This window comes from Enoplosus armatus, chromosome 13, assembly GCF_043641665.1.
Source record: "Enoplosus armatus isolate fEnoArm2 chromosome 13, fEnoArm2.hap1, whole genome shotgun sequence".
NCBI lineage: Eukaryota > Metazoa > Chordata > Actinopteri > Centrarchiformes > Enoplosidae > Enoplosus > Enoplosus armatus.
This window is the reverse complement of record NC_092192.1, coordinates 10,001-72,243: the sequence shown is the minus strand read 5'-3', so window position 1 is coordinate 72,243 and position 62,243 is coordinate 10,001. Positions and strand designations below refer to the sequence as shown.

General features: G+C 43.1%; 2 protein-coding genes and 2 long non-coding RNA genes across 12 annotated transcripts; 2 read left to right on the top strand and 2 right to left on the bottom strand.

Moving 5' to 3' along the window:
- Nucleotides 1-6,070: 6,070 nt before the first annotated feature.
- Nucleotides 6,071-11,119, top strand: mat2b (methionine adenosyltransferase 2 non-catalytic beta subunit methionine). Of its 6 annotated transcripts, none has more exons than XM_070917380.1 (7): nt 6,071-6,201; nt 7,259-7,450; nt 8,878-8,992; nt 9,108-9,260; nt 9,350-9,543; nt 9,695-9,808; nt 9,990-11,119. In XM_070917380.1, exons 1-7 carry the CDS (start codon nt 6,172-6,174, stop codon nt 10,161-10,163), a joined length of 972 nt encoding a protein of 323 aa, XP_070773481.1. In that variant the 5' UTR covers nt 6,071-6,171; the 3' UTR covers nt 10,164-11,119. The 6 variants fall into 6 exon arrangements, with proteins under 6 accessions (XP_070773481.1, XP_070773480.1, XP_070773478.1 ...); XM_070917379.1 differs by having other exon boundaries at nt 7,256-7,450; XM_070917377.1 differs by having other exon boundaries at nt 7,241-7,450.
- A 2,023-nt stretch (nt 11,120-13,142) lies between these two features.
- LOC139295335 (carnitine O-acetyltransferase-like) lies at nt 13,143-34,092 on the bottom strand. The gene is made up of 14 exons (XM_070917510.1): nt 34,066-34,092; nt 33,650-33,928; nt 32,190-32,308; nt 31,902-31,955; nt 31,294-31,459; nt 30,310-30,484; nt 26,494-26,672; nt 25,583-25,683; nt 22,214-22,333; nt 17,590-17,712; nt 17,055-17,190; nt 16,634-16,696; nt 15,523-15,660; nt 13,143-13,367 (listed from the first exon to the last, which is right to left on the bottom strand). The coding sequence occupies exons 1-14, from the start codon at nt 34,090-34,092 to the stop codon at nt 13,143-13,145; spliced, it is 1,905 nt and encodes a 634-aa protein (XP_070773611.1).
- A 9,242-nt stretch (nt 34,093-43,334) lies between these two features.
- On the top strand, nt 43,335-51,085 carry LOC139295004 (uncharacterized). The gene is made up of 4 exons (XR_011598420.1): nt 43,335-43,559; nt 44,672-44,820; nt 45,166-45,226; nt 45,311-51,085. It is a non-coding gene; the product is annotated as an uncharacterized lncRNA (long non-coding RNA).
- LOC139295002 (uncharacterized) lies at nt 45,608-49,463 on the bottom strand. Of its 4 annotated transcripts, none has more exons than XR_011598417.1 (10): nt 49,353-49,463; nt 48,955-49,069; nt 48,581-48,725; nt 48,267-48,471; nt 47,919-48,033; nt 47,571-47,706; nt 47,325-47,442; nt 46,979-47,095; nt 46,323-46,430; nt 45,608-46,200 (listed from the first exon to the last, which is right to left on the bottom strand). It is a non-coding gene; the product is annotated as an uncharacterized lncRNA (long non-coding RNA). The 4 variants fall into 4 exon arrangements; XR_011598418.1 differs by having other exon boundaries at nt 45,608-46,219; nt 48,622-48,725; XR_011598416.1 differs by having other exon boundaries at nt 48,622-48,725.
- Nucleotides 51,086-62,243: the final 11,158 nt, after the last annotated feature.

The window sequence follows — 62,243 nt, the reverse complement described above, 5'->3', positions numbered from 1 at the left end:
TAGAGGAGGAGAAAGCTTTTATTGTGAAGCAGGTGCAGAAAATAGATAATCACATTAACATGAAGCTGTGCATGTAACATCTGTAACATTACAGCTGTGATAGGACACCTGAAACTACAGGTGAGACAGATCATACAGATGTTGTATCAGCTTAACAGGTTCTGGTGAGGGACGGGGCTCTCTGAAAAGTAGGTGTTGCAGGTGTTGTTACCTTGACTGGCCCCTGCGACCAGGCCCTTGTAGACCCTGTAGCTGTCAACATCACTGCTGGTGGTTGAGTGCGCATGGAGGGAGGTGGGCATACTGTGTTGCCGTAGCAACAGATCAGGGCGATGACGAGCAGTGGGACAGAGCAGCTCATTGGCTAACACTTCACTGTTAGCCCCTCCCCCTTCAGCAGGTCCATCCTTCAGTATCACCTGGACAGGTAGACAGGTAAACAGACAGGTAAACAGTTTGGGAGAGGTGAATAGGTAGGAGTCGTACCTGTAGTTTCTCCCGGTCGATGATGTACTCGGCGTCTTTCTTCTTCTTCAGTTGAATCCGTCGTTTTGGGACCATCTTAAGCCCCTCCCCCTCCTGACCTTTTACCTGGAGGACAGGTGACAGGTGAAAACACAGACGCGATCAAATAATAAAATGATTGATATGATAGGACGATCAATAATTTCACAGCATGATCACGTAATTTTAATCGTCATTATTTTATGATTATGATTTCTATGTTTTTGAAAAACATTTCAGTAATATATAAATATAATATATAATATATAAGAGCTGATGTGTTCCTGTGTTTATTTGCTTTATCCAAACTTCCCCCTGAGCCGAGTTTTAACGCATTACAATAACATGAAAATAAAAATAAATTAGTTTGTTAGTTTGTTATTTCATTATTTAATTAGTTAGATGTTGTCACAATGATGTGAAAACAAAATTAGACTGTTAGTTATTTAGTTGACAATGAAACTCACCAGTGTTTCCACGTTTATGTCGACACACTCGAAGCCGCTCTCTGGATCTGACTCTTCATCGTCTGATGGGAGGATGACAGAGGGAGAGAAGTGGAGGGAAAGATCCTCCTCCGACCAGTCGCTGATACTCTCTTCCTCCTCTTCTTCCTCAGAGCGACAGATGGAGAAGACGTCCAAGTAATTTGCCTCAGACTGACCTGTACAGGTGAACTCAGAGCTTTTCTCAGCAGGAACTAGTGAACACAGCGGAGGGATCTGTGTCTCAGAGTCGCGATGAGGCAGCAGGTCTACTTCAGGGCAGCGGTGAGCACTGATGAGGAACTCACTCCCTCCTCTTCCTCCTCCTCCTCCTCCGTCCAGTCCGGTGCTCATAGTTCACAGTTTCTGTTTGATTGTTCGTCTCTCTAAGTCTCTGTGGAGATGAAAGATAAAATGTTGTGACAGAAAGTTTCACTAATTAACAGAAACATCAAAAATATTAAGTAGAGATCACTAATAAATGTATTTAAAACCTCTGAAACTATTTAATCCTAACTACAGGGAAGAAGTCACTTCGTTCACTTCTCCATCCTCGCCTCATGTTACAGCATTTGAAGGTTTACCTGGACTTTCAAGGTTCTGGGTTTATGTTGTTTAGATGAATTCTTATGGCGTGTTGGACAGTTTTAGTCTTATTCTGTCGGCTGCATTCCCGGTGATTAAAACGGAACAAATAAAACATAAATATAAAAACATGATTCAAAGCGGTGAGTAGGCTTACTTTCATATCTTATGAGAACAACAAGTACACCGCTTCAGTGCTTCAGTCAGTCTCTGCTGGAGGAAGATATCAGAACAGAAGCACAATGACATGCACACAGAAGTCATTCCCTCTGACCAGAATCTATATCTCTCATATAAAAAACACTCTGCCACCCTAAGAGACCCTCTCATGATCCGCCCTGCACTCCACGGGATCTTCTATGATTGGTGATGCTGTTTTCCAAGAGAGCTGATTGGTCAGTCGGCGGTGCTTTTATACAAGTTGATCTGTTATCTGGAACATAACCTGCTCCGAGCAGGTTAGGTGTGCAGCATAAGATACCATGGTGATATAGCCCAGTAAGAAGTGAACCACCTTCCTAACCCTGAAAACGCAGGGTTAACCCTGAAGTTACTTCGCTAACCTCAATTCCTGCTTAGTAGTACAGACCTCAGGTGTACAATAGAAGATGTTTTAGACAGAAGCCATCAAAAAATGAGGTGCAATAAGCAGAGCAACAACATCTGTAAACAGGAAGTCCTCATGACTGTGTCCTTTATTGAGATTACAGAGTCTGACTCCAACTCTACTGCAGAGTAACAGACCTTATCCAATCAGAGATCAACAGACCAGATTCTTAAAGATCAAATAAACTCTGATAAACTTCTGTTGATGTCTGTTACTGACAGCAGAGTGATGCAGTTAAAGTAACTCAGAATGTCGTCAACATTCTAGACACTAAACTCCTTGTATAAGTTCACTTGGACAATAAAGATGATTCTGATCCTGACTCTGACATCTGGGCCTCTGAAGTCTGTGTCAGCAGATGTTCATAAGTTCAAACTCAGCATCGTGCTAACATCAGTGTTGAGTTTTAGATGTTGAGCCTCTAAAATTGTAATTTTTTGGAAGTTATGCTAGCTTTTGATGCTACAGTGACTTCCTGTTTACATCGACGATCGCTCTTGATTGGACAGCGCTACAGATGTTTCCTAGCAAGAGATCTACACATTACCAAAGTCTTTACTAGCTGAGACATTTCTTAAGTTTTTATAGTTCAACCTGATTTAGTAAATTACTCGTTTGAATTTTTCTTTTAATGATAGATATTGCATATTAGAATAAAAAGTTGTATTTTTATTCATGTAGATAAATCACAGTGAAAATCTGCTGTTTTTATGTGAAGTATGTAATAATGCATCATCATACTGATAAGTTAAACATCTCAGAGGTGCAACACAGTGTGCTAGTTGAGCTAGTTTTAAGATAAGTCTACCTGAAGCTAGGAAAGAAGTCGAACAAACACATGAAGTTATTATAGTAAATGTCTTCTATCTTTCAACTGTGCACCAACTTCACATGTCTGATGTTTAACTTCAGGCAGAAACATGTTCATCAAAGACCTGAAGATTTATAGTCAATAATTCTATCAAATGTGTCATCTCTTCTCAGTAAACATTCAAACATGAATGTAACATTAATAAAAATACGTTAGGTTGAGGTAATCAGCAGGTTAAAATGTCACCTGTATTAATATGATTGGACGCTATGGCCACACAGCTGTGAATGAACCAATCATGGTAAAGCATGAATGAAACACCTGACCAGTCAATACAAACCTGACTTCACTGCTCTGAACTAGTTTGATTCAGGACTTTTAATTTAAAGTTTGTTGGAAAGCATTAAACTTTTATTTTGTATATCTTTTAGAAATGTTTTTTTTAGAGTTGTTTCACAGCTGCAACTCAACAGAAAATTAATAAAAAGTCTTGAATAAATGTGGAAACATTTGTGGACAAATCAAATTTTTGGTTTCTCTTTCTTTCTTTTCTCACCAAAGACAAGATTTTAGAAAAATAAACCAATAAATTCAATAAACAAATAATTAACACAATAGGAGTTCTGAGATCAGATGATTTTAGAATTGTTCTTACCTCTGAAGTTTTTGGTCCTGCTGGGGGATTCAAACTCTACGGTTATTTCAGTGATTAAAATCCAACTTTAAAGGAACATTTCATAGTTGACAGTAATGTTTACCCAGAATCCTTCAGGTTTTCTGATCCATCAGAGCCAGTTCAGAGGAAGTTCTGGTCCCGAACTGTCTGTGCGTGATTGTGTTTGTTTCAATCTAAACTCGGTTAAACACAGGCTCAATGTTGGGCCAATCGACAGCGACTGTCCTGCAGGAGAGAGAGCGAGAGAGAGGTTGAGTGTTGGTGACAGACTGCAGGCTCAGAGAGAGAGAGGACGGTCAAGAGACATAGATATAAATGGAGAGAGAGAGTCGGTATCAGACTGCAGGTTTCTATTTTAGTAGATGATTGACAGACGAGGCTGCAGCTCGCCCCCCTAACACCCCCACCCCCTGTGTGTGTGTGTTACAGTGTGTGTGTATCTGTCAACTCAACCACTGAGCTTGTGTTTAACCCTCCAGGTGAAAGGGTACCTTAACTGCCCACCTGTGTGTCACCATGACAACACTGTGGTGATGCAAAGAAACTGCACATCTTTAACTGCAGAGTCACTGCACATCTACTGCAGACCTTAAACTGCAGAGTCACAGCATATCTACTACTGCAGAGTCACTGCACACCTGTAACTGCAGTCACTGCATATCTACTACTGCAGAGTCACTGCACATCTACTGCAAAGTCACGGCACATCTTTAATTGCAGTCACTGCACATCTGCTTCTGCAGAGTCCCTGCACACCTTTACTGCAGAGTCACTACATATCTATTACTGTAGAGTCACTGCACATACACTATTGCAGTCACTGCACATCTACTGCAGAGTCACTGCCCACCAGAGACAGTAACTTTGTTTTAGCATTAAGACATCAAGATATATTGAAAATTAAAAAAAAACTTTAAAACATGAAAACTCCACTCCACAGTAGCTGGCAGTAATGCAGCATGTTGTTATTTACTCACCAAAACATCAAGACAAAGAAGAAGAAGAAAAGCAACATCATGGATTTTCTATCAGATAGAACATTTTAAGTTAAAATAGAACGATACCCCACAAGGTTGCGTTATCAGCCCATTTCTATTTAATTCATGATTGATCATCATGATTGATGATATCTTTGAAAATACAGGAACAGGTATACAGTCATCGTTGTATGCAGATGATAGAACAATCTAGAAAAGGGGAAACATTTGTTGAAATGTAGAGAAATCAATATTCACTGTAGACAGATGGTCTTATGACTTCAAATTTCAGTAGCAAAATCTTGCTATATGCTGGTCACTAAAAGGAAAATGTGATGCGCCACGGTTAACACTATTCAGCAAGCCCATGGAGAGAGTTAGAGTATTTGAATAAAAGAAAAATATACATGAAATAATCATATTGAAAGATTTGAGACCAAATGTAAAAAGGTGTGGGGTCGGATTTGAATGGTATTACGTAACACCAAACGTCACTCGAAGGCCTGCCTTACATCCAGAATATCAGCCAAACCACTGTTCGTTTTCTTTGTTCTTTCAGGTGGGTGAATGTCACCTAAGCACCTCCATATTTTATTAGCAGTGTACCCTTCATACTGAATTTGTTGACATTGTTTGTATTGTGCTTTGTTACATGGCATGAGGGAACTATGACGTAAGTAACTGCATACCGTTATAATGCTAGCGTAGTTCCTCAGGGATTTAAGCTGTTAGCTAACCTGAGACAACACATTGGCGGTAATTTTATGGGTTAGTGTTGTTCGGACGATTCAATTAAGCTAGCTACTATGTGCTAACGTCACTTGTTGCCATAGCAACTGTAAATATTCACAGACGTGTAATGGAATGTGAATAGAATGCAGAATCAAGCTACATCGTAAATACAGATAAGATATATTGTAGTTTAGTAGTTAGTAAACCTAAAATAAATAATAAATCTAATATTAGAATTCATAATTCCTAATACTTCATTATATAAGCACATATTATGTTTATTGATTTTACATGGAATTACTTAGACAATGTATTGTTTCTTCTGTGAATTTGATACTATGAGATGAGTTGGCAGTTACATCCAGAATATCAGTAAAGCCACTGAAGACCAGCCAAACCACTGTTCTTTTTTTATTCTTTCAAAATAACACCTCAGTTTTCTTAAAACTTCTTCATCCCGAGTCCGGTGTGATTCGTGGGTGCAACATTAGTACCTGCAGACTCATTTCAATTAGGCGTGTTCTGGATAACTGCAGCACTTGATAATTATCTGCATCAGTTTCTGTCATGATGCTACACACATCAGTACTACAGTAGGTGGCGGTATGTACTGATACACGTTGGTTTCCGATCCGCCATTAAATCAGAGAAGAAGAAGAAGAAGAAGAAGAAGAAGAAGAAGAAGAAGAAGAAGTAGAAGAAGAAGAGTAGCTGACAGACCGTTAAAACTACTCTTCTGCACCGGGAGGTTTTGCTTCTGCTCTCTACTGGTCTGTGGGCTGGCTCTGGACAAGATGCCTGGATTTGAGTTGAGAGGTTCTGAGGTAAATTCACAGACTGTGTTTTTATTTCGTGTTTTCCAACTCTGGTGTCTCCGTGTTAAATCAGGGCTCAGCTGTTTTATCTGAAATCACCGCAGCTTCAGTCTGATCCACGTCTCCGGGTCTCTGTAAACTAACGGGACATGTTTCAGAAATCATTTCGGCTTTCGTTTTATTTCACGTCAGTCCGGGTTTCTTCTCTGGGGTCTGTTAGCCTGTATGCTAACCAGCTAGCAGCTAGCTGCTTTACGGCAAACAGCTGATCGGGTGGAGCGGAAGCGGAAGAGAGAGAGAACAAACTGCGCATCATAAAATCAGAGAGGCACTGAGTGATCAATATTGATAGGTATTAAATATCAGAAACATATCTGATCAGACAGAGGAGAGATGAGCCGCGCAGGCGCAGAATTGAGGATTATCTTCAGCCCGGGCCGCGTGCAGCTGGTTCAGGTAAACACTCACCTGTAAATAGCTAACAGTGCTAACAGCTTAAAGCTTGTAAATACTGAATCAGTTATTCACCGACTGTACATAGACTCCTTTACTGCTTCTGTTTTCCTTTTACTTTTGTATTCTTTGAACATTGTTTTAAAGATTCATCACCGAAAAAATGAGGAGACATTAGATTTCTATTACGTTTTCAAAAACTGAATAAATAAATGTAACTTGTGTTATTTCCCCCCGGGGATCAATAAAGTATTTCTGATTCTGAAATACTTGATTTCATTGGCACGTAACACGTAAGTCTGATAAATGTGCACTAATGCTGCTGATGTGACATTTTCCAGGTGTTTTCCAGATGTTTCCCGTCTTTAATCAAACAGCTGCAGATGGAGTGAGAGACAATAGATCTGATCTGTAATCAGCTGTTACAGTTTAAATTAATTAAAAATCTGATCTGAAGAGACTCTAACGGGAAGTAAATGTAGTTTGATTGTAGTACTACTTGTAGTATTGATGTGCTGTGTATTCCAGGAAGAGGAGGTTGTGGTCCCGGCCTTTAGGGTCCTGATTTGTTAACTGATGTTAGTCCTGATTGTAGTACTGTTTACTCGAGGAGGAGGCTATGGTCCTGGCTCCGAGGGTCCTGGTTACCGGGGCAACGGGTCTTCTTGGTCGAGCTGTCTGCAGAGAGTTTCAGAGCAACGGCTGGTTAGTTATTGGAACCGGATACAGGAGAGCCAGACCCCGCCTCCTCCGCTGTGACCTCACAGACGAGGACGCCGTCAGGGGACTACTGCACGAGTACAAGGTACTACACTCTATACTGCAACCTGTACTACACACGGTATTGCACTGCACACTGCACTTCACGCTGTACTGCACTACACGCTGTACTGCACTACACGCTGTACGGCACTACACGCTGTACGGCATTACACGCTGTACAGCACTACACACTGTACTACACACTGTACACTGAGTACAGTGCTGCACTCTGTACTGCACATTGTACTACTCTCTACTACTCTGTGTACAAAAAGTTGGAAAAGCTAGAGCAGATAAATAAAAACACCCAAAAAGCTTGAAAACAAAACTCGCAGTCCACTGGGGACCAACAACAACCATTAGGTCATTTAGTTAGTTTTCAGGCTCTCCACATTGATTTTACATTCATTCGGCTTTGGTGGAGCCAAAACAGCTTGTCCAGTATGCAGTACAGTGTGCAGTACAGGGTGCCTAAGAACCAAACCGTAGACAATAAGTCTGGTGGGAGTGATGAGGGTGAGGCAAGAAATCGATGAATAATGAATAATAAAAACCTGATTAAAGTGTCCCTGTTCAGTGTGCAGAGGCCCTGCTCACAGTCCACACTGGATACCGGTACTGTGAGGCCATTGGCAGCCAGCTCACTGAGGCCAGGATAGAGCTGCCCCCATCTGTCAATCTGTGATGCCAGCTTCTCCATTATATGTTGCTGGTCCATGTCCTGGAACAAAATTACATGAAACATAATTTTTGTTTTATGTACATACCTGCCCCAGACAAGATGTGCTGCCTTAAAGAGGACCATTCTTGCCTGTCTGGAACTTCTCAGACAACTGAGAACTATCGTGGGAGCTAGCCACCATTAGGGTGTTATCATGCTCGCAGTGTGCAAGTGAATATTATTAATAGCCCATTGATATTAATTATTGTCAGAAAGTTTAGTAGCAGCAGTGCGCTGCGGCAGAATGACTGTAGGAGACCACCGCTGAGGTCATGGTACTAATATAGATACTAGTATCTCAGGGTCTCCAGTGAGGGTCAAATGGAGCCTGAGATCGACACATAGATTGGTGCAGTGTCAGCAGGCGTTGGACTGGACCATTGTGGTTCAGAGGGAGCTGAGCCTGAAGGTGAAGCTCTGGATTAATCAGTCGGTCTAAATGCCAACCCTCACCTGCGGTCGGGAATTTTGGATAGTGACCAAAAGAATGAGATCACGGATACAAGCAGCTGAAATAAGTTTCCTCCGCAGGGGGTCTGGGCTCAGCCTTAGAGGGTGAGGAGCTCAGACATTCGGAGGGAGCTTGGAGTAGAGCCGCTGCTCCTTCATATTGAAAGGAGCCAGTTGAGGTGGTTCGGGCATCTGATCAGGATCCTCCTGGACACCTTCCTATGGAGGTTTTCAGGGCAGGTCCAACTGGTTGGAGACCCTGGGGTTCATTATATTCTAAATAAATCTCTCTGTCTCAGCCTGATGTCATCGTCCACTGTGCAGCAGAGAGACGTCCAGATGTTGTGGAGAGACACACTGAAGCAGCTGTGAATCTCAACGTGCACGCCACGAGCACACTCGCCAAGGAGGCAGGTAGGTGATCACATGTTGTTCCATGTTCCTCTCATCATTATAAATAGTTTGTTACAACATGTAGATCTTTATCGATGTTGTGTGATGATGATGATAATGGTGTGTATATATACAGCTGTCTGTGGAGCCTTCCTCCTTTACATCAGCACCGACTACGTGTTTGATGGGAGGAACCCTCCGTACGGAGAAGACGACAGTCCGAATCCTCTTAACGTTTATGGACGCAGCAAACTAGAGGGAGAGAGAGAGACACTCAGACACTGTCCAGGTACCTGTCTGTGTTCCTGCCTGTCTGTCTCTCTATACCTGTCTTTGTTTGTCTCTCTCTACCTTTCTGTTTGTCTGTCTGTCTCTCAGGTGCGGTGGTGCTGCGGGTGCCGGTCCTGTTTGGGGAGGTGGAGTCAGTGTCGGAGAGCGCGGTGACATCACTGTGGCTGAAAGTCCAGGAGGCGGCGGAGAGCTGCACTCTGGATCACTGCCTGCAGAGGTTCCCCACTGACACCCGAGACGTAGCTGCAGTCTGCAGGAAACTGTCAGAGAAAGCAAGACAGGTGACTGTCTGATGTTCTGAAAGAGAGACTGCTACCAGTCTGTCCCCCAACTGTCTGTCATAACCCCTCTTTGTCAGTCTCATCCTCTGCCTGTGTCACCCCGTCTCACCCTCTCTCCACCTGTATCACTGCCTGTCTGCCTCTCTACCAGGACCCGTCTATCCGAGGAATCTTTCATTTCTCAGCTAAAGAGCAGATGACCAAATATGAGATGGCTGTCGCAATCGCTCAGGCCTTCAACCTGCCGTCCAACCACCTCATACCTGTAAATATATATCAATCAATATGTTTACTGATATACCTGTAAATATTCACAGTACTGTAACTAACAAATATCAGTCAGTATAATTTAGAAATACTGTTCTCACATGATGATTTGTAGTTTAAATAATTTATAGTATAAGTATTTGTAGTATTAATACACCTGTCTGTCTGTCTGTCTGTAGCTGACGGAGCAGCCGGCAGCGTCGACTCTTCGTCCAATCAACAGTCGGTTAAACTGTTCTCGTCTAGAGCTGCTGAACCTGAGTGTCGAAGCGCGACCTTTCACTGTTGCCATCACCGACTGTCTGTGGCCATTCACACCTGATAAACGCTGGAGACAGACAGTCTTCCACTGACAGACAGACAGACAAGTAGAGAGAGACAGACAATCAGACAGTTGATGGAGGAACCGCCTACTTGTCTTTAGCTGTGTCACATTTCTGGCTCCACCCCCTGCAGACTGATGACATCATAATAAATGGAGGAGGTGTGAACCAATCCAGAGGCTTCACTGATAAACAAGTCTTTACCTGAAGACACAACCTGTCTGTCCTACGTATCGCCTGATCCCCTGAGTGAGGTATTTGATGATGCATTCAGGTGCTCTCATCAATGTCTACATTCATTAACTGATGATGTCAGCAGGTGTCTCTCAGGTAAATCCAGCACCTGAAGTGGACCAATGAAAACACACTAATTTACTGTCCACCTGTTAATTGACAGCTGTTTTAGGCCAGCTATGTGGGCAGAGCCTGAGGTGAGACACATGATGTGACAGAGAGAGAGGGAGACATGTACTACTGACAGACAGACAGGTGGATTGGTGTACAGATATATTTCCAATATATTTCCAATATGTGTATGTAGTGATTAGTCAATAAACCCTGAGCCTGTCTGCAGGTTCAAATTATTATCAGATTATAATCTAACTGCTTGTTTGTTCATGTGTGTCCTCCTGACATCCAGTCAGAAGGTTCTCATTTCTTTCATATCAGAAAGTCTGAGTTTAAATTTGATATTTATTTTGGTTTGATAACATCATTATTAAAAATAAAAACATTTGTTTTAACTACTGGTTTATTTTTCAAAACAAAAGTCTGTAATTGGAATCTGTAATTACAAAGGTGTTTCTTTCAAAAAGTGGTTCAGCGAATAAAACAAAAATGCATTTTAAATATCTGTGGTGTCATCAGCTGCTGGTTTCAGGAGGACATTTAGTGTGAAGTCCGTGTGATTCTGTTGTAGTTCATGTTGGTTGTTTGTTGACGTAAATGACTGTCAGCTGTTCACATTAAACATCTGAAATACTGAATCTTACCTTTTGTTTTTATTTCTTTCAAAACCAAACTTCCGTTTCATAAATGGGGCGCAGAAAAAGGAGTTCAAGGAGTTATTGTGAAAAATCAAAACAAACTGAACAAGGATCAGTCTTTTTTATGAAGCTGATCAGAGAACAGTGAAGAAACCAGACATGTAAAGAACACAGAACACTGCTTCAAGCCACAACAGACTGTTCAAAGTTGAAAGCTTTTGATGTGGACCTGGTCTAATGTACTGCAGCTGTTTGAAATTCAGACATCTCCCACTTGGAGTTACAACTAGGAGGATGACGTCAGCGTTTTGTTCCACTTGGCAGCTTGTGATCACATTCTCTTTGACATGACGGGAACATGGTATTAGAGTAGGGGTGTTAAAAAAGGAAAGGATATGGAACACTAAAATTAAAAGAGGTCAAGCAGGTCATCTTGGGCACATGAATCTGCACAGTAGATTTAATGGAAAGCTGTTTATTAAAAATATGTGTTTCTTATGTGTACAGTTCATGGAGAGGAGCAGTGCCTAAACATGTTTATGTCATTCATGTGACAGATCTTTATATCAAGGCTGGTCTGAGTCATTCATTCAGATCAAGGTTTTAACCAGTTCTCACAACAATAACACAAAGTTTGAGCACAGTCTCAGATACGCTTTTTGAATGAACATGGGACAATAAACATTTCACATTAATTAAATACGAGAAGAGAAAATAAATACTAGAGAAGCAGTTGGAAAGAGAAGCAGAAAGTTGTGTATGAAGAAAGAATGTGAACATATGGACCACCTAGTTCTGACCAATCATAGTTGTATATGATGATGTACGTCTCATTGACTTCAACATCCAGACAGAGAAGTTAACATCTGACATATTGGTGTGAATGTTGTGTTCTTCTGAGAAGCAAATCTTTATTTTTATTATTTTGATTCATAACTAGTTCCACATTTTTAAAAACAAAATATATGCATTTCTCATTGATACTTTCCAAAATATTCAAGGTTTTCTAGGAGTTTTTCTCCATTCAAATGAATAGGAGGAATACTTTACTTATTTAAAGATAACATGAATTTACTACAAATTTAACTCAAAATATACACTCCAAATAGGTTAAAATACTAATAATTAGTAAATATAAGATACAGTGAATGCTAAACACAGGGTTAGGGTTAGCACTGTCTGGTTTCCTCAGCGTTTCCTCGTTGAAAACGTTCTAGCCTCTGACTCCACTTGATTTCAAGTTTCATGCATTTTTCAGCCCTTCTGAGATCTTTAGCTGTAGAGTGCCGAGAAAATGTAAAATAATCAAAAGAAATGTCTTTTAAATTTGCTGTCACACCTACAATTTTCATGCGACATCCATCATGTGTTCATCTACTTGTAGGAAAGTTAACTATGGAATCAAACAGACCCGCACAGTTGCCACAGCTTCAAAATGACGGCAACCTTTGACTGCACCTGGGGACACACAGCTGACTGAGATCAGCTAATTAGGTCAGTTTGACACACAAACATACAGGTACTAACACATACTCACACTTTGTCAGGCCTTTTTCAAGTCTTAACTCTTTATTCGTACTTTTAGCAAGAAACTCCATTCAAACCTTAAAATGTTCCATATTGTAATGTAATATTAAATATGTATTTAAATCCTATTCATTGTATCTATACCATTTTCCACTTTTCCAACTCTTCATACTCATTATTCAACTTTTAAAGACAGCAATCCAGTTCAGCGTCAACTTTTCAACAGCCAGCAGTCACACCGCAATTTCTTCAGAAATTGCCTTCTCTATTTACCTTTACTATCTTCTTTCGCTCTCTCACTCACCCCCTACAACCACTGATTTTATTACCTTCTGACATAGCCAGGCTAGCTGTTTCCCCTGTTTCCAGTCATTGTTCTAAGCTAAGCCAACCGGCTGCTGGATGTGGCCTCTACCTTCTCATCTAACTCTTGGCAAGAAACCGAAAAAACAACTTTCCCAAAATGTTGAACTATTGCTTTAAGTCTGGATTAGCTTCACAGTGTGACTCTTGGAGTTTGTTCCAGCAGGGTCCTCATGTCCAACAGGGCGACCTCCAGGGCTCGGATCAGATGTGGTGCATTTGTTTTTTTGCCGGTATCAGAAGCTTCATAAGTGGACACTGTGAGGTCAATGTGATCATTCATAATACTGTAGCACACATCATATGTTCCAGGGTCTTCAGGGCCAATACATGGCAGAGAGCCAACCTTCGACGTTATCTTATGAAAAAGGACAGAAAAGTGAGAATGCAGTGGTTAGTGATTGTTGTAGCACTGAGACCTCTGAAATGTGTTTCTGTGATATGTAGTTAATCTTCCTTTGGGGCTAAGTAAACATTTTCAGCAGTGTATGTCTGTAACCATGACAAACTTCTTGTTATAACGTGATAACTTTCTAATTTTAATCAGATCCTTTTCATGTTATTTGAGGACTTTTAGTCAGGTTTCAGAGCTCATCATAGCACAGAGACAACACTGGTGAAAGTTACAAATGACCTTCTAATAGCATCAGACAAAGGACTTGTCTCTGTACTTGTTTTGTTAGATCTTAGTGCTGCATTCGACACCATTGACCATCATACCCTATTACAGAGACTGGAACATTTAATTGGCATTAAAGGAACCACACTAAGCTGGTTTAATAATTTACGACCTGCTTTCACAGATCATGCGTGGCACAGATCTACACCGATCATTTACCCTGTTACCACTTTCCTTCCAGCGTGTCGGTCTCAGTCTCAATGAATCTGTTATAGTCCAGAATTCAACTAATAGACTGCAAACGTTATATCCACTGCAGTCCTCTGACCCTCTGCTGTTTCTTTTTCTGAGCCCTAAAAGCTGCCAAGCTGTGCCCCCCCCCCCCTTCTTAATCCACTCATTGATCTGGATCTTTGTCCTCCAGGAGATTCAGCCTCTCCCCTTCTCTCCTAGTTTGCATGTTATCCCTCTCTCTCTCCCTCTCTCTCCCCCCCCCCCCCCCCCCCCCCTCTCTCTCTGTGTGAATCTGTTGTCCTCTGCTTTGTTTGATGGTCTGTCCTCTTTCCATCTTTCCAGGTCTCTGTGGTGGAGAGGAAGTGGTCTGACTCAGATCCTACTTAGTGGGTGGCACCTGAAGCTGCTCAATTGTCCTCCTGGATCCGTCTTCCTCACTTATGTTTTACCATCTACATTTTGTCAACATATTTGTACACACTATAATTTTTATATTGGGCTATATTAATAAAATTGACTTGACTTGACTTTTAAGGGCTCGGGATGGGGCTCTGTAACCCATCACAGACTGTGCTGCTGTGAACTCAGGGGACAAAGAACAGAGGGACTGCTTTTTTAATGCAAAATTGAATGAATCACTAATTGATATATTATGTTTAGTTCACAATATAGGAAAAGTATTAAACTTTCATTTAACATGCTGATTTTGATGTAGCAAATATAAACTGAACAGGAACTGTTCACACTGACCCACTAGTCTGGAACAGAAACAGGCAGTTTATCTGGACTCTTCATAAGCAATAACCCCAGGAATGTGAATGCAGTATATACTGATGGGTGACAAATGAAAAGAAAAACCAACATGAAATGTCTTAGTATGGAGTCAGGCCACCTCGAGCCTCCAGAGGAGCTTGAGTGCTTCTTGTCAACTTTGTTGAAAACTGTTGAACACTGTTGAACTGATGAACACCATTCCTCCAGAAGATATTCCCTCAAATACCACTTTACCATTTAATCAGGTAATCTCATTGCCAGAGAGACCTGAGTCCAGTAGATAGAAAGAAAAACAAACATAGCCAGACATAACAAAAGGACATACAGCATCAGAGACAGACCTCACTACATAGATTTATATTATATAATTAGGTGTGATGGAGATGGTGGTGGTTGGTGGTGTGAAATTGGGTTGAAATCTGGTGACTATAAAGGCTGTAACATTTTATTCACATCATTTCCAAACCATTTAGTGAGCCCTGGTGCACGGAAGCGTCTGTATTTTATGTGTTTCTTCACCCTTTGTTCAGGTTTTTTTTAAATTAATCAAAATAAGAACAAATACAAAACTACAGAATTTACAGTCACCAGATCTCAACCCAGTTTAACACCACCAACCACCACCCAAGACTTTTCTTGGGTTGTTTGACAGATGTTTGCAGATGTATTTGTCAGAATATCTTTATGCCTAATGACAAGTATAAATGTATTATATGAATAACATTTTTTTAATTCTTAAAATGTGATACTATTGGAGTCAGGCCACCTCTCAGTGCTACAACAATCACAGCCACAACATTTTTTGAGGAGTAATATGCTAGGCTATCTTAAGTTGCAGTATAATGGTGTTTTGTTTTTATGTCACAGTTTGAACCCTGGCCCTTACCTGACTTGTAGAGATTTGGCAGTCAATGGTTTTATCGATGGGGGTGTCTGTGAAGATACCTGGCATCGAGAGTTTTTCCTCAACAGCCTGCATTCTCAGAAAATAGAGATGTCCTGGCATGTTATGGCCACTGATCGCCTGTTAGGATGGAGAACATTCAATGTGTTTGCAATGTGGATCAGCAGATGGAGTATTAAAAGGTACCCTCTTGTAAACAAATCTTCCATTTACATTCTTACCAAAACTCATTGTGTGGCTTTGAGGTCTAACAAATGTGTTAAATGCATTTCCTTCCTCATAAAACATTTTTAGCAAGCCATGGGTCTAAACCATTGAAAATTCTGCTGAACAAAAACAGAAGGACATTGAGGACGAGCTGAACAAACATAACTACAAGGAGAAATTAAAAAGAGAACTTTTTAACAACAACAATAATTTGAGTCTAAAAACTATTGTTGGGTCAAAAAACAAAAGCAACACAAAGGTGGTTCTTGATGGTTTTAAATCCGACAAACAGCTGGCTTGTTTTTAAACATCTTGAAGGTGGCAAAAGAATGAGGGTGAATGGATGCATGTCGGGGGAATAGTCATCATCCACAGGGCTTCTCAGAAGCAACGTTTATTTTGCCTCAGAAAACTGTCTCAGTTTCATGTTGACAAGACCCTCATGATCCTGTTTTATAGATCTTATATTGAGACTGTGTTAACCTTTTATTTAATCTGTAATCTGAAACCTCAGCAACAAGGCCAAAAAAACACAAACTAGAATAGTGAGCAGCAATTACAGCAGCGTATGCTATCTGACCTGTTTAATCGACAAGTAGGAAGGCTAAAGTCATCCTATCCGACAGTGTCCATCCCCTATACTTTGAATTTAAGATTTTGTCTCGTTTCAGATTCCCCTTGCTAAGAGGTACAAGCACTCCTTCACCCCCACAGCCTTTTCACTTCTGAATGCAGGCCGAAGAATATATGTGAGGTGGGATAGTACGAAGGGACTAACTGTTTATAACAAGCCCTGACAACATTTGCTGCTTAAAGGCATCTTCACACTGACAAACTGTACCTACATTGAACTAAAGTATTGAGTGGTGCTGTGAATGCTACTCACCATGTTAGTGAGCCACCTGTGTACTTTTACAGCTTTCTCCAATAAGTCAAGCTTCTCTGAGTTCTGTGCAAAACAGGAAGAAGGCAGGAATGTTACAACTCATCACGTATAAGTCGGTTAGTGTTTATTAGTGTGATTGCTGTGCAGCAGCAGTAGTTGGATCTAAAGCACCCTGAGGCAGTATCTCTGATGTCAACACAATTTTCAAACCGATCCATAAAAAGCTGAGATCAAGTAGAATTAAAAATCCCTAACATCAAAAGGTCATTGCTTAAGGCAGTTTCAGTACTATGAAGGGAATGGAAGCCTGATTGAAATAAGATATTACGATTATTGATAAAAGATAACTTTTAAGTGGCCAGCTCATTACATAGAGTTACATTACATAAGAGTAGCATTAAAAGTTGCCCGTTCATCAGACCTGTTTTTTGGGGTCATCAAAGGCCTTGACAAAGACAGCTGAGGCAGTCGTGGCTGAACCAATTGCAGCCACTCGACCAAGTCTGAACGAACGTAGGGAGACAGGTTCCATTGTTGAACAGCACTGCTGGTACATCCTGACAAAAGAAAGGAGAGAAATATTTTCAACAACCTCTGTGTTCCAACATACAGGGCTTTAAAAAATGTTGACCAGTCAAACAAATACTGTAGCTCTGCAAACAGTATAATGTTTTAACTATCCAGTTTGATTTTGCTGAGAGCATTTGTTTATCCATTGTTCCAGTTTCTTGGTGACGAGAAAAGCCCTGAAAACCTGAAAGCTTTGGAGAACTGGATGAACCATTATCTTAGTTGATGGATACAACATTCTCTGTTGCTATCTGACTGTATGAGGGTTAGACTGTATCAAGGATTTTTACAAGAAACCTTTGCAGCTCTCAGTCACCCTTGGTTTATAATGAAATGCCAACATACCGAAAGACAGTCTATCTCTATATTACTTTTCATTATCTCACCTGTAGTAGGCCAACTGTATCGCCATCTGTACGAAAGCATCGGGGCTCATCTTGTTGGCCTTCATCACATTTTTCCCAAAGTGGTCAAATACCGCAGCCCTCAGATCTATGTCTTGGGCCATTCTGTGGAGGCAGGGGTTGGAGAATTATCTGGACAGTGAGACTTTTCTTGGGTAGTTTGATAGATGTTTGCGGACATATTTGTCAGAATATCTTTATACCTAATGATAAGTATAAATGTATTATATGAATAATATTTTTTGTTCTTTTATTCTTTTATACTCTGGGATACTATTAGACGCTTTCTGCAGTATTTGTTCTGTCCATATATATATATCCTCTTTCATAGGACAGGAAGCTCCTGTACAGCCATATGGAGCAGCAGCTCCTCCATTCACACTGCTGTTTTGGTCGGAATGTTAGCTAATGAATGCTGCTGAAGATGGCAGAGCCTGGAGTAGAGCCTTCAACTGGTGTTTGATGATCAGAATCAGAAATACTTTATTGAGGTAAAAAAAAAAAAATACAATAACAATGTATATGTATGTATGTGTTGCACTGAAGTGTATGACTATATATCTATTGCACTTAAACATTAAGAATAAATAGTGAGGTAGTATATGAACAGGTGAAGTAGATACAGATTTCCAGTCTGACACTCAGAGGGAGAAGTTGAACAGTTTGATGGCCACAGGCAGGAATGATTTCCTGTGGCGCTCTGTTGTACATTTGGGAGGAATGAGTCTCCCACTGAAGCTGCTCGTGTCTGACCAGTACGTCATGGAGAGGATGTGAAACATTGTCCAAGATGCCCCGCAGCTTAGACAGCATCCTCCTCTCTGACACCACCATCAGAGAGTCCAGCTCCACCCCCACAACGTCACTGGCCTTGCGGATCAGTTTGTTGAGTCTGTTGGAGTCCGCCACCCTCAGCCTGCTGCCCCAGCATGCAACAGCATAGAGGATAGCACTGGCCACCACAGACTCATAAAACATCCTCAGCATAGTCCGGCAGATGTTGAAGGACCTCAGCCGCCTCAGAAAATAGAGACGGCTCTGGCCCTTCTTGTAGAGAGAATTAGTGTTCTTTACCCAGTCCAGTGTATTTTCTATGTGAACTCCCAGGTACTTGTAATAAAAACAACTGATATGGAAAACAGCAGGAGTGCTGTAAGGAGATAGTTTGAAGCGACTAATCCTGTCTTTGCCCCAGTCTGAAACCCAGGTGGTAGCACAAATCTCTGCATGTTTAGCTGACAACTCTCAGTGGATTCAGACTGCCTTAGTCTATAAGAAAACAAGAGACTCCATCTCCCCACCCTGCCTGAAGCGCTGCGCCGATGAGCTGTCTCCGGTGTTCACAGACATCTTCAACACCTCACTGGAGACATGCCACGTGCCAGCCTGCTTCAAGGCCTCCACCATCACCCCCGTCCCCCAAAAAAAACAGGGCCCACAGGATTAAATGACTACAGACCCATCGCCCTGACCTCTGTGGTCATGAAATCATTTGAACGCCTGGTTTTGTCGCACCTCAAATCCATCACTGACCCTCTGCTGGACCCCCTGCAGTTCGCCTACAGAGCCAACAGGTCTGTAGATGACATCGTCAACTTGGCCCTACACTTCATCCTCCAGCACCTGGACTCCACAGGATCCTACGCCTGGATCCTGTTTGTGGACTTCAGCTCTGCCTTCAACATGATCGTCCCGGCTCTTCTTCAGGACAAGCTCTCCCAGCTCAACGTGCCTGACCCCACCTGCAGGTGGATCACAGATTTCCTGTCTGACAGGAAGCAGCACGTGAAGCTGGGGAAACACGTCTCAGACTCGCGGACGATCAGCACCGGCTCCCCTCAAGGCTGTTCTTTCTCCTCTACTCTTCTCCCTGTACACAGCTGCACCTCCAGTCACCAGTCCATCAAGCTTCTGAAGTTCGTGGACGACACCACCCTCATCGGACTCATCTCTGGAGAGGATGAGTCTGCCTACAGGTGGGAGATTGACCATCTGGTGACCTGGTGCAACAGCAACAACCTGGAGCTTAACGCTTCAAAGACAGTGGAGATGGTTGTGGATTTTAGGAAGAGTGCAGCCCCACCCGCCCCCATCACCCTGTGTGACTCTCCAGTGGACACTGTGGAGTCCTTCCGTTTCCTGGGCTCCATCATCAGCCAGGACCTCTGGTGGGAGCTGAACGTCAGCTCCCTCATCAAGAGAGCCCAACAGAGGATGTACTTCCTGAGGCAGCTGAGGAAGTTTAACCTGCCACAAACAATGCTGGCCCACTTCTACACTGCCATCATAGAGTCCATCCTCACCTCCTCCATCACTGTCTGGTACGCTGCTGCCTCCACCAAGGACAGGTGCAGACTGCAGCGTATCATCCGCTCTGCAGAGAGGGTGATTGGCTGCAACCTCCCATCTCTTCAGGACCTGTACTCCTCCAGGACCCTGAGGAGAGCAGGGAAGATCGCTGCCGACCCCTCCCACCCCGGACACTATCTGTTTGACCCCCTCCCCTCTGGCAGGAGGCTGCGGTCCATCAGGACCAAAACCTCCCGCCACAAAAACAGTTTCTTCCCCTCTGCAGTCAACCTGATGAACAAGGCCAAAGTCTGCCTTGCACTGACCCCCCCCCCCCCCCCCACACACACACAAACACAAGTTATACTGTCCCCCCCTGCATTACATTCACGCATGTACCCCCCTACTGGTCAATACTGGACACTTTACATGGACACTTTTATTTTGGTCACTGCACTGTTTGTTATTTATCTTATCTTATTCTTTTACCTTTATATTTTTACATGCTTTTTGTCTGTCAGATTATATGTTATATGTTAAAAAAAAAAAACGTAGCACCATCAGACCACGGCAAATTCCTTGTAATGTATGTTACTTGGCAATAAATAGTTTCTGGTTTTTCATGGTTTCAGGCTGGCTCTTGACTGGAGGCACATAACAGGGGTTGAGGTGCACTAGGTTGTCGTCTGACCTACCCAGAGGGGGGAGGGGAGAGGAGCTGTATGCATCCTTAACGTTAGCATACAGCAAGTCCAGGGTCTTCTCCTCTCTAGTGGGACTGCTCACATAGTGAGAAATAAATGTAAATAAATGTACTGTAAATAAATGTAATGTAATGTAAAAAATGTAGTGAATGACCATGGCAGAAGTAATTTAACACCCAGCTGTAGCAGTTGTGTTGTGGATAACACAGGCTCAGAATAGCCAAAAGTGATAAAAATGACAAGGTTTGAAAACACAAAACAAAAGTCTAGTAGAATCAACACATTGTTTAGCTTGAATCTGCATCACTTGGCAGGCTTATAACTACAGCAATACAATCTAAAATCTATATATCAAAGAGACAGAGATGTCGGTCAGCACAGCATGACAGGTATGTCACAACAAGTGTGTTGTTGGGGTTCATAACAACAACACTGATACAAAGCAGTCTGTGGTAGCTTAACAGTAGCCAAGAAATAGATTTAAGGACCTATCAAGAAAAGCAACATGTACAACCATCCAATCAGGCAAATCAAAAACTCTCGCTGCATCGCAGGCAGGAAAGCAGCATACCATCTGTTTCAGCCCGGCTGCTTATAGATTATGGTAAACACTGAAAATTAGTAAGTGGAAGTCAATAAGTGCTGTTTAGCCCTACAGAGGCTGAGGAGGGACATTTTACAGCTGGCTGCGCTACATTACAGCAAAGCAACTGAAGGACACCGGAAATAATTTTCCCCACCTTATAAGTGCATAGATGAAAAGTCCTGGTGCTCCCGATGGCCAGTCTGACTATGATTGGCTGTCATCTGATGAGTTTCTATTGTCAGCATTCACCAGTAACAACACCAGTAACAACCTTTTTTAACTATATGTTTAGTAGTTGTAGTTGTGTGTTTATAGTTAGTAGTTTAATAAATATTTCATTTATAAAGAACTGACCATGTGGTTTGTGGGTATGAAGTATTATGGTCACTGAACATGAGTCAAGAACTCTGTAACAACCCTTTGGACTGAGACTGAATTAATTAATTTGCTATCATTTTCCCTTTTAGGGTGGTGTCCTGTATTAAAATATAAATATCAATTATTTCTGATAGCCAAAGTTGAGGGTCATCCCTCCACTTCATTTTGTACTAATTTGTATTTAGGCCATTCTTTTAGTATTGCCTTAAATATGAAACCTAATATAGTTACAATTAGTTTGTTTGTATTGTGTTGCTTGACACAATGAATTACTCAAATGACAGTTGTTTGAATGCTTTGTAGACTGATGCTGCAGAGCAACACACTCATTAAGAAAAGGACAGTCTAGAAAGCTAGAATTTTCATTTCATTTTCATTGACTGTAATATGGGGTTATGCAGAATTGTCCAACATCAACATTCTTGCCTGGTGATAGGATTGCCATACCTTCTTTAAATGTCTTAGGTCACATTTGAAGCCCACGATCTGTAGTCTGGGCATTTTAAGTGAGAAAATGGAGTTGCTGCTGCATGTAGCTGTTCACATAGCAACACATGAAAATGGTAATTACTTTATCTTCCTCTAGGTTTTTATTCTTCTGGTTACTGGGTGTATATGTAACTCTATCACAACTAAAAGCTACTCTCACATGTCCATGTGCTGCTTGGCCTCCTCAATGTCCTTCTTGACCTCAGGCGTGATGTTGAAGGGCAGTTTCTGGGGCACGGGCAAAGGCTCCATCGGAGACTGCATCATCTGTGACTTTTTCCTGTTAACACACACAAGAGAAAATAAATTATATGTAATGGAACAAAAGACTACCCATGTACATCTGACAGCTACCCGGAACAAACAAAAGATCTGAAATGATGTGCGATCCAAAGATATGTATTAAAGGGTTCCATAAGGAGGTGACACGGTTATCAAATTCAGGCAACAAAGGGACAAGGACTCTAATGCAGACAAACAAACTGCGAGCAAGTAGGATGAAAAGAAATCTATTTACGACAACGGACAGGACCAGGCTTGAAAGTTGGAAACAGAATGGCAGTCTGAACAGTCTAACAAATCCAAGAAGGCACGACTGGTGAGCAGGTCGGGAATAGGCAATAGGTCAAAATACTGGCACAGTGAACAGGTGTTAAAGCTTGATGCAGGACTGAAGAAGAAGCTGCAGGACTTCCACCAACTGTTTCCTTGGATTAAGTCTTCCTCAGACATTCTGATATTCTCACATTCATCAGAAATACTTTATTCAGAATCAGAATCAGAATCAGAAATACTTTATTGATACCCAGGGGGAAATTGTACTAGCTGCAAGCATGTAGGCCTACTTGCTCTATGTCAGCACATCTGAAATAATAATCAGTTAATGACCACAACAAGCCTCCACACGAGTATTAAAACCAGAAATCACAGTATGATAGAATAGGGCCAACTTAAGCAGGGCACAGTGTACTCTGCAGAGTGATGCACTATATTCTATAGTTTATTGGCACAATAAGACACAGATAGGTTAAATACAAAAACAGCCCATAAACACACAAATGTATGAGCATTAAATCAAAAACAGAGCACACCAGGCTGCCTACAAGGGATCCAGTCCTCATCAACAATGGTTAAACCCATACACCCATACAAATGCGAGTGTCGCACATCAATAAACCAGCCTATGACAACACAAATATGCATGAGCATTGTAAATAATACCAAGAATAGGCCAGGCTGGGCACAAGGGATCCAATCCTCATCAGCACCCAACACATACAATACAGGGAATAATACAGTTAACTGGCCCTTAAAACAGCTGCCTTTGCTGTTCGTCCAGAAGCCCATGATGTGGAGGGGCAATGACCTGATTTAATCCAAGATGTGATAAAGGGTTGTTGGGTCGAATCTCTCGATTCGGTGCACAGACAGGGGGAAAGAGACCTAAGAAAGTTTGTTGTTTTAAAGTGAGTGAAGTTTATGATATGCAGAGGACCTGAAGGCGTGTTTGGACTGCACTGACTGGGATGTTTTCAGGACTGCTACCAACAGTCTGGATGAGTACACAGAGGCTGTGAAGTCATATATCAGCTTCTGTGAGGACTGCTTTGTACCATCTTGCACCAGGGTGGGTTATAACAATGACAAACCCTGGTTCACAGCAAGACGGCGACAGTTGAGGTTGGAAATGGAAGAGGCATTTAAGAGTGGCAACAGGGGGCTCAGGCAGATGACCAACTTCAAGACAAGAGCCCCCAACTCTGCTAACGACCGACGCCTCGCCAACAGCCTCAACAACTTCTACTGTCGCTTTGAAAGACAATAGGACAGTCCTAACACCATCACCCACCAGCTCCAGCCCAACAGCCCCAACCCCTCATCACACCTGGGGCTGAACTCTCACACCTTTTACCACCACAGCTGCTCCCCACAGTGCCCCCCCCCCTCCTCCAACATTGACACCACTGTCTGTCCTTCAAAGAGATGTGAACAGGCTCTTCAAAAGACAAAATCGCTGGAAAGCTGCTGGACCAGACTCCATCTCCCCATCCTGCCTGAAGCGCTGCGCCGATCAGCTGTCTCCGGTGTTCACAGACATCTTCAACACCTCACTGGAGACATGCAACGTGCCAGCCTGCTTCAAGGCCTCCACCATCATCCCCGTCCCCAAAAAACCAGGGCCCACAGGATTAAATGACTACAGACCCGTCGCCCTGACCTCTGTGGTCATGAAATCATTTGAACGCCAGGTTTTGTCCCACCTCAAATCCATCACTGACCCTCTGCTGGACCCCCTGCAGTTCGCCTACAGAGCCAACAGGTCTGTAGATGACACCGTCATCCTCCAGCACCTGGACTCCGCAGGGTCCTATGCCAGGATCCTGTTTGTGGACTTCAGCTCTGCCTTCAACACGATCGTCCCGGCTCTTCTTCAGGACAAGCTCTTCCAGCTTAATGTGCCTGACCCCACCTGCAGGTGGATCACAGATTTCCTGTCTGTTTCAGATTCGCGGACGATCAGCACCGGCTCCCCCCAAGGCTGTGTTCTTTCTCCTCTACTCTTCTCCCTGTACACCAACAGCTGCACCTCCAGTCACCAGTCCATCAAGCTCCTGAAGTTCGCGGACGATGCCACCCTCATCGGACTCATCTCTGGAGAGGATGAGTCTGCCTACAGGTGGGAGATTGACCATCTGGTGACCTGGTGCAACAACAACAACCTGGAGCTTAACGCTTCAAAGACAGTGGAGATGGTTGTAGACTTTAGGAAGAGTGCAGCCCCACCCGCCCCCATCACCCTGTGTGACTCTCCAGTGGACACTGTGGAGTCCTTCCGTTTCCTGGGCTCCATTATCAGCCAGGACCTCTGGTGGGAGCTGAACATCAGCTCCCTCATCAAGAAAGCCCAACAGAGGATGTACTTCCTGAGGCAGCTGAAGAAGTTTGACCTGCCACAAACAATGCTGGTTCACTTCTACCCTGCCATCATAGAGTCCATCCTCATCTCCTCCATCACTGTCTGGTACGCTGCTGCCTCCACCAAGGACAGGTGCAGACTGCAGCGTATCATCCGCTCTGCAGAGAGGTTGATTGGCTGCAACCTCCCATCTCTTCAGGACCTGTACTCCTCCAGGACCCTGAGGAGAGCAGGGAAGATTGCTGCCGACCCCTCCCACCCCGGACACTATCTGTTTGACCCCCTCCCCTCTGGCAGGAGGCTGGGGTCCCCTCTGCAGTCAACCTGACGAACATGGCCAAAGACTTGCACTGATCCCCCCCCCCCAAACACAAACACAAGTTATACGTTATATTAACGTACACCGCCATTGTCCCCCTTGCGTTACATTAACGTACCCACCCCCTACTGGACACTTTATTTGGTCACTGCACTGTTACTACTGTCAGTATGTTGTGATTTTAATGTCTATTTCTACACTTTGCCTCATTGCTGAACTTTCAATCATGTGCAACAAATAACAACAAATCACAACACCTACACCTATAGCTCATTTAGTTTTGGTCTACTTACATGTTTGCTACACAGTAGTCACACAACGCCATTGCAACTGAACCATCACCAGCGGCATGAGAGACGTTGACACCACATATCCCATCTTCTCCAATAATTATCTGAAAAAAAGATAAGAAAGACAAACCAAGCAATAGCATTACATCCCTACTCCTCATGAGTCTATTTATGTGTAACTGTGTTGTTCAAGTTATACTGATGGTTGAATGTTAGGATATTTTGTTAGCATGTGTCCGTTGACTAGCAGGGAAACCTAGAGGGTCTTGACCTTGGCTTGAAAAATGGCATATAGTTGCTGTAAATGGGAAAAAAATCTCACCAAGGGATCATGTACCCGGACCCCCTTAGGTTAGAGCTACGCCCAGAGCATTTACAACACCTGGCTCCGCCCCTGCTGATCCATTTACCATATGTGCTCTGTAGCTTTAGTGTTCAAGCCCTAGACCTAGTTTGAGTCCTGCCTGCCTGATCCCTGTTTGGTTTTGTTTGCCTTCACTGATTGACTGCTTGTACCAGGTAACCCTTTTTTACATCACCTGATCTGAGTTTGAGTCCTACTTTTGAGTCTACACATCTGCATTCACAACTGTTACACCCCCACCCTCGCACTCGGGAGTTGTTTCTGTTGGGACAGGTGCAGACACCCACAGGTTGCGGCTGATTGTTATGGTTGTTCTACAGTGCATTACTTTGGAGAGAACTTCGGTCACTGATTTTTCAGCCATGCTGTTAGTGAAGCCAGATAGGGAGAAGATATCCTGGGTGTGTTGAACCTGCTTCGTAGTACAGGCCTCTGGTTTGACCTGGCCGTTTTTTTGGATTAAAGATTTGGATTATGGATACTTGTGCCTGTGAAAAACATCAGTGTTTTGCGTTACAGTTGACCAGAATTTGCGTATGTGTTATATCACCTGCATCCCCTTGTCAAACCAGCGGTTTCCACTGTTGCACTGGCTGCCTCCTCCATGCAGTATTTTGAGAATGGCACTGCTGCGAAACATCTCATCAGAAACTGGGGGCATCGCTTCGTCCAAACACACTGTGCAGATGCTGCTTTGGATAGCTGACACTGATTCTTTGTTGGTCTCATCTGAACACATCAAGTACATGCATACAGAGCCAACATCATGTTATTATGTAATCAGACTGTAAATCAGTTATACATATATATGAATATATATATATATATATATATATATATATATATATATATATAACAACTTAATGAATTTGATTTTTTGTTTCTTTAGGGTTAGGGTTAGTAACTGATTCAGCCTCTTTCTAGATTTAGATTTATTGTTCCACAGGGAGATTTGTTTTCACAGGCCAGTACATCACAGAAACCGATAAACACAGATACACAGATATAGACACAGCAATACGCAGATATAGATAACACATATACTACATGCCCCTCCCCGTATCCCAGCTCACAACAGTGTCGGCGAGGCAGTTTGTTCAGGGCTGCTGTGGCAGAACGGACAAAACTCCTGTTGAAGTGAGCTCCTCTCCATTTTAAAGTCCTGGATGTCCAACCAGATGACAGTAATGTGAAGTGTTGATTGAGGGGGTGAGTGTGTGATGGCTCTGTTAGACTTTAGACTAGACTTAGACTCAGACTTAGACTTTATTCATCCCACAGCGGGAAAGTTTACAAGTTACAGCAGTAGTATTTTTAAAAAACAATATACATATAATAAATACAGATATAAAAAATATGGGGAACAAAAATAGATATATACACGCGAAATATAAATATGTACAGATGTGAAGATTTATGTACAGAATTATGCAGTGCTGTTAAACAGTCTTATAGCAGTCGGAATGAACGACCTGCGGTAGCGCTCCTTCTTATACCGTGGGTGTAACAGTCTGCTGCTGAAGGAGCTGCTCAGGGCCCCCACAGTCTCGTGCAGGGGGTGAGAGGTGTTGTGGGAGTTGTGTACTGGTGACGGTCTGGTGTTGATAAGGAAGGGGACAAGCAGGGGGGTGGAGTGGAGGGCAGCTTGGGGAGGTGTGGAGAGGGGGCAGGAAAGGTGGGGGAGGGAGACTGGGCAGAATCGAATCTGTTGAAGAACAGGTTTAGTTGGTTAGCCCAGTCCCTGTCTCCACTGTCCTGGTGTCTCTCCTCACCTTTTCCATGTCCAGAGATCTTCTTAAGTCCTCTCCAGACATCCCTGGTGTTATTCTGCCCCAGATGTTTCTCCAGTTTCCTCCTGTAGCTCTCCTCGCCCTTCCTTATTTGTTGCCGGAGATGTTTCTGGATGCTCCACAGCTGCTCTTTGTCCCCCGACCTAAAGGCCCTCTTCTTGTCATTCAGCAGGGCCTTAATGTCGGGGGTCACCCAGGGTTTGTTGTTGGGAAAACACTGTACCTTCTTGGAAGGTACCGTATTCTCCACACAGAAGTTGATATAGTCCGTAATGCAGTGGGTCAAACTGTCAATGTCCTCCCCATGAGAGCTGCAGAGTGCTTCCCAGTCTGTTGTTTCAAAGCAGTCCCTGAGCCTTGCACTGGCCTCCTCAGACCTCTCCACAGGTGGATGTTTATTCACCAGGGGGGTGCAGTCCGGAAGGAGATGAACGAGGTTGTGATCTGATCGGCCAAGCGGGGGGAGGGGGAGTGAGGTGTATGCATCCTTGGTGTTTGCATACAGTAGGTCCAGAGTTTTATTGTCCGTGGTGTGGCATTTCACATATTGGGTGAAGGTGGGGAGAGTAGCAGACAGGGAAGCGTGATTGAAGTCACCGGAGATGAGGAGGAGGGCTTGGGGGTGCCGAGTCTGTAGCTCAGAGACGACAGTGTGGATGAGCTCGCAGGCTGCAGCAGCATTGGCCGATGGAGGGATGTACACAGTTACAGCAATAACATGCGAGAACTCCCTCGGGAGGTAGTATGGCCGAATACCAACAGCTAGCAGCTCAATGTCTGTGGTGCAGTGCTGCTCCTTGACGCTGATGTGTCCCGGGTTGCACCATCTCTCATTTACAAACATAGCAATACCTCTCCTCCTTCTTCTTATCTCCGCGGGGATAAAATCCCGAGTGTAAACAATGGATCCGTGAATGAATGAGTTTCCCGAGGCAGATTCCAAAAGTCCAAAAAACAGCGAGAGGCAAACTACTAATGTCACCAGATGACCATCCATAGTTGCATAGTTGCTGAGGGGTCCGTGTATATAAAAATAATTTTAAAAAGTACACAAAAAACACACTTAAGAGACTAAAACAGAACGAAAGTTACGGAGCTGCTGTAACAGGCTGCCACCAGCGCAGCGCCATTTTACAGGCAAAAAAAAAATAATGTTCATGTCTGAGAAATTGGGTCTGGTAAGGGAGATGATTTTGGAGGCAGTATGTGTGTTAACATTGTTAAGAAAAGGGCGTGGGTGGGGGGTTAGTGCTCTGATCTTTTATTGATAGAAGTGATGTGTTGATCAAAACGGAGTTAATTGTGTGAGTGTGCTAACAGAAGGTCAGTGATCAGAACAAACACTTGTGTGTATGTGTATGAGTGTGTGTGTGCTCCTTTTGTGATTGCTCACTGAAGAGCTCTGATACCAAAAGCATTGTGACAGAATATATGTGTGTGTGTGTAAAAATTTAAACACAAAGTGTCATGTTTGTAAGTTAGATAAGAAGGTAATGTGTGTTGTTGTTCAAAGTCTGTGGCTCTCGTGTTGTGTAGCAGGCTGCTGTCTGGTTGTTGGTCAGTGTTGGTCAGACTAAACAAACTGATCCGCAAGGCTAGTGACATTGTGGGGGTGGAGCTGGACTCTCTGACGGTGGTGTCAGAGAGGAGGATGCTGGCTAAGCTGCGGGGCATCTTGGACAATGTTTCACATCCTCTCCATGAAGTACTGGTCGGACACAAGAGCACCTTCAGTGGGAGACTCATTCCTCCCAAATGCACAACAGAGCGACACAGGAAATCATTCCTGCCTGTGGCCATCAGACTGTTCAACTGTCAGACACTCAGGAAGAGACTGGAAATCTGTATCTACTTCACCTGTTCATATACTATCTCACTATTTATTCTTAAATGTTTAAGTGCAACACATACATACATATACATTGTTCTTGTATATATATATTTTTTACCTCATTGTTCACTTAAATACTGTAAATGTGTATATTTTTTATTTTCTATTTCTTATTTTTATATTTTGTACATACTTTTAGTTCTAAATTATGCTACTTTCTACTCTTGAATGGGAGCACCGGTACTGTACAATTTCCCCCCGGGGATCAATAAAGTATTTCTGATTCTGATTCTGATTCTGATAGAACAATGATTTTACTGCTCAATGCAAAGATTTGATTGGCTGTATGGAAACTGAAAGTTCTCTGTCTACATAGATGGAGAACTTACGGTATTCCAACACATTAATGCAAAGGTAGGAGCCGCCATCATGAAACTAAAAAATATAAAATATACGTTTCTCCCTTTGGTTTCTAATTTTTTCTCAAAGGAGAACACAGACATGTGGTTTACAGAGCAGATATGTATGTTGTATTTTTGGTCTTGTAATTGTAAGACCAAAAATGCAATTTAAAAAGGTGCAGATCACACCAATGTTACATTCAGAGGGGAAGACTACAGGAGGCATGCAGAGCAGTTTACCCTTCCAGTCATGAGAACACTTTTCTAACTGTGGACAAGACGTTTCCAGATGTTCTCCTTAAGTATTAGGTTAGTGGTTAGAGAGAGAGCAGAGTTTTGCTCACCCTTGATGAAGTTGCTGTAGGTTTTGCTCCAGATGTCACGATGCTGCGTGGTGAGGATGCCGACAGGCTCCATGTTTGTCTGTAGTGAGGAGTTGCAGATCCACTCCAGCTGAACATAGAGCTGATCCACGGTCAGCGGATTCCCATCACTGTTGTACACGTCCAACACAAAGAACTGAATCCGAGGGGACACGAATGAAAGCAAGACTGGATTACCAACTGAACAAGATTGCCTCAGATTGTCTATGTAGGAATTACTTTGTGGTAATTTGATTAATTCCAATTTGTAATTCTTCACTTGATTTCATTAAAATTCAGTTTGAGTCTCTCATTGTGTTTACATTCATTTTAGTGACCTGAAAATTCCCTGATTTTGACAGAAGCTTGAATTAAAAAATATCAAGGTAAACAGGAAACCCACTTTAATTTTTCAAATCAAGGGATTACGGACAACCTGTTTTTACTGGTAATTTATACCCTGGGATAACTGGGTTATCAAAGGATTCTACATATTTGCATAAATAAACGTGGAGAGGAAGACTATTCCTTAGGCCTGAAGAAAAGATCAGGCTTTGTGCTCTTGCATGCAAAATTAGGCTAGTGAAGGAGTTCAGACATGTCCATGAGAGCATGAGCTCGACTGGTGGGTTGGTGGCCCATCAGCAGTAATGCAGATAATGTATCGGACTTATTGTCTATTTTTAGTTTAAAAAAAAATGTTTCACTGATATTTGTGGCCATTTTATGTCTCTATGTGACAGTGGAGATATGACAGGAAACTAAGGGAAAGAGAGGGAATTGGTCTGTCATGAACTTGGGATGTTGTGGTTCAACATTGGTGGCAAAACCCCCTGGACGCCCTAAAATGGGCTCTTAAGACAGTTTGTAAGTGTAATTATTAGAAGTTTGATAAATATGGGAGCTGGTCCCAGAAGAGATCAGATACAGATGTTTGACTTGGACCAGTGATGTGAGGCTCCTCACCTGATTGTTGCATATTACAGTGACATGTTTGGGGGGTGTGGAGCTCTTGGCGTAGAACACCAATGAGTCCGTCTTCAGACCAGGAATACGGCAGGATGACAACAGCTGCTCATACTGCTTCATACACAGCGGCTTCCCTCTCATGTACTCAGCTGGTAGCGTCTCACTGCAAAACATACAAACATTAAACATCGACTCAGCCAATCCATGTAATTTACAACTTTGGCCATTGATGTCCCTGAAGTTGCTGCATTTAATCCATGTTTAGCACTACTTTGAGTCATCTGGCGCTGCCTCCATCTTTGACTCCAGTTTACCCTCCACCGAAGGCCTCCACCAGTTAGGTAATACTGATGCAGTCAGCTCACAGTTTACCATCCATCATCATCATATGATAGTGTTTAATGCACACACAATATTTCTAACAAAGTTTGAATGCATATGTATTTTTGTGCAAAATACAAATACTACAACTTCTACAAACACCTTGGAAATAAACCCAATTCAAATTCTTCAGGGAACTGATTATATATCTCTGGTTTAAGACAACAACCTATAAAATAATCACAGGGATAAGGACAACATTAACACACAAGTTAAGTACTCACTTGTCAATCATTGTCTTTACATCCAAAAAAGCTGCTAGTAATTCGGCAGCATACCTGAACATAAAAAACATGGTTATTCATTTAAATGTTTAAAAGTAACTTCCATGAAGAGTAATTCATATAAATGGTTTTTTTTAAACTTTTGAATAGAACATGATTATCAGACAATTTTATCAAAATAGATGAAAACTGTTCAAAACTTTCATCCACATCAGAGGAAAAAAAAATCAGAACATTTATAGAATAATATTCTGGGTTAAAGTTAAAGGTGCGTGTGTGGGTGTTTACCTTATATGTTCCTGTTTATCTCTGAAGTCCATTTGGGGAAAGAGTGCCCCAATGTTTGAATGAATCACCAAAGGCTTCCGTTGATCAAAATATATGTTCCTCACATAAAAGTCTGTTAACTACAAACAGTTACAAACAATAAGTGACACACAGATACAGACATACACAGACAGATAAAGTTCATTAAAAGGACAGAAGTGACTTTGTAAATAAGTTGTTTCGGGGTGATTTCAGTTCTTGTAAAATTATTCTGGACATTGTCTTCTTCTAAATGAAGGGTGAAATTGTACAAATGCCTGAATGAAAGTCAGCCACCAAATGAAGTGAAATTTGATTTAATCTTAATTTACATGAAGCAAAGCAGTAACATCCTCCCTCTTTCATTTGTTTTACATCCCATTCAGGGTATAAAACACTTGCATGTGTAGGACCCTGAAAGTGGGTATTCTCCAATGATGAAATTATTCAAATTAATTGTCCCCTCCTCTCCTGCCCTGTGGAATCAGCTCCCAGTTTGGGTCCGGGAGGCAGACACACTCTCTACTTTCAAGAGTAGGCTTAAAACTTTGCTTTTTGATAACGCTTATAGTTAGGGCTGGCTCAGGCCTGCCTGGACCTGAACTGGTCCCCCCTCCTCCTGTTTATGGACGCAAAAACAACTAAAAGTAAAAATTAAAACTACAGCTGGGTCTCTCTTCTTAGATTTTACATCTGCATTCAACACACTTCAGCCAGAGCTCTTACTGGCAAAGACAATTTAAATGGAGGTTAATCGTCATCTGATTCAGTGGTACTCTTCATTTTTTACAAATAAAGTACAGATAGTTAAAGTTAATCTGACATATTGACATTGTCACTAACTCAAGCCATTTCCTGCACTACCTGCAGGAATATAGGTCACAGCGCTTCCCATTCGCAGCCTCATTATCAGCCTCTCCCTCCTAGCCTGCGACTGATCATTGATTTCCAGGATTCTGCAAAATAAAGTCAGGGTTCCTTCTGTTGTACATCTGCTGGATGATTTCCTCTTTATTGAGGATTGATTGGGGTTCCTTGGTATCACACCAGACTCCATGGAATCCAGTCGTTGTGGTGTGCACGCTCCTCATTTTCCATATAGTTTTCATATAGTCACTTATTTTCTTTTCACTTCTCTTTTTCATGTGGCATTTAACTGATGTCGAAATAAGTGTTGCCAAGTCAAAATCATTACATTATCATTTAGTAAGAATGATTTCTTTCCAATCTTAGATCTTATAGAAATGTAAACTGTCTATGAGCCTTCCTTCACTGGCAGAATGTGTATAACGGTCAGTCCCAGGAGCTGAGTGCATAATGAGCTGCTGATTTAGTAAAACTAAGTAAATGCAGAATGTATGAGGAGGTCACTCCCAGCAACACATTTGCACCATTGTCTCAGTAAATGTGTTTACAGCTGTTGGTGTAGTTGTTGAGCTCACCCAGTTTTCAGTGTTGCGTGCTTTCCTCTCCATGCCTCTCTGCAGTCTCTCTCCGACCCCTCCTGCTTTCTGAAACTCTTCCACCAGCTCTTTTGCACGCTTCAGCTCGTCCACCTCCAAGAGGGGCTCCAGAAAGCTGAGGTAGAGCTCACAGGTCTGCTGCAGACAGGGGACAGGCAGACTAGGCAATCCCTTCTGCTGAGTCATGTTTCTACCAGCAACCAGAGTCGCTGATACAGGTTTCACCAAGTGACAGGGCATCACCATCCCCAGCTTTACCTGACAGATACAAGAATGTATTAAAATACATGTAGTTTTATTTGTATCAACATGATGTTATGTAGGTACTGTAATTTCAGTAAGCTACATTATGGATATTGTAAATAGATAGAATTAACTGAAGTTATTTTACTTACCAGAGCTCTGCTGCAAAGTGTCAACATTGTGCTTTAAGAGAAACTCCCACAGACTGAGGCCAGACACTATCTACCTGTTTAATGCGCTTTAGGGATACAGATCCTTAATGTCTGGAAAAGAAAAGTTTCTGGTATATGAGAGGAGTCAGTAATCAGCTCTGTGGCCAGCACTCTGAGACTATCTGACAACAACTGAAAATAAATAAGTGAAGGCTTGTTTGTACTGAACAGAAATGATGTCACAAACTGTTTCCCTAAAGTCAATTTGTCTTTACTGACTTTTGTTGAATTGGTTGTTTGACAAACATTTTCTTTACTTACCGTGTACAAACAGACTAACCTGTCTCTGCAGAGGTGTCCTAACATAGGGTTTTGTACTTCAACAAAAATGAATGTCTTTTGTTGAAATGTGTAGAAATATAAATGATCAGCAAACAGGGTTAGCAAACTTATTCGTCAGCAACATAATTCATATTTTTTTTGGATGTTTTGTAAAGTTATTCTTTCACATAAAAATCTTCGACCTGTTAAGTTCTCTATTCGTCATATGCACAACAATTACAGTGAAGTAGTTGTAGGCAATGACAGTGACATTGTTGTCAGGGTCCTCCAGCAAAGCTTGTACAAAAATGTACACAAGAAAATCATACAAGTAATGTAAATTCGAATTATTAATTTAACTAATATTGTCATTCACATTCTATGTTTGTTCATTTCATTACTTAACTTTGTCGTTTATAATTGTAATTGTGGTTTGGCTAGAAATGTGAAATGCCATGCCAATAAATTCTTGAATTAAATTGAAAATTGAATTGATATCCTCAATGAGAGAGTGTTCAGTAGCAGTGTTTGATCTCCAGTTAACATTATGTTTGACTGTGTCTATATGTCCTCTACCTGTTCTTTCAGATAAGGAGATGCACAAGTGGCCCCAAGGCTTTTGGAGCACTGAGCAGGATATGTTCTTGTTTTTCCCCTCCCCCGTACTGAATAAAAAACTAACTGATAGATACTGAAATATGGTGTACTGAGTGTGTATTGTTTGTGGCCCAAAAGAAGACCTGGTAAATGGTCTTACATTTAAGAAAGAAAAAATTATTTAAGAAAAATATTAAGTATTGATGAGAACACAAACCACTTGTTCTTTAAGTTAATGTGAGGGATTAGGAGGTTTTACCGAAATTGCACCCCGGTGCAGTTCGTATTTCTTTAATAACTTTTGAACGCAAGGTCGTAGAGACTTGAAACCAAGACTTTTGAATAAACACATTAGGTCAAGCTTTCCAACGGTAGCACCCCCGAGTCTGTACGAGCTTCCGTTGCGGAGATGCGTCACTTCCTTTGGTAGCAAAAGTGTGTATCTCAGCAACGGAAGGTCGTAGAGAGCTGGGGACACTTCCTACGTGTTCAGTGTGGTGTAATTATGGCAGGTGGAGCATGGTTTGAAGTGTGTAGGACATTCGGTTGGGGAGATATGAGCCAAAGTGTGATTTGGTATTGATATGAATGGGCAAGTGTTTTTGTGTGATAACTTTTGAAGGGAAGGTGCTAGAGACTTGCAACACTCATTCGTCTGGCATATATCGACTATTGCCGTTCCAACGGTACCAGGCACGAGTCTGTAGGACGTTCCTGTCCGGAGATACAAGTTTTCCAAATTCCCCATCCGGAATGAATGGAGTGAATTTCCAGCGAAAATTGTGTGGAGGGAGGTGAAAAATGCCTAACTAAATGGTGTTCCCAGAAAGTGGTTAGGAGCACGTTTCAGGCAATTTGGAATGGATTTGATGTGACTTGATTCTTGAGCATTTTGGTGGCTTGCTAGTTGACGACGCACTAGCCTGGCCCCTTTCCCTGACCTTAACCAGTGTGAGATGTGTTGCCTAAGCCCAACCTTGAGGGTTAGGACGTGGGTTAGGACCCCACCCCCTATTGGGGGCAGGTGGTGCTCGGGCCCTCCCCCAGTTGGCTCCCCAGTGTTGTGGCACCGTAGGTTGGCCACGGCGTTTGCCGTAGCGAACCTCGGTCCACTCATTCCCCCATCCACCCATGATGGCAGTGGTGAAGGGGTTAATGAAATGTTTTTTTATAAGTATTAAATGAAATAAAATGAAATAAAACTTGTTTTTGAATGTAAATAACTTATTTAGTCTTGAAAAAACAAAAAAAAATCAAAAATCTAAATCAAAAAATCAAAAAATCAAAAAAAATCAAAAAAATATATGTATCAAATGTATAAAATCAAATTAGTGTGCCCGTCTGGCGACGTTTCGACCTAATGTAGGTCTTCTTCAGGCCAAAGCACACTAAAACTCAATAAAATGTGAACCAGCGGCTGTAATGCAGTCTAGGTGTTGCTTGTCCGTGTTCGAGGCGAGAGTGAAAGACTTTCCCCTGCTCCTCTATTTATAACCTCTGTTTCAAGTTCCCCTTTTGCCTTTGATGCCAAACTAAGTTTCGTTTTCCCCTTCAGTTAACCCCTTGTATTCCAGTTGTTTTTTAATTCCCTATCTATTTAATACTGTTTTTAATTGTACATCCCTCCTAATAATAAATTATGTTCCCAATTTGTGTCCAAAGTTTGTATTTAATTATGAAATAAATTATGAATTTTTGTTAACCCTTTGTATGCCGATTGTTATATCATTCCCTATCTTTTAGTACTATATTTAGTTTTGCATCCCACCCAATAATAAATTATGTTCCCATTTTGTGTCCTACATTGTATTAAATTATCCAAATATTTTTAACCCTTTATCTACTGATTGTTTTACAATTCCCTATCTACTGATTGTTTTACAATTCCCTATCTGTCAATATTGTTTTTAGCTTTCAACCCATATTGGTGCTACCTATAAAATATGTTTTTATGAATTACCCTATGTATTAACCCCTTAATTAAATTCTAATCAATTTCTTTAACCCTTTGTTTCCCGCCACTAATTAATTAATTAAAGCCCTATGTATTCAATATTTTTTAGTCTTTCACCTCTTCCGTTAGTGTGGAATTTAGGTTGGGATAAGGGGAATAGGGGTAAAAACCACGATGACTGATTTGAGGATGACTTATTCTTGAATAACTTGTGATAGGAAGGTCGTAGACACTTGAAACCAAGATACGTCCCCCCTATATCGACTACGGCCGTTCCAACGGTAGCACCCCCGACTCTCTTCCGGTGCGGAGCTACGTCATTTTTTCACCGGAAATTGTGTGTATCTCGGGAACGGTTGGTCGTAGAGAGGTGGGGACACTTCCTACGTGTTCAGCGTGGTGGAATTATGGCAGACGAATGCTGGTTCTGAGACTGTACGAGGTTCGGTTCGGGAGATATGGGCGAAATATGAATTTCGTATTGATATGAATGGGCGAGTGTTTTTGTTGAATAACTTTTGACAGGTAAGTGCTAGAGACTTGGAACCATGATTCGTCTGCCATAATTCGGGTACGAGCTTTCCAACGGTACCAACCACGAGCCTGTACGAGTTCCGTTGCGGAGATACGAGTTTCACGAATTCCCCATCCGCAATGAATGGGGTGATTTTCAAGCGAAAAATCTCGAAAGTGTGGAGGGAGGTGAAAAATGCCTAACAAAATCGTCTTCCCAGAAAGTGGTTAGGAGCACGTTTCGGACAATTTGGAGTCGATTTGATTTCACTTGACTTTTGACCATTTTGGTGGATTGGCAGGTGACCAGCACCTGCCTGGTCACATCACTGAGCTTGCCTACTGATGTGATGGTCAGGGGAAGGATACAGTACAGGTCAAGTGTAGAGGTAAGTGTAAGTATTTGAAAGTGTCTAGGTAAGTACGAGCAGTTGACAGGTTTCAGTCAAGTATAACTGTTTCACAGGTTCCAGGTAAGTATAACTGTTTCACAGGTTCCAGGTAAGTATAAGTCTTTTACAGGTTCCAGGTAAGTATGAGCAGTTCACAGGTTCCAGATAAGTATAAGTCTTTTACAGGTTCCAGGTAAGTATGAGCAGTTCACAGGTTTACAGGGTAGAGGTAAGTATAAGTATTTGACAGGGTAGAGGTAAGTATAAGTATAAGTATTGTACAGGTAAGTTGTGGACTCTTTGGTCTGGCCTCAGAGAGTCTGAGGCACGCAAGCCCCCACGCCACGTCAAGGCAGAGTCCATGTGGGGGTAAATTTTTTTTTTTTTTTTTTTTTTTTTGTTTCAAACTACTATACTACTACAATATCATACTATGTACACAAACAGTGAAGAACAATCAGTCAGTAACATTGTAACTGTAATACTACTGTACTACCATACTAATAAAACACATAGTTATGAACAAACACTCAGTAATAACAATGTAGCTTCCAGCTTTCGTCTGGGATACATCAATGTGAAGTATAAATAATATGTTTGAAAAAGAAAAGCCATCCCGCTTGTAGGTGGGGAATAATCATAATGGTTGAAATAAAAGTGTAAAATAAAAGAAAACAAAACAAATGTAGTCTACTTGTTTTTCTTCCTAAGTGTCTTGTTTCTCTTCACTTGGAATGCGGTATGGGTTCTCGCTGGAACCTTATGCTCCCTGCAGCTGGAAAGGTACAATTGGTAGGCCTGTTCCAGCTTTATGTGAGGGTCCAGGCTGATGAAGGACTGCTCCAAGTCTGTCCAGCGCTTGGAGGTGTTAGCTGGAAGGCACATGGCAGCAGACTCCACCATGGGCCTGATGTCATCCAGGTCGTCAATCGCCTGGACATCCTCATCAGGCTGGTCCATGTCCTCCTGTGGTGTGGGAGGTGCAACAGGCTTTTTAAAGGCTGGACCAGGTGGGTGGGCACGGACAGGGATGCTCTCATGGATCTTCCAGATAAGCACGTTGTAGACTCGGGGGAGGTTAAATCTCGACAGGATCTGCATTTTTTGTAGATGTGACTGAGATATCTCATTGCTCATGTGAGTTAGCAGATCCCGGAGGTGGTTATAATCCACGTAGTCCCCATTCATCACCAACCCCACACAGCTGACGAAGGTCACCACCTGAAGGAGGATGTTTCCCTTCAGTGCCGGTGGGAGACGAGAGAGGACTTTTTCTATCCAGGGCATCCCATGGTCCCTGTACCTCTCCAGGGTCCTGGAGTAGGCAAGTGAGCGCTTCTCTATCTCCGAGCAGACCTGCAGGGTCATGGCTGCCACGTTGGAGAGTGGAGAAGGCTGTTGGTCCCCTAGGTGGAGGTGGACATAATCTCTCCCATTCCACCACATTTTCCTGTTGCCCCTGATGTCCCTGAACTTGAGTGCCGGGAAGAAAGAGAATTTTTCTTCCACAAAGGCCTTAAGTAAACAATCCTCCACATCTTGACCTGCTCTTGTCACAATGACGCGAGCCCGTCCAAATGTGTACGGTGGAGAAAAGCTGTCCTTTGTGGCAAGATCTTTACAAAAGGGTTCCAGAGGCAACGCACCAATCAGTCTACCTGGTGGTGAGTCACCACATAGAGCTGAAAGGGGGAGCTGTGTGTTCCTTTTGTAAAGATCACAGAGCAGCACTCGGATGAGTGCTGCTCCGGTCACCGATGGGGCTGATTCCAGGGCCTGGCACAGGGGGAAAAGGCGCTCTATGCGCAACTTCTGGAAGGCATCCCGCGTCCAGTGATGGAGTGGGGGATTTGTCTCCTCAGAAGTGGCATTGGTGTGTGGTGCCAGGCCCAGGAATCCCCTGTGGTTGGTCAAGCTTTTCTCGCTGACCGTGTTCGTCCCCAGGCTTGCACTCAGTGGAAAGTCAAGGGGTGACAGAGGCCGGCCAAAGAAGAGCTCTTCCAGTGCCAACTCGCACTGGAAGGTCTTCCATGTGGCATCGAACCTCGCCACCCCTTGACTGGCGTAGTACTCCTGTCTGAGCGTGTCAGTCAGGTAGCCTATCACCTTCTTGAGCACCATCACCACACCCTCACCCGAAGTCGTGTCCTTGAAAGGAATGAGGACTGGGTGTTCTGCAATGAGGTACTGCAGTGATTTCAGGTTGTAGTGGTTTGAAGGGTCAAATGACATTGGGATGTCACCTTCAAACCTCACAACCTGCTCAATGCGGCACCCCAGTTGTGTGACAAGTCGACTGTTGAGGTCAGTCATGTGGTGGATGTAGTTGATGGCTCTAGTAAGGAGGGCAGATTGAAAGTTGTGGTGGGACAACCCACATGTCACAATTGCACCATTTACGGGGTGCTTAAATGGCATGTCAACATGTGCATGTGGGGAGTCCACATACAGCTGAAGGAATGTCAATTTGCCCTCCTTACCAAGTACCCCCAACAACTCCTCACTGACATCCAGCCCAGTGTTGTCAAGGTTGGTCTGGAAATTGCTGGCCTCGTGCATCCCCAATGTAGAAAAGAGTGTGCCTTTGAGGCCCACAATTTCCTGCAAACCAAACCTTGAAAACAGGACATGGATGTCAGGGTCCCTGGCCACAATCTTGCACGCCATGTGCACCGAAAGTGACCTGACAGACGACGGGTCAGCCAGGTCAGAAAGCTCAAATGTCTCAGGGTCCTTTTGACCAAACTGGTTAAGATAGGCCTTCACCTGCATAAAATAGCAGGTGTTGGCCTTCTCAACAGCCTGGTCAATGAGGCTGAGAACGAACATTGAGTCTTGCCTCAAGACATGGTAGTTCTTCGTGTCGTGAGACACCTGTTTTTGAACAGTTGGCCTACTCATGTCTTTTGGCGGGAGGCTTTTCAGTAGCTGCCTGAAGTTGTCTGTCACTTCATTCAGCAACTCTGTTGCCATGGGGGTGTACAAGTCCCTTCTGAAGAGTCTTGTGTCGGGCGTTAGGGGGTTGGATGGGACCACTGTCAACACCAGATAGTAGCCACCATCCACATAAACCAAGGTGTGCCCGACACAGTTCTTCAGGGCACGGATGCCATCGGGACTGTATTTTGTCAAATCCTCATGTTTTTTGAGGATTTGGTATTGTGGCTTTAGCAAGGGGGCCCTGAAGCGGGGGAGGAAGATGTGGTGTATGCCACCCAGGAGTCCTTGCAGTTTGTCTAACTCAACGACTACTCCATCCACATCAAACTTGTAAATCAAGAAATGATGTGGATAGGAGATTGTCGCTGAGTGCAGTCCCATATACATGTCTGCCTGCAAGAACTCCTGGATGGTGTCAAACTTTTCAAAGGCATCGAGAACAGTGGTCGTGTTCTCAATGCCGACATCGAAAAGTTCATCCTGGACTTCCATTTTTTGGGGGGGTTTCAGGTACTAGGTTACCCACAGGTAAGTAGTAATTGAAAATGGGGTGTTGGGTTAGGACACAGCAAGTGTAGTAGGGCGAAAGAGGGCTTAGAGAGGAGCAGCACGCAAAAAACGGCTTGTCTCTAGGAGGTTTAGAGGTGAAATGACAGCAAAAACAAGTTTGTGCAATTAAAAAACATGCAAGTGTAACAACATTATACAATTGAACACTGTTTCCTTAAAGAAAAATAACCTTTTCCATTGAATAACTTTTTACAGGAATGTCGTAGAAACTTGAAACCAAGATGGGCCCCCACTATATCAGGTGCGGGCTTTCCAATGGTACCATCCCCATATTTTTACGAGCTTCCGGTGCTGAGATACGTCATTTCCTGTATTTGAAATGTGTGTATCTCAGTAACGTAAGGTCGTAAAAATATGGGAACAACACTGGCGTGTTCAGCATGGTCGAATTATAATAGACGGATCATGGTTTCGTGTCTCTACGATGTTCGGTTCGGGAGATATCGGCGGAATTCGGTTTTTCCAATACAAACGAATGGATGGTAGGTATTTGTTGAATAACTTTTGACAGGTAAGTGCTAGAGACTTGGAACCATGATTCGTCTGCCATAATTCGGGTACGAGCTTTCCAACGGTACCAACCACGAGCCTGTACGAGTTTCCGTTGCGGAGATACGAGTTTCACGAATTCCCCATCCGCAATGAATGGGGTGATTTTCAAGCGAAAAATCTGTGAGTGTGGAGGGAGGTGAAAAATGTCTAACAAAATTGTCTTCCCAGAAAGTTGTTAGGAGCACGTTTCGGACAATTTGGAGTCGATTTGATTTCACTTGACTTTTGACCATTTTGGTGGATTGGCAGGTGACCAGCACCTGCCTGGCCACATCACTGAGCTTGCCTACTGATGTGATGGTCAGGGGAAGGATACAGTACAGGTCAAGTGTAGAGGTAAGTGTAAGTATTTGAAAGTGTCTAGGTAAGTACGAGCAGTTGACAGGTTTCAGTCAAGTATAACTGTTTCACAGGTTCCAGGTAAGTATAACTGTTTCACAGGTTCCAGGTAAGTATAACTGTTTCACAGGTTCCAGGTAAGTATAAGTGTTTCACAGGTTACAGGTAAGTATAACTGTTTCACAGGTTCCAGGTAAGTATAAGTGTTTCACAGGTTACAGGTAAGTATGAGGATTTTACAGGTTGCAGGTAAGTATGAGCAGTTCACATGTTTCAGGTAATTATGAGCAGTTCACAGGTGTCAGGTAAGTATGTGTAGTTCACTTGTTTCAGGTAAGTATGTGTAGTTCACTTGTTTCAGGTAAGTATGAGCAGTTCACAGGTTTCAGGTAAGTATGAGCACTTCACAGGTGTCAGGTAAGTATGTGTACTTCACTTGTTTCAGGTAAGTATGTGTAGTTCACTTGTTTCAGGTAAGTATGAGCAGTTTATAGTTTTACAGGGTAGAGGTAAGTATACGTATTACACAGGCTAGAGGTAAGTATGTGTTGTTCACTTGTTTCAGGTAAGTATGTGTAGTTTACTTGTTTCAGGGTAGTATGAGCAGTTGACAGGTTTCAGGTAAGTATGAGCAGTTTATAGTTTTACAGGGTAGAGGTAAGTATAAGTATCACACAGGGTAGAGGTAAGTATAAGTAATGTGTAGGTAATTTTTGGACTTTTTGGTCTGGCCTCAGTGACACTAAGGCACATAAGCCCCCACGCCACGTCAAGGCATAGTCCATGTGAGGGGTATTTTTTTTAAATTTTTTATGTATTTTTTATTTTTATTTTTTTTTGTATTTTTATTTTTTTTTTGCTTTAATGAAAATGAAATATGCTGCCTCGTCTTCTGGAGGTGAAATGTCTCAAAAAGTTCATATAAAAACAACCCACAAAGAACAAGAAACTACAACAGTAACGGTAAGCTTTAAATAAAGTTTATTGAACCAAAAAAACTCCCTCCTTCTAATTGTCCTCGTCTGAGACGATTGCGTCATCGGAAGAGAAGTCGTCCTCTTCCTGAATAGTGTGGAGGGTGGGAACAAACGTCTCCCATTTTTTCCAGCGTGTCACATCACTCCTACGTTGATTCTTCTCATTTCTTTTTTTCTTTTTCTTTCTCCTGTTTCTCCTCTGCAGAGCACTGACGACATCTTCATATGAAGGCGGTGGAAGAAGTGGAGGAAGTGGAGGACGTGGAGGAGCTACGACAGGCCTTCGTGGTGTCTGCGTAGCCATGATTGCAACAGAAAGTAAACAGTACGGAAAAAAAGGTGAGTTTAGGCGGTAAAAACAGGATCATGAGTGTGTAGTGAAATTTGACACTGCATATATCGACTATTGCCGTTACAATGTTAGCAACAACGAGTTTGTATGGTCTTCCGTAGCGAAGCTACGTCATTGTTTGATCTGAAAGTGTGTGTATCTCAGCAAGGGAAGGTCGTAGAGAGCTGGGGACACTTGCTACGTGTTCAGCGTGGTGGAATTATCGTAGACGGAAGCTGTTTGCAAGTGTCTACGACGTTCGGTTCGGGAGATATCGGGTATGGACAAAAGGACTGGACAAACGGCTGGAAAATGTGTGTTTCTTGAATAACTTTTGAAGGGAAGGTGCTAGAGACTTGGAACCATGATTCGTCTAGCATATATCGGGTACGGGCTTTCCAACGGTACCAGGCACGAGCCTGTACGATTTTCCGTTGCGGAGATACGAGTTTCACGAATTCCCCATCCGCAATGAATGGGGTGATTTTCAAGCTAAAAATCTACAAGTGTGGAGTGAGGTGAAAAATGCCTAACAAAATCTTCTTCCCAGAAAGTTGTTAGGAGCACGTTTCAGGCAATTTGGAGTAGATTTGATGTCACTTGACTTTTGAACATTTTGGTGGATTGTCAGGTGAGCAGCACCTGTATTGTATAGTTAATTAGGGGAGTCTTTGTTCTGGTATCAGAGATTCTGAGGCACACAAGCCCCCACGCCACGTCAAGGCAGAGTCCATGTGGAGGGTTTTGTTTTTATTTTATTTATTTTTGTTAAAGGGTTAAACTACTATACTAATAACACACACATTTTGGAACAAACAAAGAAACAAACAGTCATTAAGAACATAATAAAAACAATGGGGAACACTGACAACGCCCCTGAAGGAGTGGGGTTAGGGGGCTACACAAAACTATGAAGTGTGTTGACAAGACTCAGAGAGGTGTGTTTTGTAACTAAGTAGATCCCCTGTGTGTGTGTGTGAACAAATGTCATCATCATTTGTCTGTAGTCCTCAGGGGAAAAACTGTTGCTAGAGACTTGGAAGCATGGTTCGTCTAGCATATATCGGGCACGGGCTTTCCAACAGTACTAACCCCGACTCTCTATGACTTTCTGTTGCAGAGATACGTGAGATTCTTTGGTAGACAATAGCCGTAGCTCAGGAAGGGAGACATGGGACTACGACTGGCGTGTTCACCATAGTCCATGTAGTGGAGATGGCAACCACCCCCGAAATTGTTGGACCTTCCTATCAGGACTAATAACATGAGGTAAGTTGTAAAGTTGTTAAGATGTTATATTATAAATTCATAGGGTTAATGTATTAAAGTAGGAACAAGTTCGTATGTTTGTATGGAAGTGCATTTTTGGAAGTGGCCACAGGATGGCAGTCACGCTCCATGCTTTCCACTTCCACACTTCAATACAGTGAAGTGTAAACTATCATGTTTTGCCTAATTGAAGGTATCAAGTCATATTTTCCTATTTTTGATGCTGTAATACGCTGAGATCATACATCATAAGTGTATACAAACCATTGTCACCCAAAAGATCAAACGGGGGATTTGTTTTCCACTGTTTTTGCAATGTATTGATCAAAATCTCTTGTTTATCAGGGAACAAGCAAAAGCCCACGGTTCCCCTCTGAGCGACCCACCTGCTGAGAAGCATATTCTGGTAATTGGCAGCCACACAGTCAGAAATTGAACTTAGCCACACCAGCGACCATAGTGAAATGTACTCCTTTCTTTTGCTTCGCAGTGTTGCAGGTTCCTGTGAATCGTGGTCCTGCTATGTCTGGCTGCTGCTTCCGCCGTAGGCCTGCTTGACTCTCATCACTACAGTTATTATGTCCACTCTTTCTTCTGTCACTATTACAGCTGTTATTGTTATTGTTAATGTCAGCCATTATTACATATGTAACGACTATTGTCAGTTATATTTCCAGTATCATTATGATCATAATTGTGGACTCTTTGGTCTGGTCTCAGAGATTCTGAGACACACAAGCCCCCACGCCACGTCAAGGCAGAGTCCATGTGGAGGTTTTTTTTTTTTTTAGTTTTTGTTGTTAAAGGGTTAAACTACTATACTAATAACAAACAAAGAAACAAACAGTCATTAAGAACATAATAAAAACAATGGGGAACACTGACAACGCCCATGAAGGAGTGGGGTTAGGGGGCTATACTAAAAACTATACTAAGAACACACACATTTTTGAACAAACAGTCAGTAAGAACATAAATAAAAACTATGGGGAAAAATGAAAACGCCCATGAAGGGTTAGGGGAAGGCTCCGAAAAAAAATATCATAATTTTTTTTGTGGTGAGGGGAAACACTGATGAAGGAGTGCGTCAGCTGACAATGACAATAACAAATATTGTTTAATAGGCCGTCATGATGAGTGACTTGCTTCTCTGCCAAAGGAAGGTGGACAGCACAGGGGTTGTAATTTCGTGCCCCCCTGTAGGTGGAAAGGCACGTGGTGGGAGCCTGGTCCAGCAGATTCACAGGGTAAACACTGTGGAAGGAGTGGGGTAGGCTTTAAAAGCAAATATCATCATCTGTCTCTGGTCCTGGTAAATAACGAAGGAGGAGGGGTTGAGGCTCTGAAAAAAAATATCGTCATCGTCGTCGACTGGTTCATCTAAATGTGAGGGGAAACACTGATGAAAGGGTCAGTCACATGATAGGATAAAATATTGTCTACTATGCCGTCATCTCTAGTGACTTGCTTCTCTTCATGAGGAATGTGTAAATTATACTTACGGGAGTCTTGTGCTGTCTGAAGCTGCTGGTTCCGCCACTCTGTTTGTCTGGGCTCACCAGCTCCAGACATGAATGACTTTATTTAACATGTCGTATCGCTCACGGCCACTTGGGGGCAGCAGAGTAACATGAATAGCAGATGTGTGTTAGGGAAAAATGGAACAAAAATGTGTCAGTATATAAATAATAAAATAATTATTCTATCAGATCAGAATTAGAATCAGAATTATAAATAATACATTGATCCCCGGGGACTACCACAATTGTTTCATAAAAACAGTCCCTAGTAACTCTGCTTTCTCTCAGGCATTGCGTCCGTCTGCTCTCTCTCTCCTTTCTCCCTGTCAGCTGTCTGGCAGAGCTGCCAGGGATGGAGAGGGGCAGAGTGTTCCTGAGTGACCACTGAGCAGCATAGAGAGAGAGAGAGAAAGAGACAGGGGTGCGCTGTTTTTTACAGACAGGCGGCGCTTATTAAAATGGCTTATTATTAACAAACTACAACATTATGAAAAAATAAAACACTATAAAAGTAATAAAATAATTGTTACTCTATCAGATCAGAATCAGAATCTGAAATATTTTACTGATCCCCGGGGGGGGGGGGAATTGTACTATGACAATTATTTCAGGAAATAATCATTAAAAAAAGTCCTCACCACGGTCCGCTTTAACTCTGTGTTGGCGTCCGTCTGCTCTCTCACTCTCCTCTCCCCTCTCTCTGGCAGAACCGCCAGTGGGGGAGAGGGGCAGAGTGTTCCTGAGTGAGCACTGAGCTGTAGTAGACATAGAGAGAGAGAGAGAGAGAGATGTGGCGCTTGTAAAAATGCGTAGTCACCAAGTCACTACAACAATGTGACAAAATGTAACACTATAAAAATAATAAAATAACTGTTATTCTATCAGATCAGAATTAGAATCAGAGTCATAAAGACTTTACTGACCCGGGGGGAAATTGTACTACCATAATTGTGTCATAAGATAAGTTTTAAAAAAAGTCCTCACCGCGCTACGCTTTATCACAGCCATCTTGTCCGTCTCTGCTCTGTCACTCCTCTCCCCTCTCTGGCAGAACCGCCAGTGTGGGAGAGGAGGGGCAGAGTGTTCCTGAGTGAGCACTGAGCTGCAGTAGAGATAAAAACTCTTATTATATCAGATTAGAATCAGAATCATAAATACTTTACTGATCCCCGGGGGGAAATTGTACTACCATAATTGTGTTATAAAATAAGTTGGAAAAAAATTCCTCACCGCACTCCGCTTTATCTCAGCCATCTTGTCTGTCTGCTATCTCACTCTCCTCTCCCGTCTCTGGCAGAACCGCCAGGGTGGGAGAGGGGCAGAGTGTTCCTGAGTGAGCACTTGTAGGCATGACAGATAGAAAGAGCTAAAGAGAGAGAGAGGTGGCGCTTTTAAAAATGCGTAGTCATCAAGTACCTACAACAATGTGACAAAATGTAACACTATAAAAATAATAAAATAACTCTTATTCTATCAGATCAGAATTAGAATCAGAATCATTAATACTTTAGTGATCCCCAGGGGGAAATTGTACTACCATAATTGTGTCATAAAATAAGTTGGAAAAAAATTCCTCACCGCACTCCGCTTTATCTCAGCCATCTTGTCCGTCTCTGCTCTGTCACTCCTCTCCCCTCTCTGGCAGAACCGCCAGTGTGGGAGAGGGGCAGAGTGTTCCTGAGTGAGCACTGAGCTGCAGTAGAGATAGACAGAGAGAGAGAGAGAGTGAGGTGGCGCTTCTAAAAATGCGTAGTCATCAACTACCTACAACAATAGGAAAAAATGTAACACTATAAAAATAATAAAATAACTTTTATTCTATCAGATCAGAATTAGAATCAGAATCATAAATACTTTAGTGATCCCCAGGGGGAAATTGTACTACCATAATTGTGTCATAAGATAAGTTTCAAAAAAACTCCTCACCGCGCTCAGCTGTATCGCTGCACTCTTGTGCGTCTCTGCTCTAACTCTCCTCTCCGCTCCTGGCAGAACCGCCAGGGTGGGAGAGGGGCAGAGTGTTCCTGAGTGAGCACCTTTCGGCATTACAGACAGAGAGAAAGACAAAGAGAGAGAGAGAGAGAGAGAGAGAGGGAGGTGGCGCTTCTAAAAATGCGTATTCATCAAGTACCTACAACAATAGGAAAAAATTGAACAGTATAAAAATAATTAAATATTTATTATTCCATAAAATGAGAATCATAAATACTTTATTGATCCCCGGGGGGAAATTGTACTACCATAATTGTGTCATAAGATAAGTTGTAAAAAAAGTCGTCACCGCGCTCCGCTGTATCGCAGCCATCTTGCCCGTCTGCACTCTCCCCTGTCTGGCAGAACCGCCAGTGGGGGAGAGGGGCAGAGTGTTCCTGAGTGAGCACTGAGCTGCAGTAGAGATAGACAGAAAGAGAGAGAGAGAGTGTGGTGGCGCTTCTAAAAATGCGTAGTAATCAAGTCACTACAACAATATCAAAAAATGTAACACAAAAAAATAAATAAAATACTTCTTATTCTATGAGATCACAATCAGAAACACACATATTTTACTGATCCCCGGGGGGAAATTGTACTACGACAATTATTTCAGAAAATAACTATTAAAAAAAGTCCTCACCACGGTCCGCTTTATCGCAGCCATCTTGCCCGTCTGCTCTCTGACTCTCCTCTCCCCTCTCTGGCAGAACCGCCAGCGTGGGAGAGGGGCAGAGAGTTCCTGAGTGAGCACTGAGCTGCAGTAGAGATAGACAGATAGAGCGAGAGAGAGACAGAGAGAGAGAGCGACAGGTAGAGCGAGCGAGCGAGAGAGAGAGAGAGAGAGGTGCGCTGTAATGCAAAGAGAAGTGGCGCATCTAAAAATGCTTAGTCATCCAGTAAGTACAACAATAGCATAAAATGGAACCGTATAAAAGTAACAAAACATTTATTCTTCCATAAAATCAGAATCAGAAATACTTTATGGATCCCCGGGGGGAAATTGTACTACCACAATTGTTGAAGAAAATAAGTACTCACGGCGTCCGTGCGCTCTCTGACTCTCTGCTCTTCCCCGACTGGTAGTGGCGCCAGAGTGGGGGAGGGGCGGAGTTCTTATGAGTGAGCATTTTGTGGCAGTCTAGATAGAGAGACACAGAGAAAGAGAGAGAGAGAGAGAGAGAGGTGCGCTGTAATGCACAGAGAAGTGGCGCGTCAAAAAATGGTTACTCATCAAGTAACTACAACGATAGGAAAAAATGGAACAGTATAAAAATAACTAAATATTTATTATTCTATAAAATCAGAATCTCAAATACTTTATTGGTCCCCGGGGGAAATTGTACCACCACAATTGTTTAAGAAAATAAGTACTCACGGCTTCCGTGCGCTCTCGGACTGATCTGCTCTTTTTCCTGTCTGGTTTTGGCGCCACGGTGGGGGAGGGGCAGACTGTTCCAGAGGGAGCACTTTGTGGCAGTATAGATAGAGAGACAGAGAGAGAGAGAGAGAGAGAGAGAGAGAGAGAAAGGTGCGTGGTAATGCGCACAGAAGTGGCGCGTCTAAAAATGGTTAGTCATCCAGTAAGTACAACAATAGCATAAAATGGAACCGTATAAAAATAAAAAAACATTTATTTTTCCATAAAATCAGAATCAGAAATACTTTATGGATCCCCGGGGGGAAATTGTACTACCACAATTGTTGAAGAAAATAAGTACTCACGGCGTCCGTGCGCTCTCTGACTGTCTGCCCTTCCCCGAGTGGTAGTGGCGCCAGAGTGGGGGAGGGGCGGAGTTCTTATGAGTGACCATTTTGTGGCATTATAGATAGACAAAGAGAGAGTGAGAGAGAGAGAGAGAGCTGCGTGGTAATGCGCAGAGAAGTGGCGCCTCTAAAAATCCTTATCATCAAGTACCTACAACAATACGACAAAATGGAACCGTATAAAAATCATTAAACATTTATTATTCCATAAATTCAGAATCAGAAATACGTTATTGATCCCCGGGGAGAAATTGTAGTACCACAATTGTTTCATAAAATAAGTATAAAAAAAATCCCTCACCGCGGTCCGCTTTATCTCTCGGATTCTCTGCTCTGTCCCTTTCTGGGAGAGGCGCCAGGGCGGGGGAGGTTCGGAGTTCTTCTGAGTGAGCATTTTGTGGCAGTATAGATAGACAGAGAGAGAGAAAGAGAGAGTGTGAGAGAGAGAGCTGCGTGGTAATGCGCAGAGAAGTGGCGCGTCTAAAAATGGTTACTCATCAAGTACGTACAACAATAGGAAAAAATGGAACAGTATAAAAATCATTAAACATTTATTATTCCATAAATTCAGAATCAGAAATACTTTATTGATCCCCGGGGGGAAGTTGTACTACCACAATTGTTTCTGAAAATACGTAGTAAAAAAATTACGCACCGCGTCCGCGTGCTCTCTGACTGCTCTGCTCTTTTTTCCTGTCTGGTTTTGGCGCCAGGGTGGGGGAGGGGCATAGTGTCCCTGAGTGAGTACTGAGCAGCAGTAGACACAGAGAGACAGAGGGGTGCGCTGTTTGCACAGAGAAGCGGCGCTTTGAGGAAATGATCAGACATAGATATTGAAAATTGTAATGTCATACAAATTTAAGTGGCCAGAGGCAGGTGACATGTTTGGTCTAGAGTCAAGTGTAGTAGTTGTTTGACGATCATTGTTTGATGTTAAAAGTGAGTTTTGAAAAAGGGTTGTTAAAAATATCGTTCAAATTGAATAAAACTTGTTCATAAAAACTCTGTGATTGTGTGATTTGTGTTTCATTGTCTGTAAAAGGTAAATGGGTAATAGGTATGATGGTATTAATGAACTTGCCTACTCCTGTCACGGTCAGGGCAAGGATACAGGACAGGTCTAATGTAGACATAAGTATAATTCTATTACAGGGTATAGATAAGTATAAGTAGTGTACAGGTAATTTGTGGACTCTTTGGTCTGGTCTCAGAGATTCTGAGGCACAAAAGCCCCCACGCCACGTCAAGGCAGAGTCCATGTGAGGGTAAATTTTTTTTATTTTTTTTTATGTATTTATTTATTTATTTTTTTTAAATTTTGTTTCTAAGTAAAATGACATATGCTGCCTCATCTTCTGGAGGTGTCAGCAGTCATGTATACGAGTAAAAAAAATAAAAATAAAAACATGAAAAGAAACTACAAAATTAAAATCAAAGTTGAATAAACTTTTTTTAATACGAAAAATAATTTCTCCTAATTGTCCTTATCTAAAATGATTGTGTCGTCGGAAGACAACTCCTTGTCTTCCTTAATGGTGCGTAGGGTGGGGACAAACCTTTTCCATTTTTTCCAATGTTTCACCCCCCTCTTATATTCATTCTTCTTCTTTTTCTTCTTCTTCTTCTTTTTCTTTAGCAGGACACCGGCCACATGTTGAAATTCAGGTGGCGGAACAGGTGGAGGAAGTGGAGGAGATCCGCTAGGTAGAGGTGGTGGCTGAGTTGCCATGATTGCAAATGACACAACACAGTATGAAACATAAGGTTCCGGGGTTAAAAGACGATCATGAGTGTTTACCGCAATTGCACCCAGGTGCATTTCGTATTTGTTGATTAACTTTCCAACGGAAGGTGCTAGAGACTTGGAAGCATGATTCGTCTAACATATATCGACTATTGCCGTTCCAACGGTACCAGGCACGAGTCTGTACGAGTTTTCGTTGCGGAGATACGAGTTGCAGATATTCCCCATCCGCAATGAGTGGTGTTTTTTTGAAGCGAAAATTGACCAAGTGTGGAGTGAGGTGAAAAATGCCTAACAAAATCGTCTTCCCAGAAAGTATTTAGGAGCACGTTTCAGGCAATTTGGAGTCGATTTGATGTCACTTGACTTTTGAACATTTTGGTGGTTTGCCGGTTGACCAGCACCTGTATTGTATAGGTAATTTAGAGACTCTTTGGTCTGGTATCAGAGATTCTGAGGCACACAAGCCCCCACGCCACGTCAAGAAAGAGTCCATGTGGAGGTTTTTTATTTTATTTTATTTTTATTTATTTTTGTGAAAAGTTTAAACTACTATACTAATAACACACACAGTTTTCAACAAACAAACAGTCAGTAAGAACATAATAAAAAGATTGTGGAACAATGAAAACGCCCATGAAGGAGTGGGCTAGGCTATGAAAAAAAATATCGTCTTCATCTTCATCTTTCATTGTGCCTTGCTTCCCTTCATGAGGAAGGTGGACAGTGCAGGGGTTGTAATTTTGTGCCCTCCGTAGGTGGAAAGGCACCTTTCGGGAGCCTGGTCCAGCTTCATCACTTGGAGGGGGGGGGGTTAGGCTTTGACAACAAATATCATCGTCATCTCTCGTCTCTGGTCCAGCTCCACGACAGGGGAAACACTGAGGAAGGAGTCAGTTAGGTGAGTAAAACAAATGTTGTCGACTATGCCATTATCTGAAGTGTTTTGCTTCACTAAATGAGGAAGGTGGAAAGTGCACTTACTGGAGTGTGGAGCTGTCTGCAGCTGCTACTTCCGTCATTGTTTTTGTCTGGGCTCCAGTAGGTCCAGACATGAATGATTTTATTTAACATGTCGTACCGCTCGCGGCCATGTGTGTGCAGCACACAGATAGCATCATGTAGGAGGGGTGATTATTATTATTTTTTTTTTTGGCGCCTTTTCTCAACATGTCGTACCGCTGGCGTCCACGTGGGCGCAGCAGAGGAACATGATTAGCAGGTGTGTGATAAAGTGAGACTGGGCTCATGTCCTTTTTCACGAATAACTTTTGAACGCAAGGTCGTAGAGACTTGAAACCAAGACTTTTGAATAAACACATTAGGTGAAGCTTTCCAACGGTAGCACCCCCGAGTCTGTACGAGCTTCCGTTGCGGAGATACGTCACTTCCTTTGGTCATGATTTTGTGTATCTCAGCTTGGGAAGGTCGTAGAGAGCTGGGGACACTTCCTACGTGTTCAGCGTGGTGTAATTAGTGTATACGGAAGGTGGTTTGGAGAGTGTACGAGGTTCGGTTCGGGAGATATTCGCCAAAGTGTGTTTTGTGATTGATTGTGATTGGCCGAGTGGTTTTTGTTTGCTAACTTTTGAAGGGAAGGTGCTAGAGACTTGCAACCCTCATTCGTCTAGCATATATGGACTATTGCCGTTCCAACGGTAGCAGCCACGAGTCTGTAGGACGTTCCTGTCCGGAGATACAAGTGTGTGCTATTCTCCATAGAGAATGAATGGAGTGAATTTTTTATCGAAAAATGCCTAAGTGTGGAGGGAGGTGAAAAATGCCTAACTAAATGGTGTTCACAGAAAGTGGTTAGGAGCACGTTTCAGGCAATTTGGAGTGGATTTGATTTGACTGTACTTTTGAGCATTTTGGTGGATTGGTAGTTGACGACGCACTAGCCTGGCCCCTTTCCCTGACCTTAACCAGTGTGAGATGTGTTGCCTAAGCCCAACCTTGAGCTTGCCTCCCCCTGTGTTGGTTAGGGTAAGGATAGAGGAGAGGTGAGGGTTAGTGTTTGGGTTGGTGGGTTAGGACGTGGGTTAGGACCCCACCCCCTATTGGGGGCAGGTGGTGCTCGGGCCCTCCCCCAGTTGGCTCCCCAGTGTTGTGGCACCGTAGGTTGGCCACGGCGATTGCCGTAGCGAACCTCGGTCCACTCATTCCCCCATCCACCCATGATGGCAGCGGTGAAGGGGTTAATGAAATGTTTTTTTGTAATTGTTTTTATAAACCTTAAATGAAATAAAATGAAATAAAACTTGTTTTTTAACGTAAATAACTTATTTAGTTTTGAAAACACAAGAAAATAAAAAATAAAAATCAAAAAATCAAAAAATCAAAAAAAATAAATATACCGAATGTATTAAATCAAAATAGTGTGCTCGTCTGGCGACGTTTCGACCTAATGTAGGTCTTCTTCAGGCCAAAGCACACTAAAAATCAATAAAATGTAAACCAGCGGCTGTAATGCAGTCTAGGTGTTGCTTCGTCCGTGTCTGAAGCAAGAGTGACAGACTTTCCCCTGCTCCTCTATTTTTAAGCTCTGTTTCAAGTTCCCCTTTTGCCTTTGATGCCCCACTAAGTTTCGTTTTCCCCATTAACTTAACCCCTTGTATTCCAGTTGTTTTTTAATCCCCTATGTATTTAATACTGTTTTTAATTGTACATCCCTCCTAATAATAAATTATGTTCCCAATTCGTATCTGAAGTTTGTATTTAATTATGAAATTAATTATGAATTTTGATTAACCCTTTGTATGCCGATTGTTATCTAATTCCCTATCTTTTAGTCCTATATTTAGTTTTGCATCCCACCCAATAATAAATTATGTTCCCATTTTGTGTCCTACATTGTATTAAATTATCCAAATATGTTTAACCCTTTGTCTACTGATTGTTTTGTATTTTCCTATCTGTTAATACTGTTTTTAGCTTTAAACCCATAGTGGTGCTACCTAGAAAATATGTTTATATGAATTACCCTATATATTAACCCCTTAATTAAGTTCTAATCAATTTCTTTAACCCTTTGTTTCCCGCTACTAATTAATTAAATAATGAAATAATGAAAGCCCTATGTATTCAATATCATGTCTAATCTTTCACCTCTTCCGTTAGTGTGGGATTTAGGTTGGGATAAGGTTAGGTTTAGGGCTTAGGCTGGGTTAAGGCTAGGTTTAGGGCTTGGGTTGGGATTGGGTTAGGTTTAGGGCTTGGGCTGGGATTGGATTAGGGTTAGGGTTAGGGTTAGGGTTAGGGTTAGGGTTAGGGAATAGGGGTAAAAACCACGATGATATATTTGAGGATGATATATTCTTGAATAACTTGTGATAGGAAGGTCGTAGACACTCGAAACCAAGATACGTCCCCCCTATATCGACTACGGCCGTTCCAACGGTAGCACCCCCGAGTCTGTACGAGCTTCCGGTGCGGAGCTACGTCATTTTTTGGCCGGAAATTGTGTGTATCTCGGGAACGGTAGGTCGTAGAGAGCTGGGGACACTTCCTACGTGTTCAGCGTGGTGGAATTATAGCAGACGAATGCTGGTTCTGAGACTGTACGAGGTTCGGTTCGGGAGATATTCGCCAAAGTGTGTTTTGTCATTCATTGTGAATGTGGGAGTGTTTAAGTGTCCATAACTTTTGAAGGGAAGGTGCTAGAGACTTGCAACCCTCATTCGTCTAGCATATATGGACTATTGCCGTTCCAACGGTAGCAGCCACGAGTCTGTAGGACGTTCCTGTCCGGAGATACAAGTGTGTGACATTCTCCATAGAGAATGAATGGAGTGAATTTTTATCGAAAAATGCCTAAGTGTGGAGGGAGGTGAAAAATGCCTAACTAAATGGTGTTCCCAGAAAGTGGTTAGGAGCACGTTTCAGGCAATTTGGAGTGGATTTGATTTGACTGTACTTTTGAGCATTTTGGTGGATTGGTAGGTGACGACGCACTAGCCTGGCCCCTTTCCCTGACCTTAACCAGTGTGAGATGTGTTGCCTAAGCCCAACCTTGAGCTTGCCTCCCCCTGTGTTGGTTAGGGTAAGGATAGAGGAGAGGTGAGGGTTAGTGTTTGGGTTGGTGTTTGGGTTGGTGGTTGGGTTAGTAGGGTTAGGGTTAGGGTTAGGGTTAGGGTTAGGGGTTAGGGTTAGGGTTAGGATTAGGGGGTTTTACCCAAAGTGAGCCTGGGCTCACTTACTTTTTGGTGAATAACTTTTGAACGGAAGGTCGTAGAGACTTGAAACCAAGGTCTTTGAATTGAAATAGTGGGCCGGCCTTTCCAACGGTAGCACCCCCGAGTCTGTACGAGCTTCCGTTGCGGAGATACGTCACTTCCTTTGGTCATGATTTTGTGTATCTCAGCTTGGGAAGGTCGTAGAGAGCTGGGGACACTTCCTACGTGTTCAGCGTGGTGTAATTAGTGTATACGGAAGGTGGTTTGGAGAGTGTACGAGGATTAGGGGGTTTTACCCAAAGTGAGCCTGGGCTCACTTACTTTTTGGTGAATAACTTTTGAACGGAAGGTCGTAGAGACTTGAAACCAAGGTCTTTGAATTGAAATAGTGGGCCGGCCTTTCCAACGGTAGCACCCCCGAGTCTGTACGAGCTTCCGTTGCGGAGATACGTCACTTCCTTTGGTCATGATTTTGTGTATCTCAGCTTGGGAAGGTCGTAGAGAGCTGGGGACACTTCCTACGTGTTCAGCGTGGTGTAATTAGTGTATACGGAAGGTGGTTTGGAGAGTGTACGAGGTTCGGTTCGGGAGATATTGGCCAAAGTGTGTTTTGTGATTGATTGTGATTGGCCGAGTGGTTTTTGTTGAATAACTTTTGAAGGGAAGGTGCTAGAGACTTGCAACCCTCATTCGTCTAGCATATATGGACTATTGCCGTTCCAACGGTAGCAGCCACGAGTCTGTAGGACGTTCCTGTCCGGAGATACAAGTGTGTGATATTTCCCATCCGGAATGAATGGGGTGATTTTGAAGCGAAAAATGCCTAAGTGTGGAGGGAGGTGAAAAATGCCTAACTAAATGGTGTTCCCAGAAAGTGGTTAGGAGCACGTTTCAGGCAATTTGGAGTGGATTTGATTTGACTGTACTTTTGAGCATTTTGGTGGATTGGTAGGTGACGACGCACTAGCCTGGGGTTAGGGTTAGGGTTAGGGTTAGGGTTAGGGGTTAGGGTTGGGTTAGGGTTAGGGTTAGGGTTAGGGTTAGGGTTAGGGTTAGGGGGTTAGGGTTAGGGTTAGGGTTAGGGGTTAGGATTAGGGGGTTTTACCCAAAGTGAGCCTGGGCTCACTTACTTTTTGGTGAATAACTTTTGAACGGAAGGTCGTAGAGACTTGAAACCAAGGTCCTTGAATTGAAATAGTGGGCCGGCCTTTCCAACGGTAGCACCCCCGAGTGTGTACGAGCTTCCGTTGCGGAGATACGTCACTTCCTTTGGTCATGATTTTGTGTATCTCAGCTTGGGAAGGTCGTAGAGAGCTGGGGACACTTCCTACGTGTTCAGCGTGGTGTAATTAGTGTATACGGAAGGTGGTTTGGAGAGTGTACGAGGTTCGGTTCGGGAGATATTGGCCAAAGTGTGTTTTGTGATTGATTGTGATTGGCCGAGTGGTTTTTGTTGAATAACTTTTGAAGGGAAGGTGCTAGAGACTTGCAACCCTCATTCGTCTAGCATATATGGACTATTGCCGTTCCAACGGTAGCAGCCACGAGTCTGTAGGACGTTCCTGTCCGGAGATACAAGTGTGTGCTATTCTCCATAGAGAATGAATGGAGTGAAAGTCAAGCGAAAATTGTCTAAGTGTGGAGGGAGGTGAAAAATGCCTAACTAAATGGTGTTCCCAGAAAGTGGTTAGGAGCACGTTTCAGGCAATTTGGAGTGGATTTGATTTGACTGTACTTTTGAGCATTTTGGTGGATTGGTAGGTGACGACGCACTAGCCTGGCCCCTTTCCCTGACCTTAACCAGTGTGAGATGTGTTGCCTAAGCCCAACCTTGAGCTTGCCTCCCCCTGTGTTGGTTAGGGTAAGGATAGAGGAGAGGTGAGGGTTAGTGTTTGGGTTGGTGTTTGGGTTGGTGGTTGGTTGTTAGGGTTAGGGTTAGGGTTAGGGTTAGGGTTAGGGTTAGGGTTAGGATTAGGGGGTTTTACCCAAAGTGAGGTTAGGGTTAGGGTTAGGGTTAGGGTTAGGGTTAGGGTTAGGGGTTAGGGTTAGGGTTAGGGTTAGGGTTAGGAATAGGGGTAAAAACCACGATCAGCTATTTGAGGATCAGCTATTCTTGAATAACTTGTGATAGGAAGGTCGTAGACACTTGAAACCAAGATACGTCCCCCCTATATCGACTACGGCCGTTCCAACGGTAGCACCCCCGAGTCTGTACGAGCTTCCGGTGCGGAGCTACGTCATTTTTTGGCCGGAAATTGTCTGTATCTCGGGAACGGTAGGTCGTAGAGAGCTGGGGACACTTCCTACGTGTTCAGCGTGGTAGAATTATGGCAGACGAATGCTGGTTCTGAGAGTGTACGAGGTTCGGTTCGGGAGATATTCGCCAAAGTTTGAATTGGTATTGATATGAATGGACAAGTGTTTTTGTTGAATAACTTTTGAAGGGAAGGTGCTAGAGACTTGCAACCCTCATTCGTCTAGCATATATGGACTATTGCCGTTCCAACGGTAGCAGCCACGAGTCTGTAGGACGTTCCTGTCCGGAGATACAAGTGTGTGCTATTCTCCATAGAGAATGAATGGAGTGAAAGTCAAGCGAAAATTGTCTAAGTGTGGAGGGAGGTGAAAAATGCCTAACTAAATGGTGTTCCCAGAAAGTGGTTAGGAGCACGTTTCAGGCAATTTGGAGTGGATTTGATTTGACTGTACTTTTGAGCATTTTGGTGGATTGGTAGGTGACGACGCACTAGCCTGGCCCCTTTCCCTGACCTTAACCAGTGTGAGATGTGTTGCCTAAGCCCAACCTTGAGCTTGCCTCCCCCTGTGTTGGTTAGGGTAAGGATAGAGGAGAGGTGAGGGTTAGTGTTTGGGTTGGTGTTTGGGTTGGTGGTTGGTTGTTAGGGTTAGGGTTAGGGTTAGGGTTAGGGTTAGGGTTAGGGTTAGGATTAGGGGGTTTTACCCAAAGTGAGGTTAGGGTTAGGGTTAGGGTTAGGGTTAGGAATAGGGGTAAAAACCACGATCAGCTATTTGAGGATCAGCTATTCTTGAATAACTTGTGATAGGAAGGTCGTAGACACTTGAAACCAAGATACGTCCCCCCTATATCGACTACGGCCGTTCCAACGGTAGCACCCCCGAGTCTGTACGAGCTTCCGGTGCGGAGCTACGTCATTTTTTGGCCGGAAATTGTCTGTATCTCGGGAACGGTAGGTCGTAGAGAGCTGGGGACACTTCCTACGTGTTCAGCGTGGTAGAATTATGGCAGACGAATGCTGGTTCTGAGAGTGTACGAGGTTCGGTTCGGGAGATATTCGCCAAAGTTTGAATTGGTATTGATATGAATGGACAAGTGTTTTTGTTGAATAACTTTTGAAGGGAAGGTGCTAGAGACTTGCAACCCTCATTCGTCTAGCATATATGGACTATTGCCGTTCCAACGGTAGCAGCCACGAGTCTGTAGGACGTTCCTGTCCGGAGATACAAGTGTGTGCTATTCTCCATAGAGAATGAATGGAGTGAAAGTCAAGCGAAAATTGTCTAAGTGTGGAGGGAGGTGAAAAATGCCTAACTAAATGGTGTTCCCAGAAAGTGGTTAGGAGCACGTTTCAGGCAATTTGGAGTGGATTTGATTTGACTGTACTTTTGAGCATTTTGGTGGATTGGTAGGTGACGACGCACTAGCCTGGCCCCTTTCCCTGACCTTAACCAGTGTGAGATGTGTTGCCTAAGCCCAACCTTGAGCTTGCCTCCCCCTGTGTTGGTTAGGGTAAGGATAGAGGAGAGGTGAGGGTTAGTGTTTGGGTTGGTGTTTGGGTTGGTGGTTGGTTGTTAGGGTTAGGGTTAGGGTTAGGGTTAGGGTTAGGGTTAGGGTTAGGATTAGGGGGTTTTACCCAAAGTGAGGTTAGGGTTAGGGTTAGGGTTAGGGTTAGGAATAGGGGTAAAAACCACGATCAGCTATTTGAGGATCAGCTATTCTTGAATAACTTGTGATAGGAAGGTCGTAGACACTTGAAACCAAGATACGTCCCCCCTATATCGACTACGGCCGTTCCAACGGTAGCACCCCCGAGTCTGTACGAGCTTCCGGTGCGGAGCTACGTCATTTTTTGGCCGGAAATTGTCTGTATCTCGGGAACGGTAGGTCGTAGAGAGCTGGGGACACTTCCTACGTGTTCAGCGTGGTAGAATTATGGCAGACGAATGCTGGTTCTGAGAGTGTACGAGGTTCGGTTCGGGAGATATTCGCCAAAGTTTGAATTGGTATTGATATGAATGGACAAGTGTTTTTGTTGAATAACTTTTGAAGGGAAGGTGCTAGAGACTTGCAACCCTCATTCGTCTAGCATATATGGACTATTGCCGTTCCAACGGTAGCAGCCACGAGTCTGTAGGACGTTCCTGTCCGGAGATACAAGTGTGTGCTATTCTCCATAGAGAATGAATGGAGTGAAAGTCAAGCGAAAATTGTCTAAGTGTGGAGGGAGGTGAAAAATGCCTAACTAAATGGTGTTCCCAGAAAGTGGTTAGGAGCACGTTTCAGGCAATTTGGAGTGGATTTGATTTGACTGTACTTTTGAGCATTTTGGTGGATTGGTAGGTGACGACGCACTAGCCTGGCCCCTTTCCCTGACCTTAACCAGTGTGAGATGTGTTGCCTAAGCCCAACCTTGAGCTTGCCTCCCCCTGTGTTGGTTAGGGTAAGGATAGAGGAGAGGTGAGGGTTAGTGTTTGGGTTGGTGTTTGGGTTGGTGGTTGGTTGTTAGGGTTAGGGTTAGGGTTAGGGTTAGGGTTAGGGTTAGGGTTAGGATTAGGGGGTTTTACCCAAAGTGAGGTTAGGGTTAGGGTTAGGGTTAGGGTTAGGAATAGGGGTAAAAACCACGATCAGCTATTTGAGGATCAGCTATTCTTGAATAACTTGTGATAGGAAGGTCGTAGACACTTGAAACCAAGATACGTCCCCCCTATATCGACTACGGCCGTTCCAACGGTAGCACCCCCGAGTCTGTACGAGCTTCCGGTGCGGAGCTACGTCATTTTTTGGCCGGAAATTGTCTGTATCTCGGGAACGGTAGGTCGTAGAGAGCTGGGGACACTTCCTACGTGTTCAGCGTGGTAGAATTATGGCAGACGAATGCTGGTTCTGAGAGTGTACGAGGTTCGGTTCGGGAGATATTCGCCAAAGTTTGAATTGGTATTGATATGAATGGACAAGTGTTTTTGTTGAATAACTTTTGAAGGGAAGGTGCTAGAGACTTGCAACCCTCATTCGTCTAGCATATATGGACTATTGCCGTTCCAACGGTAGCAGCCACGAGTCTGTAGGACGTTCCTGTCCGGAGATACAAGTGTGTGCTATTCTCCATAGAGAATGAATGGAGTGAAAGTCAAGCGAAAATTGTCTAAGTGTGGAGGGAGGTGAAAAATGCCTAACTAAATGGTGTTCCCAGAAAGTGGTTAGGAGCACGTTTCAGGCAATTTGGAGTGGATTTGATTTGACTGTACTTTTGAGCATTTTGGTGGATTGGTAGGTGACGACGCACTAGCCTGGCCCCTTTCCCTGACCTTAACCAGTGTGAGATGTGTTGCCTAAGCCCAACCTTGAGCTTGCCTCCCCCTGTGTTGGTTAGGGTAAGGATAGAGGAGAGGTGAGGGTTAGTGTTTGGGTTGGTGTTTGGGTTGGTGGTTGGTTGTTAGGGTTAGGGTTAGGGTTAGGGTTAGGGTTAGGGTTAGGGTTAGGATTAGGGGGTTTTACCCAAAGTGAGGTTAGGGTTAGGGTTAGGGTTAGGGTTAGGAATAGGGGTAAAAACCACGATCAGCTATTTGAGGATCAGCTATTCTTGAATAACTTGTGATAGGAAGGTCGTAGACACTTGAAACCAAGATACGTCCCCCCTATATCGACTACGGCCGTTCCAACGGTAGCACCCCCGAGTCTGTACGAGCTTCCGGTGCGGAGCTACGTCATTTTTTGGCCGGAAATTGTCTGTATCTCGGGAACGGTAGGTCGTAGAGAGCTGGGGACACTTCCTACGTGTTCAGCGTGGTAGAATTATGGCAGACGAATGCTGGTTCTGAGAGTGTACGAGGTTCGGTTCGGGAGATATTCGCCAAAGTTTGAATTGGTATTGATATGAATGGACAAGTGTTTTTGTTGAATAACTTTTGAAGGGAAGGTGCTAGAGACTTGCAACCCTCATTCGTCTAGCATATATGGACTATTGCCGTTCCAACGGTAGCAGCCACGAG

Bases quoted from the DNA above. Each gene is read 5' to 3' on its own strand.
- mat2b (XM_070917376.1), top strand. From the start codon at position 6,586: ATGAGCCGCGCAGGCGCAGAATTGAGGATTATCTTCAGCCCGGGCCGC. The intron at 9,544-9,694 runs GTGACTGTCTGA...CCTCTCTACCAG, and splicing joins TGTCAGAGAAAGCAAGACAG to GACCCGTCTATCCGAGGAAT. The intron at 9,809-9,989 runs GTAAATATATAT...GTCTGTCTGTAG, and splicing joins CGTCCAACCACCTCATACCT to CTGACGGAGCAGCCGGCAGC.
- LOC139295335 (XM_070917510.1), bottom strand. From the start codon at position 34,092: ATGTTGACACTTTGCAGCAGAGCTCTG. The intron at 33,929-34,065 runs GTAAGTAAAATA...TGTATCTGTCAG, and splicing joins CACTTTGCAGCAGAGCTCTG to GTAAAGCTGGGGATGGTGAT. The intron at 25,684-26,493 runs GTGATATAACAC...TCTTTTTTTCAG, and splicing joins GGTTTGACAAGGGGATGCAG to ATAATTATTGGAGAAGATGG.